The sequence below is a fragment of the Saccoglossus kowalevskii genome, chromosome 12, assembly GCF_978046115.1.
Source record: "Saccoglossus kowalevskii chromosome 12, keSacKowa6.1, whole genome shotgun sequence".
In the NCBI taxonomy this organism is placed as follows: Eukaryota; Metazoa; Hemichordata; class Enteropneusta; family Harrimaniidae; genus Saccoglossus; species Saccoglossus kowalevskii.
This window is the reverse complement of record NC_140652.1, coordinates 30,733,382-30,805,470: the sequence shown is the minus strand read 5'-3', so window position 1 is coordinate 30,805,470 and position 72,089 is coordinate 30,733,382. Positions and strand designations below refer to the sequence as shown.

The 72,089-nt window shown below is 34.3% G+C and overlaps 1 protein-coding gene across 1 annotated transcript; it reads left to right on the top strand.

The window, feature by feature from the left end:
• The first annotated feature begins 31,696 nt into the window (after positions 1–31,696).
• On the top strand, positions 31,697–61,151 carry LOC102808277 (serine protease 48-like). Its single transcript, XM_078011724.2, has 4 exons — positions 31,697–31,806; positions 32,057–32,158; positions 59,995–60,351; positions 60,961–61,151. The coding sequence occupies exons 1-4, from the start codon at positions 31,791–31,793 to the stop codon at positions 61,101–61,103; spliced, it is 618 nt and encodes a 205-aa protein (XP_077867850.2). The 5' UTR covers positions 31,697–31,790; the 3' UTR covers positions 61,104–61,151.
• Positions 61,152–72,089: the final 10,938 nt, after the last annotated feature.

Here is a 72,089-nt window from a genome sequence, read left to right as displayed (position 1 = left end):
TTCATTCTATATTCTGTATTCACCATTGGCTGCAAATTGTATTTTTTTGTTTTTGACTTGTTTTTTTGTTTTTGTTTTTTTAGAAAAGTTTTTATTTTTTTTTTATTTTTTAGATTGTAGTTTGTTTTTGTAATTTCTTTCTGTAAGACCCTTTTTATCATTTCCTAAGGATTTTATGCGTCTAATAAAAAAATAAAAAAATAAATAAATAAGCGCATGTGCTGCTAATAGAGTAATTATGTTAAGTGTAATATTGTTTCTATATATTTTTTTCAAAATCAAAATAATAATATTTAAAATATAAAAATAGTTTAGTTTGAAAAGTGAAATAATGGTATTCAGATGGTTATGATTTAAGCATGACCTTAGAAAACAGGGTCATGCAACTTCTGTCTGAGACAATGTGCAATGTGGGTTATAACCTCCTGTATAATCTCATTAATACATTTGTGATATTAGTTGTGTGAAATATTATTTCTGTTCTTGTTTTACAACCATAAAATTACTCTCTGTAGTAGATTTTCGTGTTGAATAAAATTATTATAAAAATTATTATATACATGTACCTAGAAGATTTATACATCTGAAACAGTTTTTACTAGTATTCCCATTAGTCAGTGTATAACAAGTGCACTATGCTATATCTGTTCTAAATATGATGAAAAATCCACTTGTTATAATGACACAAATTTCCACAGGTCATTGTTTACTTTTAGGCAGTTTTGTTTCCTTGCAGAGAAAACTTACCATTTTTGTTTCCCTTTCCTGATTTCATAGTGGAATAAAAATTGTTAATTTTTAGTTTCACTCACATCAATAGAATGGACTTGGCTATTCAAGTTTTGATCAAATTTAATTTTTCTGATTATATTCCAACCACAAAATTGTCTCATTTTGTGTAGCTACACCCCGACAGCCATGTTTGGCTTATGAAACAGGAAAATATGTAACAGTGGTGTTGACATAGATTTATTGTCAGTTTCACTAAGGTGTTAATTTGGGTAGGGGGATTATAACTAAGGTTACATGAAAGGGGTAGCCACAGTAGCATGTCCCTGTTCTCTAAGGTCTATGATTATAAATATTTTTTTGTCCAAGTTGAGCAAGAGTACCCATAATCAATTTGGCTGACCCAGAAATGCCTAGGACATTTACTGACTGCATATTACACCTTCATTATATTTTGTATAAGTCTCGCCCATTTGCCCCCTGTATCTTCAATAGTAGTGTTCATGCTACACAAAGTACGGGCTAAGATTTAAGCTAATCTCATATGTTTGAGTTCATGCACAGAAGGAAACAATGGTTAGCACGGGGTAAGGAACGCCCAAACTTATTAAGAATAGGCAAAATCTTCAGAAATTTTAACTATGATTGCTCAGTAAGAGTAACTAGGAAGGTTAGTTCTACAGCTATAAAACAATATCAAAGCAAATTCAGAAAGTGCAAATTGCAGAATAACAGGAAGTAGCACAGTATCTCATCATCGGTACATTTTTTCTTGAGTCAATCTCTCTATATGTGTTAGCGTTGTGCTAAGGCTTTGGACTGACCAGATTTACTCTGTACCTAGTATTTCTTAGCCTGTATTCATGCACATTTTTTAACACAGGTTAAGGTATTGGACCTCTTAGCATTTATTAAAGAGCTCTACGTGAATGCTACGAATAAGTGTCTTCTGTTTATTCCTACCTTAGGCGCATACATTTAGGTTCACTTACCTTTTATATTGATCTCTACAACTCATTCAAATCAAATTGGGCTCAAAGATGAGCAAAGAATATTAGATTTAATGGAAATTTAGTTTAAATCCATGCTAAATTAAAAGTTATTTTGAGTATGAGTTTTACTTTTTTCTTTTGTGCGCAAAGAAAAATGAACAGTTGCACACTGTAGGCATATATCATCTATACTAGTTTACAGGAAAAAGGGATTCTGTATGGTATTTGATGTTATGGGCATAATATATACATGTACAGTTAATACATGATTACTAAATTAGATTTCCCAGTGTACAGTACACTATTGCTGGTATTGTCTGAGGAGAAAAAAAACACAATATACATAGTCTTCAAAAATTTAAAAAACAAACATTTTGCAGTCAGTTAAATTATTTTATTAAAATAATTTGAAAACATTGCCATGAATGGAAACAAATTTACGTTGATGTTTTTTTGCAGATTTCAGGAGTTGGAAATAACTTTTGTTTATACTTTTCTTGTATTAACAAACATAGGAGCTAATCCTCATTAACACCTACTTGAGCTTGTTGTTTGACAATTATGAATAATAATGAAGCATTACTTACACAGTGTGCCATGACTGAACAAAAACGAAAGCCCCAAAAGACTATCCTGCTACATAAACAACAACAAAAGTATCTAATATTGTATTGAAGTCATTGTAAAATGGTAAAATAATTACAAATTCATACCTTGATGTGCCAGTTGCAGTACTGCAATCGTCCTATGATTCAACACCATCTAAATACTCCGCAGGTTATGCAGTCCACCAGCAGTCATTGGCATCAGCATTACTATGAAATTTCACTGGGGATCGAGGCAATATTCGCGAAATTTCATTTAAGTGTACTTGGAAGCGCCAGTGAAACTTGGGAAAAATAAATTCCCACACGTATATTGAGGCTGTTTTCTGGGCCATTATATTTAGAGACATTAACAAAAATACTGGTCATTTTATGTATGTAATGAAAAATAAAATGACCATTATACTGCCCATAAAAATAAAATGTTCATCAACTCCATCATTCAAAAAGCAATAGTAATTATTCTGACCAGTATAAAAAACATGGGTCATTAAAACCACCATTTTAAAAACACTGGTAAATATTTTGGCCACTTAAAAAATTCTGGTCAATACTCTGGCCATTAAGAAAATAGTGGCGATTATAATGGCCAGAAGTGACTTTTTAAAGGGTATGAGGGGTGTAAAAACAGTGTTCAAGTGAAATGAAGAATTATTATAACCTTCTCACTAACCTAAAAGCACAAATAAATATTCAAAAGTTTTGAAAATTAAAACTTTCCGAAACGCGACGGAATTTCCGAAAGTAATCCGGACGCTGTTAGTTGTATTTACATGGAGACTATTATTACTAGATGTGTTCACAAGCAGACTGCTATTACTAGTTGTATTCACATACAGACTATAATTACTACAGTTGTATTTACATGCAGACTGTAATTACTAGTTGTATTCACTTGCAGACTGTAATTACTTCAGTTATATTCACATGCAGACTTTAAATACTGGTTTTATTTACATGCAGACTGTAATTACTACAGTTGTATTTACATGGAGACTATTATTACTAGTTGTGTTCACAAGCAGACTGTTATTACTCGTTGTATTCACAAGCAGACTGTAATTACTGGTTTTATTTACATGCAGACTGTAATTACTACAGTTGTATTTACATTGAGACTGTTATTACTAGTTGTGTTCACATGCAGACTGTAATTACTACAGTTGTATTCACATGCAGACTGTAATTACTTGTTATATTCACATTCAGACTGTTATTACTTGTACTTACATGCATAATGTAATTATAACAGTTGTATTTACATGCATATTGTAATTACTACAGTTGTATTCACATGCAGACTGTAATTACTGCAGTTGTTTTTACATGCAGACTTTTATTATTTTTTGTATTCACATGCAGTCTGTAATTACTACAGTTGTATTCACATGCAGACTGTAATTACTTGTTATATTCACATTCAGACTGTTATTACTTGTACTTACATGCATAATGTAATTTTTACAGTTGTATTCACATGCAGATTTTAATTACTACAGTTGTATTCACATGCAGACTGTAATTACTAGTTGTATTCACTTGCAGACTGTAATTACATCAGTTATATTCACATGCAGACTTTAATTACTGGTTTTATTTACATGCAGACTGTAATTACTACAGTTGCATTTACATGGAGACTATTATTACTAGTTATGTTCACATGCAGACTGTTATTAATAGTTGTGTTCACATGCAGACTGTTATTACTAGTTGTATTCACATGCAGACTGTAATTACTACAGTTGTATTCACATGCAGACTGTAATTACTAGTTGTATTCACTTGCAGACTGTAATTACTTCAGTTATATTCACAAGCAGACTTTAATTACTGGTTTTATTTAAATGCAGATTGTAATTACTACAGTTGCATTTACATGGAGACTATTATTTCTAGTTGTGTTCGCAAGCAGACTGATATTACTAGTTGTATTCACATGCAGACTATAATTACTACAGTTGTATTTACATGCCGACTGTAATTACTAAAGTTGTATTTACATGCAGACTGTAATTACTTATGTTCGCATGGAGACTATTATTAAGGCTTGTATTTACATGGAGACTGTAATTACAACAGTTGTATTTACATGGAGACTATTATTTCTAGTTGTGTTCGCAAGCAGACTGTTATTACTAGTTGTATTTACATGCAGACTTTAATTATTACAGTTGTACTCACAAGCAGACTTTAATTACTACAGTTGTATTCACGTGCAGACTGTAATTACTTGTGTTCGCATGGAGACAGTAATTACAACAGTTGTATTTACATGGAGACTATTATTACTAGTTATGTTCACATGCAGACTGTTATTGCTAGTTGTATTCACCTGCAGACTGTAATTACTACTGTAACAGTTGTATTCATATGCAGACTGTCATTACTAGTTTTATTCACTTGCAGACTTAAATTACTTCAGTTGTTTTCACATGCAGACTGTAATTACTTCAGTTGTATTCACATGCAGGTTTTAATTACTGGTATTATTTACATACAGACTGTTATTACTTGTATTTACATGCAGACTGTAATTACAACAGTTGTATTTACATGCATACTGTAATTACTAGTTGTGTTCACATGCTGACTTATTACTAGTTGTATTCACATGCAGACTGTAATTACTACAGTTGAGTTCACATGCAGACTGTAATTACTAGTTATATCCACATGCAGACTGTTATTACTTGTATTTATATGCAGACTGTAATAACAACAGTTGTATTTACATGCATACTGTAATTACTACAGTTGTATTCACATGCAGACTGTAATTACTGCAGTTGTTTTCAAATGCAGACTGTAATTACTTGATGTGTTCACATGCAGACTGTAATTATTAGTTGTATTCACATGCAGACTTTAATTTTTACAGTTGTATTCACATGCAGACTTTAATTACTACAATTGTATTCACATGCAGACTGTAATTACTAGTTGTATTCACTTGCAGACTGTAATTACCTTAGTTATATTCACATGCAGACTTTAATTACTGGTTGTATTCACTTGCAGACTGTAATTACTTTAGTTATATTCACATGCAGACTTTAATTACTGGTTTTATTTACATGCAGACTGTAATTACTACAGTTGTATTTACATGGAGACTATTATTACTAGATGTGTTCACAAGCAGACTGCTATTACTAGTTGTATTCACATACAGACTATAATTACTACACTTGTATTTACATGCAGACTGTAATTACTAGTTGTATTCACTTGCGGACTGTAATTACTTCAGTTATATTCACATGCAGACTTTAAATACTGGTTTTATTTACATGCAGACTGTAATTACTACAGTTGTATTTACATGGAGACTATTATTACTAGTTGTGTTTACAAGCAGACTGTTATTACTCGTTGTATTCACAAGCAGACTGTAATTACTGGTTTTATTTACATGCAGACTGTAATTACTACAGTTGTATTTACATTGAGACTGTTATTACTAGTTGTGTTCACATGCAGACTGTTATTACTAGTTGTATTCACATGCAGTCTGTAATTACTACAGTTGTATTCACATGCAGACTGTAATTACTAGTTATATTCACATTCAGACTGTTATTACTTGTACTTACATGCAGAATGTAATTATAACAGTTGTATTTACATACATATAGTAATTACTACAGTTGTATTCACATGCAGACTGTAATTACTGCAGTTGTTTTTACATGCAGACTTTTATTACTTTTTGTGTTCACATGCAGACTGTAATTATTAGTTGTATTCACATGCAGAGTTTAATTTTTACAGTTGTATTCACATGCAGATTTTAATTACTACAGTTGTATTCACATGCAGACTGTAATTACTAGTTGTATTCACTTGCAGACTGTAATTACATCAGTTATATTCACATGCAGACTTTAAATACTGGTTTTATTTACATGCAGACTGTAATTACTACAGTTGCATTTACATGGAGACTATTATTACTAGTTATGTTCACATGCAGACTGTTATTAATAGTTGTGTTCACATGCAGACTGTTATTACTAGTTGTATTCACATGCAGACTGTAATTACTACAGTTGTATTCACATGCAGACTGTAATTACTAGTTGTATTCACTTGCAGACTGTAATTACTTCAGTTATATTCACAAGCAGACTTTAATTACTGGTTTTATTTAAATACAGACTGTAATTACTACAGTTGCATTTACATGGAGACTATTATTTCTAGTTGTGTTCGCAAGCAGACTGATATTACTAGTTGTATTCACATGCAGACTATAATTACTACAGTTGTATTTATATGCCGACTGTAATTACTAAAGTTGTATTTACATGCAGACTGTAATTACTTATGTTCGCATGGAGACTATTATTAAGGCTTGTATTTACATGGAGACTGTAATTACAACAGTTGTATTTACATGGAGACTGTTATTACTAGTTATGTTCACATGCAGACTGTTATTGCTAGTTGTATTCACCTGCAGACTTAAATTACTTCAGTTGTTTTCACATGCAGACTGTAATTACTTCAGTTGTATTCACATGCAGGTTTTAATTACTGGTATTATTTACATGCAGACTGTTATTACTTGTATTTACATGCAGACTGTAATTACAACAGTTGTATTTACATGCATACTGTAATTACTAGTTGTGTTCACATGCTGACTGTTATTACTAGTTGTATTCACATGCAGACTGTAATTACTACAGTTGAGTTCACATGCAGACTGTAATTACTAGTTATATCCACATGCAGACTGTTATTACTTGTATTTATATGCAGACTGTAATAACAACAGTTGTATTTACATGCATACTGTAATTACTACAGTTGTATTCACATGCAGACTGTAATTACTGCAGTTGTTTTCAAATGCAGACTGTAATTACTTGTTGTGTTCACATGCAGACTGTAATTATTAGTTGTATTCACATGCAGACTTTAATTTTTACAGTTGTATTCACATGCAGACTTTAATTACTACAGTTGTATTCACATGCAGACTGTAATTACTAGTTGTATTCACTTGCAGACTGTAATTACTTCAGTTATATTCACATGCAGACTTTAAATACTGGTTTTATTTACATGCAGACAGTAATTACTACAGTTGTATTTACATGGAGACTATTATTACTAGTTGTGTTCACAAGCAGACTGTTATTACTCGTTGTATTCACAAGCAGACTGTAATTACTTGTTGTGTTCACATACAGACTGTAATTACTACAATTGTATTCACATGCAGACTTATTACTAGTTGTGTTCACATGTAGACTGTTATTACTAGTTGTATTCACATGCAGACTTTAATTTTTAAAGTTGTATTCACATGCAGACTTTAATTACTACAGTTGTATTCACATGCAGACTGTCATTATTAGTTGTATTAACACGCTGAATGTAATTACTACAGTTGTATTCACTTGAAGACTGTTATTACTAGTTGTGTTCACATGCAGACTGTTATTACGACTTGTATTTACATGCAGACTGTAATTATTAGTTGTATTCACATGCAGACTTTAATTTTTACAGTTGTATTCACATGCAGACTTTAATTACTACAATTGTATTCACATGCAGACTGTAATTACTAGTTGTATTCACTTGCAGACTGTAATTACCTTAGTTATATTCACATGCAGACTTTAATTACTGGTTGTATTCACTTGCAGACTGTAATTACTTTAGTTATATTCACATGCAGACTTTAATTACTGGTTTTATTTACATGCAGACTGTAATTACTACAGTTGTATTTACATGGAGACTATTATTACTAGATGTGTTCACAAGCAGACTGCTATTACTAGTTGTATTCACATACAGACTATAATTACTACACTTGTATTTACATGCAGACTGTAATTACTAGTTGTATTCACTTGCGGACTGTAATTACTTCAGTTATATTCACATGCAGACTTTAAATACTGGTTTTATTTACATGCAGACTGTAATTACTACAGTTGTATTTACATGGAGACTATTATTACTAGTTGTGTTCACAAGCAGACTGTTATTACTCGTTGTATTCACAAGCAGACTGTAATTACTGGTTTTATTTACATGCAGACTGTAATTACTACAGTTGTATTTACATTGAGACTGTTATTACTAGTTGTGTTCACATGCAGACTGTTATTACTAGTTGTATTCACATGCAGTCTGTAATTACTACAGTTGTATTCACATGCAGACTGTAATTACTAGTTATATTCACATTCAGACTGTTATTACTTGTACTTACATGCAGAATGTAATTATAACAGTTGTATTTACATACATATAGTAATTACTACAGTTGTATTCACATGCAGACTGTAATTACTGCAGTTGTTTTTACATGCAGACTTTTATTACTTTTTGTGTTCACATGCAGACTGTAATTATTAGTTGTATTCACATGCAGAGTTTAATTTTTACAGTTGTATTCACATGCAGATTTTAATTACTACAGTTGTATTCACATGCAGACTGTAATTACTAGTTGTATTCACTTGCAGACTGTAATTACATCAGTTATATTCACTTGCAGACTTTAAATACTGGTTTTATTTACATGCAGACTGTAATTACTACAGTTGCATTTACATGGAGACTATTATTACTAGTTATGTTCACATGCAGACTGTTATTAATAGTTGTGTTCACATGCAGACTGTTATTACTAGTTGTATTCACATGCAGACTGTAATTACTACAGTTGTATTCACATGCAGACTGTAATTACTAGTTGTATTCACTTGCAGACTGTAATTACTTCAGTTATATTCACAAGCAGACTTTAATTACTGGTTTTATTTAAATGCAGACTGTAATTACTACAGTTGCATTTACATGGAGACTATTATTTCTAGTTGTGTTCGCAAGCAGACTGATATTACTAGTTGTATTCACATGCAGACTATAATTACTACAGTTGTATTTATATGCCGACTGTAATTACTAAAGTTGTATTTACATGCAGACTGTAATTACTTATGTTCGCATGGAGACTATTATTAAGGCTTGTATTTACATGGAGACTGTAATTACAACAGTTGTATTTACATGGAGACTGTTATTACTAGTTATGTTCACATGCAGACTGTTATTGCTAGTTGTATTCACCTGCAGACTTAAATTACTTCAGTTGTTTTCACATGCAGACTGTAATTACTTCAGTTGTATTCACATGCAGGTTTTAATTACTGGTATTATTTACATGCAGACTGTTATTACTTGTATTTACATGCAGACTGTAATTACAACAGTTGTATTTACATGCATACTGTAATTACTAGTTGTGTTCACATGCTGACTGTTATTACTAGTTGTATTCACATGCAGACTGTAATTACTACAGTTGAGTTCACATGCAGACTGTAATTACTAGTTATATCCACATGCAGACTGTTATTACTTGTATTTATATGCAGACTGTAATAACAACAGTTGTATTTACATGCATACTGTAATTACTACAGTTGTATTCACATGCAGACTGTAATTACTGCAGTTGTTTTCAAATGCAGACTGTAATTACTTGTTGTGTTCACATGCAGACTGTAATTATTAGTTGTATTCACATGCAGACTTTAATTTTTACAGTTGTATTCACATGCAGACTTTAATTACTACAGTTGTATTCACATGCAGACTGTAATTACTAGTTGTATTCACTTGCAGACTGTAATTACTTCAGTTATATTCACATGCAGACTTTAAATACTGGTTTTATTTACATGCAGACAGTAATTACTACAGTTGTATTTACATGGAGACTATTATTACTAGTTGTGTTCACAAGCAGACTGTTATTACTCGTTGTATTCACAAGCAGACTGTAATTACTTGTTGTGTTCACATACAGACTGTAATTACTACAATTGTATTCACATGCAGACTTATTACTAGTTGTGTTCACATGTAGACTGTTATTACTAGTTGTATTCACATGCAGACTTTAATTTTTAAAGTTGTATTCACATGCAGACTTTAATTACTACAGTTGTATTCACATGCAGACTGTCATTATTAGTTGTATTAACACGCTGAATGTAATTACTACAGTTGTATTCACTTGAAGACTGTTATTACTAGTTGTGTTCACATGCAGACTGTTATTACGACTTGTATTTACATGCAGACTGTAATTACAACAGGTGTAATTACATGCAGACTGTAATTACAACAGGTGTAATTACATGCAGACTGTAATTACTACAGTCGTATACACAAGCAGACTGTAATTACTTGTTTTGTTGACATGCAGTCTGTATTACTACAATTGTATTTACATGCAGACTGTAGTTACAACAGTTGTATTCACATGCAGACTGTAATCACTACAGTTGTATTTACATGCAGACTGTAATTACAACAGTTGTATTTACATGGAGACTGTTATTACTAGTTGTGTTCACATGCAGACTGTAATTACTACAATTGTATTGACACGCCGACTGTGATTACTACAGTTGTATTCACATGCAGTCTGTATTACTACAATTGTATTCACATGCAGACTGTAATTACTAGTTGTATTCACTTGCAGACTGTAATTACCTTAGTTATATTCACATGCAGACTTTAATTACTGGTTGTATTCACTTGCAGACTGTAATTACTTTAGTTATATTCACATGCAGTCTTTAATTACTGGTTTTATTTACATGCAGACTGAAATTACTACAGTTGTATTTACATGGAGACTATTATTACTAGATGTGTTCACAAGCAGACTGCTATTACTAGTTGTATTCACATACAGACTATAATTACTACAGTTGTATTTACATGCCAACTGTAATTACTACAGTTGAATTCACATGCAGACTGTAATTACTTCAGTTTTATTCACATGCAGACTTTAATTACTAGTTTTATTCACATGCAGACTGCAATTACTACAGTTGTATTCACATTCAGACTGTAATTGCTAATTGTGTGCACATGCTGACTGTTATTACTAGTTGTATTCACATGCAGACTGTATTACTACAATTGTATTCACATGCAGACTTATTACTAGTTCTGTCCACATGCATACTGTTATCACTAGTTGTATTCACATGCAGACTGTTATTACGACTTGGACTTACATGCAGACTGTAATTACAACAGTTGTATTTACATGCAGACTGTAATTACTAGTTGTATCACATGCAGACTGTAATTACTAAAGTTGTATTCACGTGCAGATTAATTACTTGTTTTCGCATGTAGACTGTAATTACTATTGTATTTACATGCAGACTGTTATTACTAGTTGTATTTACATGCAGACTTATTACTAGTTGTGTTCACATGTAGACTGTTATTACTAGTTGTATTCACATGCAGACTTTAATTTTTAAAGTTGTATTCACATGCAGACTTTAATTACTAAAGTTGTATTCACGTGCAGATTAATTACTTGTTTTCGCATGTAGACTGTAATTACTATTGTATTTATATGCAGACTGCTATTACTAGATGTATTCATATGCAGACTGAAATTACTACAGTTGTATTCACATGCAGACTGTAATTACTAGTTGTGTTCACATGCAGACTGTTATTACTAGTTGTATTCACATGCATACTTTAATTACTAGTTTTATTTACATGGAGACTGTAATTACTACAGTTGTATTTACATGCAGACTGTAATTACTAGTTGTATTCACTTGCAGACTGTAATTACTTCAGTTATATTCACAAGCAGACTTTAATTACTGGTTTTATTTAAATGCAGATTGTAATTACTACAGTTGCATTTACATGGAGACTATTATTTCTAGTTGTGTTCGCAAGCAGACTGATATTACTAGTTGTATTCACATGCAGACTATAATTACTACAGTTGTATTTACATGCCGACTGTAATTACTAAAGTTGTATTTACATGCAGACTGTAATTACTTATGTTCGCATGGAGACTATTATTAAGGCTTGTATTTACATGGAGACTGTAATTACAACAGTTGTATTTACATGGAGACTATTATTTCTAGTTGTGTTCGTAAGCAGACTGTTATTACTAGTTGTATTTACATGCAGACTTTAATTATTACAGTTGTACTCACAAGCAGACTTTAATTACTACAGTTGTATTCACGTGCAGACTGTAATTACTTGTGTTCGCATGGAGACAGTAATTACAACAGTTGTATTTACATGGAGACTATTATTACTAGTTATGTTCACATGCAGACTGTTATTGCTAGTTGTATTCACCTGCAGACTGTAATTACTACTGTAACAGTTGTATTCATATGCAGACTGTCATTACTAGTTTTATTCACTTGCAGACTTAAATTACTTCAGTTGTTTTCACATGCAGACTGTAATTACTTCAGTTGTATTCACATGCAGGTTTTAATTACTGGTATTATTTACATGCAGACTGTTATTACTTGTATTTACATGCAGACTGTAATTACAACAGTTGTATTTACATGCATACTGTAATTACTAGTTGTGTTCACATGCTGACTTATTACTAGTTGTATTCACATGCAGACTGTAATTACTACAGTTGAGTTCACATGCAGACTGTAATTACTAGTTATATCCACATGCAGACTGTTATTACTTGTATTTATATGCAGACTGTAATAACAACAGTTGTATTTACATGCATACTGTAATTACTACAGTTGTATTCACATGCAGACTGTAATTACTGCAGTTGTTTTCAAATGCAGACTGTAATTACTTGATGTGTTCACATGCAGACTGTAATTATTAGTTGTATTCACATGCAGACTTTAATTTTTACAGTTGTATTCACATGCAGACTTTAATTACTACAATTGTATTCACATGCAGACTGTAATTACTAGTTGTATTCACTTGCAGACTGTAATTACCTTAGTTATATTCACATGCAGACTTTAATTACTGGTTGTATTCACTTGCAGACTGTAATTACTTTAGTTATATTCACATGCAGACTTTAATTACTGGTTTTATTTACATGCAGACTGTAATTACTACAGTTGTATTTACATGGAGACTATTATTACTAGATGTGTTCACAAGCAGACTGCTATTACTAGTTGTATTCACATACAGACTATAATTACTACACTTGTATTTACATGCAGACTGTAATTACTAGTTGTATTCACTTGCGGACTGTAATTACTTCAGTTATATTCACATGCAGACTTTAAATACTGGTTTTATTTACATGCAGACTGTAATTACTACAGTTGTATTTACATGGAGACTATTATTACTAGTTGTGTTTACAAGCAGACTGTTATTACTCGTTGTATTCACAAGCAGACTGTAATTACTGGTTTTATTTACATGCAGACTGTAATTACTACAGTTGTATTTACATTGAGACTGTTATTACTAGTTGTGTTCACATGCAGACTGTTATTACTAGTTGTATTCACATGCAGACTTTAATTACTACAATTGTATTCACATGCAGACTGTAATTACTAGTTGTATTCACTTGCAGACTGTAATTACCTTAGTTATATTCACATGCAGACTTTAATTACTGGTTGTATTCACTTGCAGACTGTAATTACTTTAGTTATATTCACATGCAGACTTTAATTACTGGTTTTATTTACATGCAGACTGTAATTACTACAGTTGTATTTACATGGAGACTATTATTACTAGATGTGTTCACAAGCAGACTGCTATTACTAGTTGTATTCACATACAGACTATAATTACTACACTTGTATTTACATGCAGACTGTAATTACTAGTTGTATTCACTTGCGGACTGTAATTACTTCAGTTATATTCACATGCAGACTTTAAATACTGGTTTTATTTACATGCAGACTGTAATTACTACAGTTGTATTTACATGGAGACTATTATTACTAGTTGTGTTTACAAGCAGACTGTTATTACTCGTTGTATTCACAAGCAGACTGTAATTACTGGTTTTATTTACATGCAGACTGTAATTACTACAGTTGTATTTACATTGAGACTGTTATTACTAGTTGTGTTCACATGCAGACTGTTATTACTAGTTGTATTCACATGCAGTCTGTAATTACTACAGTTGTATTCACATGCAGACTGTAATTACTAGTTATATTCACATTCAGACTGTTATTACTTGTACTTACATGCAGAATGTAATTATAACAGTTGTATTTACATACATATAGTAATTACTACAGTTGTATTCACATGCAGACTGTAATTACTGCAGTTGTTTTTACATGCAGACTTTTATTACTTTTTGTGTTCACATGCAGACTGTAATTATTAGTTGTATTCACATGCAGAGTTTAATTTTTACAGTTGTATTCACATGCAGATTTTAATTACTACAGTTGTATTCACATGCAGACTGTAATTACTAGTTGTATTCACTTGCAGACTGTAATTACATCAGTTATATTCACATGCAGACTTTAAATACTGGTTTTATTTACATGCAGACTGTAATTACTACAGTTGCATTTACATGGAGACTATTATTACTAGTTATGTTCACATGCAGACTGTTATTAATAGTTGTGTTCACATGCAGACTGTTATTACTAGTTGTATTCACATGCAGACTGTAATTACTACAGTTGTATTCACATGCAGACTGTAATTACTAGTTGTATTCACTTGCAGACTGTAATTACTTCAGTTATATTCACAAGCAGACTTTAATTACTGGTTTTATTTAAATGCAGACTGTAATTACTACAGTTGCATTTACATGGAGACTATTATTTCTAGTTGTGTTCGCAAGCAGACTGATATTACTAGTTGTATTCACATGCAGACTATAATTACTACAGTTGTATTTATATGCCGACTGTAATTACTAAAGTTGTATTTACATGCAGACTGTAATTACTTATGTTCGCATGGAGACTATTATTAAGGCTTGTATTTACATGGAGACTGTAATTACAACAGTTGTATTTACATGGAGACTGTTATTACTAGTTATGTTCACATGCAGACTGTTATTGCTAGTTGTATTCACCTGCAGACTTAAATTACTTCAGTTGTTTTCACATGCAGACTGTAATTACTTCAGTTGTATTCACATGCAGGTTTTAATTACTGGTATTATTTACATGCAGACTGTTATTACTTGTATTTACATGCAGACTGTAATTACAACAGTTGTATTTACATGCATACTGTAATTACTAGTTGTGTTCACATGCTGACTGTTATTACTAGTTGTATTCACATGCAGACTGTAATTACTACAGTTGAGTTCACATGCAGACTGTAATTACTAGTTATATCCACATGCAGACTGTTATTACTTGTATTTATATGCAGACTGTAATAACAACAGTTGTATTTACATGCATACTGTAATTACTACAGTTGTATTCACATGCAGACTGTAATTACTGCAGTTGTTTTCAAATGCAGACTGTAATTACTTGTTGTGTTCACATGCAGACTGTAATTATTAGTTGTATTCACATGCAGACTTTAATTTTTACAGTTGTATTCACATGCAGACTTTAATTACTACAGTTGTATTCACATGCAGACTGTAATTACTAGTTGTATTCACTTGCAGACTGTAATTACTTCAGTTATATTCACATGCAGACTTTAAATACTGGTTTTATTTACATGCAGACAGTAATTACTACAGTTGTATTTACATGGAGACTATTATTACTAGTTGTGTTCACAAGCAGACTGTTATTACTCGTTGTATTCACAAGCAGACTGTAATTACTTGTTGTGTTCACATACAGACTGTAATTACTACAATTGTATTCACATGCAGACTTATTACTAGTTGTGTTCACATGTAGACTGTTATTACTAGTTGTATTCACATGCAGACTTTAATTTTTAAAGTTGTATTCACATGCAGACTTTAATTACTACAGTTGTATTCACATGCAGACTGTCATTATTAGTTGTATTAACACGCTGAATGTAATTACTACAGTTGTATTCACTTGAAGACTGTTATTACTAGTTGTGTTCACATGCAGACTGTTATTACGACTTGTATTTACATGCAGACTGTAATTACAACAGGTGTAATTACATGCAGACTGTAATTACAACAGGTGTAATTACATGCAGACTGTAATTACTACAGTCGTATACACAAGCAGACTGTAATTACTTGTTTTGTTGACATGCAGTCTGTATTACTACAATTGTATTTACATGCAGACTGTAGTTACAACAGTTGTATTCACATGCAGACTGTAATCACTACAGTTGTATTTACATGCAGACTGTAATTACAACAGTTGTATTTACATGGAGACTGTTATTACTAGTTGTGTTCACATGCAGACTGTAATTACTACAATTGTATTGACACGCCGACTGTGATTACTACAGTTGTATTCACATGCAGTCTGTATTACTACAATTGTATTCACATGCAGACTGTAATTACTAGTTGTATTCACTTGCAGACTGTAATTACCTTAGTTATATTCACATGCAGACTTTAATTACTGGTTGTATTCACTTGCAGACTGTAATTACTTTAGTTATATTCACATGCAGTCTTTAATTACTGGTTTTATTTACATGCAGACTGAAATTACTACAGTTGTATTTACATGGAGACTATTATTACTAGATGTGTTCACAAGCAGACTGCTATTACTAGTTGTATTCACATACAGACTATAATTACTACAGTTGTATTTACATGCCAACTGTAATTACTACAGTTGAATTCACATGCAGACTGTAATTACTTCAGTTTTATTCACATGCAGACTTTAATTACTAGTTTTATTCACATGCAGACTGCAATTACTACAGTTGTATTCACATTCAGACTGTAATTGCTAATTGTGTGCACATGCTGACTGTTATTACTAGTTGTATTCACATGCAGACTGTATTACTACAATTGTATTCACATGCAGACTTATTACTAGTTCTGTCCACATGCATACTGTTATCACTAGTTGTATTCACATGCAGACTGTTATTACGACTTGGACTTACATGCAGACTGTAATTACAACAGTTGTATTTACATGCAGACTGTAATTACTAGTTGTATCACATGCAGACTGTAATTACTAAAGTTGTATTCACGTGCAGATTAATTACTTGTTTTCGCATGTAGACTGTAATTACTATTGTATTTACATGCAGACTGTTATTACTAGTTGTATTTACATGCAGACTTATTACTAGTTGTGTTCACATGTAGACTGTTATTACTAGTTGTATTCACATGCAGACTTTAATTTTTAAAGTTGTATTCACATGCAGACTTTAATTACTAAAGTTGTATTCACGTGCAGATTAATTACTTGTTTTCGCATGTAGACTGTAATTACTATTGTATTTATATGCAGACTGCTATTACTAGATGTATTCATATGCAGACTGAAATTACTACAGTTGTATTCACATGCAGACTGTAATTACTAGTTGTGTTCACATGCAGACTGTTATTACTAGTTGTATTCACATGCATACTTTAATTACTAGTTTTATTTACATGGAGATTGTAATTACTACAGTTGTATTTACATGCAGACTGTAATTACTAGTTGTATTCACTTGCAGACTGTAATTACTTCAGTTATATTCACAAGCAGACTTTAATTACTGGTTTTATTTAAATGCAGATTGTAATTACTACAGTTGCATTTACATGGAGACTATTATTTCTAGTTGTGTTCGCAAGCAGACTGATATTACTAGTTGTATTCACATGCAGACTATAATTACTACAGTTGTATTTACATGCCGACTGTAATTACTAAAGTTGTATTTACATGCAGACTGTAATTACTTATGTTCGCATGGAGACTATTATTAAGGCTTGTATTTACATGGAGACTGTAATTACAACAGTTGTATTTACATGGAGACTATTATTTCTAGTTGTGTTCGTAAGCAGACTGTTATTACTAGTTGTATTTACATGCAGACTTTAATTATTACAGTTGTACTCACAAGCAGACTTTAATTACTACAGTTGTATTCACGTGCAGACTGTAATTACTTGTGTTCGCATGGAGACAGTAATTACAACAGTTGTATTTACATGGAGACTATTATTACTAGTTATGTTCACATGCAGACTGTTATTGCTAGTTGTATTCACCTGCAGACTGTAATTACTACTGTAACAGTTGTATTCATATGCAGACTGTCATTACTAGTTTTATTCACTTGCAGACTTAAATTACTTCAGTTGTTTTCACATGCAGACTGTAATTACTTCAGTTGTATTCACATGCAGGTTTTAATTACTGGTATTATTTACATGCAGACTGTTATTACTTGTATTTACATGCAGACTGTAATTACAACAGTTGTATTTACATGCATACTGTAATTACTAGTTGTGTTCACATGCTGACTTATTACTAGTTGTATTCACATGCAGACTGTAATTACTACAGTTGAGTTCACATGCAGACTGTAATTACTAGTTATATCCACATGCAGACTGTTATTACTTGTATTTATATGCAGACTGTAATAACAACAGTTGTATTTACATGCATACTGTAATTACTACAGTTGTATTCACATGCAGACTGTAATTACTGCAGTTGTTTTCAAATGCAGACTGTAATTACTTGATGTGTTCACATGCAGACTGTAATTATTAGTTGTATTCACATGCAGACTTTAATTTTTACAGTTGTATTCACATGCAGACTTTAATTACTACAATTGTATTCACATGCAGACTGTAATTACTAGTTGTATTCACTTGCAGACTGTAATTACCTTAGTTATATTCACATGCAGACTTTAATTACTGGTTGTATTCACTTGCAGACTGTAATTACTTTAGTTATATTCACATGCAGACTTTAATTACTGGTTTTATTTACATGCAGACTGTAATTACTACAGTTGTATTTACATGGAGACTATTATTACTAGATGTGTTCACAAGCAGACTGCTATTACTAGTTGTATTCACATACAGACTATAATTACTACACTTGTATTTACATGCAGACTGTAATTACTAGTTGTATTCACTTGCGGACTGTAATTACTTCAGTTATATTCACATGCAGACTTTAAATACTGGTTTTATTTACATGCAGACTGTAATTACTACAGTTGTATTTACATGGAGACTATTATTACTAGTTGTGTTTACAAGCAGACTGTTATTACTCGTTGTATTCACAAGCAGACTGTAATTACTGGTTTTATTTACATGCAGACTGTAATTACTACAGTTGTATTTACATTGAGACTGTTATTACTAGTTGTGTTCACATGCAGACTGTTATTACTAGTTGTATTCACATGCAGACTTTAATTACTACAATTGTATTCACATGCAGACTGTAATTACTAGTTGTATTCACTTGCAGACTGTAATTACCTTAGTTATATTCACATGCAGACTTTAATTACTGGTTGTATTCACTTGCAGACTGTAATTACTTTAGTTATATTCACATGCAGACTTTAATTACTGGTTTTATTTACATGCAGACTGTAATTACTACAGTTGTATTTACATGGAGACTATTATTACTAGATGTGTTCACAAGCAGACTGCTATTACTAGTTGTATTCACATACAGACTATAATTACTACACTTGTATTTACATGCAGACTGTAATTACTAGTTGTATTCACTTGCGGACTGTAATTACTTCAGTTATATTCACATGCAGACTTTAAATACTGGTTTTATTTACATGCAGACTGTAATTACTACAGTTGTATTTACATGGAGACTATTATTACTAGTTGTGTTTACAAGCAGACTGTTATTACTCGTTGTATTCACAAGCAGACTGTAATTACTGGTTTTATTTACATGCAGACTGTAATTACTACAGTTGTATTTACATTGAGACTGTTATTACTAGTTGTGTTCACATGCAGACTGTTATTACTAGTTGTATTCACATGCAGTCTGTAATTACTACAGTTGTATTCACATGCAGACTGTAATTACTAGTTATATTCACATTCAGACTGTTATTACTTGTACTTACATGCAGAATGTAATTATAACAGTTGTATTTACATACATATAGTAATTACTACAGTTGTATTCACATGCAGACTGTAATTACTGCAGTTGTTTTTACATGCAGACTTTTATTACTTTTTGTGTTCACATGCAGACTGTAATTATTAGTTGTATTCACATGCAGAGTTTAATTTTTACAGTTGTATTCACATGCAGATTTTAATTACTACAGTTGTATTCACATGCAGACTGTAATTACTAGTTGTATTCACTTGCAGACTGTAATTACATCAGTTATATTCACATGCAGACTTTAAATACTGGTTTTATTTACATGCAGACTGTAATTACTACAGTTGCATTTACATGGAGACTATTATTACTAGTTATGTTCACATGCAGACTGTTATTAATAGTTGTGTTCACATGCAGACTGTTATTACTAGTTGTATTCACATGCAGACTGTAATTACTACAGTTGTATTCACATGCAGACTGTAATTACTAGTTGTATTCACTTGCAGACTGTAATTACTTCAGTTATATTCACAAGCAGACTTTAATTACTGGTTTTATTTAAATGCAGACTGTAATTACTACAGTTGCATTTACATGGAGACTATTATTTCTAGTTGTGTTCGCAAGCAGACTGATATTACTAGTTGTATTCACATGCAGACTATAATTACTACAGTTGTATTTATATGCCGACTGTAATTACTAAAGTTGTATTTACATGCAGACTGTAATTACTTATGTTCGCATGGAGACTATTATTAAGGCTTGTATTTACATGGAGACTGTAATTACAACAGTTGTATTTACATGGAGACTGTTATTACTAGTTATGTTCACATACAGACTGTTATTGCTAGTTGTATTCACCTGCAGACTTAAATTACTTCAGTTGTTTTCACATGCAGACTGTAATTACTTCAGTTGTATTCACATGCAGGTTTTAATTACTGGTATTATTTACATGCAGACTGTTATTACTTGTATTTACATGCAGACTGTAATTACAACAGTTGTATTTACATGCATACTGTAATTACTAGTTGTGTTCACATGCTGACTGTTATTACTAGTTGTATTCACATGCAGACTGTAATTACTACAGTTGAGTTCACATGCAGACTGTAATTACTAGTTATATCCACATGCAGACTGTTATTACTTGTATTTATATGCAGACTGTAATAACAACAGTTGTATTTACATGCATACTGTAATTACTACAGTTGTATTCACATGCAGACTGTAATTACTGCAGTTGTTTTCAAATGCAGACTGTAATTACTTGTTGTGTTCACATGCAGACTGTAATTATTAGTTGTATTCACATGCAGACTTTAATTTTTACAGTTGTATTCACATGCAGACTTTAATTACTACAGTTGTATTCACATGCAGACTGTAATTACTAGTTGTATTCACTTGCAGACTGTAATTACTTCAGTTATATTCACATGCAGACTTTAAATACTGGTTTTATTTACATGCAGACAGTAATTACTACAGTTGTATTTACATGGAGACTATTATTACTAGTTGTGTTCACAAGCAGACTGTTATTACTCGTTGTATTCACAAGCAGACTGTAATTACTTGTTGTGTTCACATACAGACTGTAATTACTACAGTTGTATTCACATGCAGACTTATTACTAGTTGTGTTCACATGTAGACTGTTATTACTAGTTGTATTCACATGCAGACTTTAATTTTTAAAGTTGTATTCACATGCAGACTTTAATTACTACAGTTGTATTCACATGCAGACTGTCATTATTAGTTGTATTAACACGCTGAATGTAATTACTACAGTTGTATTCACTTGAAGACTGTTATTACTAGTTGTGTTCACATGCAGACTGTTATTACGACTTGTATTTACATGCAGACTGTAATTATTAGTTGTATTCACATGCAGACTTTAATTTTTACAGTTGTATTCACATGCAGACTTTAATTACTACAATTGTATTCACATGCAGACTGTAATTACTAGTTGTATTCACTTGCAGACTGTAATTACCTTAGTTATATTCACATGCAGACTTTAATTATTGGTTGTATTCACTTGCAGACTGTAATTACTTTAGTTATATTCACATGCAGACTTTAATTACTGGTTTTATTTACATGCAGACTGTAATTACTACAGTTGTATTTACATGGAGACTATTATTACTAGATGTGTTCACAAGCAGACTGCTATTACTAGTTGTATTCACATACAGACTGTAATTACTACACTTGTATTTACATGCAGACTGTAATTACTAGTTGTATTCACTTGCGGACTGTAATTACTTCAGTTATATTCACATGCAGACTTTAAATACTGGTTTTATTTACATGCAGACTGTAATTACTACAGTTGTATTTACATGGAGACTATTATTACTAGTTGTGTTCACAAGCAGACTGTTATTACTCGTTGTATTCACAAGCAGACTGTAATTACTGGTTTTATTTACATGCAGACTGTAATTACTACAGTTGTATTTACATTGAGACTGTTATTACTAGTTGTGTTCACATGCAGACTGTTATTACTAGTTGTATTCACATGCAGTCTGTAATTACTACAGTTGTATTCACATGCAGACTGTAATTACTAGTTATATTCACATTCAGACTGTTATTACTTGTACTTACATGCAGAATGTAATTATAACAGTTGTATTTACATACATATAGTAATTACTACAGTTGTATTCACATGCAGACTGTAATTACTGCAGTTGTTTTTACATGCAGACTTTTATTACTTTTTGTGTTCACATGCAGACTGTAATTATTAGTTGTATTCACATGCAGAGTTTAATTTTTACAGTTGTATTCAGATGCAGATTTTAATTACTACAGTTGTATTCACATGCAGACTGTAATTACTAGTTGTATTCACTTGCAGACTGTAATTACATCAGTTATATTCACTTGCAGACTTTAAATACTGGTTTTATTTACATGCAGACTGTAATTACTACAGTTGCATTTACATGGAGACTATTATTACTAGTTATGTTCACATGCAGACTGTTATTAATAGTTGTGTTCACATGCAGACTGTTATTACTAGTTGTATTCACATGCAGACTGTAATTACTACAGTTGTATTCACATGCAGACTGTAATTACTAGTTGTATTCACTTGCAGACTGTAATTACTTCAGTTATATTCACAAGCAGACTTTAATTACTGGTTTTATTTAAATGCAGACTGTAATTACTACAGTTGCATTTACATGGAGACTATTATTTCTAGTTGTGTTCGCAAGCAGACTGATATTACTAGTTGTATTCACATGCAGACTATAATTACTACAGTTGTATTTATATGCCGACTGTAATTACTAAAGTTGTATTTACATGCAGACTGTAATTACTTATGTTCGCATGGAGACTATTATTAAGGCTTGTATTTACATGGAGACTGTAATTACAACAGTTGTATTTACATGGAGACTGTTATTACTAGTTATGTTCACATGCAGACTGTTATTGCTAGTTGTATTCACCTGCAGACTTAAATTACTTCAGTTGTTTTCACATGCAGACTGTAATTACTTCAGTTGTATTCACATGCAGGTTTTAATTACTGGTATTATTTACATGCAGACTGTTATTACTTGTATTTACATGCAGACTGTAATTACAACAGTTGTATTTACATGCATACTGTAATTACTAGTTGTGTTCACATGCTGACTGTTATTACTAGTTGTATTCACATGCAGACTGTAATTACTACAGTTGAGTTCACATGCAGACTGTAATTACTAGTTATATCCACATGCAGACTGTTATTACTTGTATTTATATGCAGACTGTAATAACAACAGTTGTATTTACATGCATACTGTAATTACTACAGTTGTATTCACATGCAGACTGTAATTACTGCAGTTGTTTTCAAATGCAGACTGTAATTACTTGTTGTGTTCACATGCAGACTGTAATTATTAGTTGTATTCACATGCAGACTTTAATTTTTACAGTTGTATTCACATGCAGACTTTAATTACTACAGTTGTATTCACATGCAGACTGTAATTACTAGTTGTATTCACTTGCAGACTGTAATTACTTCAGTTATATTCACATGCAGACTTTAAATACTGGTTTTATTTACATGCAGACAGTAATTACTACAGTTGTATTTACATGGAGACTATTATTACTAGTTGTGTTCACAAGCAGACTGTTATTACTCGTTGTATTCACAAGCAGACTGTAATTACTTGTTGTGTTCACATACAGACTGTAATTACTACAATTGTATTCACATGCAGACTTATTACTAGTTGTGTTCACATGTAGACTGTTATTACTAGTTGTATTCACATGCAGACTTTAATTTTTAAAGTTGTATTCACATGCAGACTTTAATTACTACAGTTGTATTCACATGCAGACTGTCATTATTAGTTGTATTAACACGCTGAATGTAATTACTACAGTTGTATTCACTTGAAGACTGTTATTACTAGTTGTGTTCACATGCAGACTGTTATTACGACTTGTATTTACATGCAGACTGTAATTATTAGTTGTATTCACATGCAGACTTTAATTTTTACAGTTGTATTCACATGCAGACTTTAATTACTACAATTGTATTCACATGCAGACTGTAATTACTAGTTGTATTCACTTGCAGACTGTAATTACCTTAGTTGTATTCACATGCAGACTTTAATTACTGGTTGTATTCACTTGCAGACTGTAATTACTTTAGTTATATTCACATGCAGACTTTAATTACTGGTTTTATTTACATGCAGACTGTAATTACTACAGTTGTATTTACATGGAGACTATTATTACTAGATGTGTTCACAAGCAGACTGCTATTACTAGTTGTATTCACATACAGACTATAATTACTACACTTGTATTTACATGCAGACTGTAATTACTAGTTGTATTCACTTGCGGACTGTAATTACTTCAGTTATATTCACATGCAGACTTTAAATACTGGTTTTATTTACATGCAGACTGTAATTACTACAGTTGTATTTACATGGAGACTATTATTACTAGTTGTGTTCACAAGCAGACTGTTATTACTCGTTGTATTCACAAGCAGACTGTAATTACTGGTTTTATTTACATGCAGACTGTAATTACTACAGTTGTATTTACATTGAGACTGTTATTACTAGTTGTGTTCACATGCAGACTGTTATTACTAGTTGTATTCACATGCAGTCTGTAATTACTACAGTTGTATTCACATGCAGACTGTAATTACTAGTTATATTCACATTCAGACTGTTATTACTTGTACTTACATGCAGAATGTAATTATAACAGTTGTATTTACATACATATAGTAATTACTACAGTTGTATTCACATGCAGACTGTAATTACTGCAGTTGTTTTTACATGCAGACTTTTATTACTTTTTGTGTTCACATGCAGACTGTAATTATTAGTTGTATTCACATGCAGAGTTTAATTTTTACAGTTGTATTCACATGCAGATTTTAATTACTACAGTTGTATTCACATGCAGACTGTAATTACTAGTTGTATTCACTTGCAGACTGTAATTACATCAGTTATATTCACTTGCAGACTTTAAATACTGGTTTTATTTACATGCAGACTGTAATTACTACAGTTGCATTTACATGGAGACTATTATTACTAGTTATGTTCACATGCAGACTGTTATTAATAGTTGTGTTCACATGCAGACTGTTATTACTAGTTGTATTCACATGCAGACTGTAATTACTACAGTTGTATTCACATGCAGACTGTAATTACTAGTTGTATTCACTTGCAGACTGTAATTACTTCAGTTATATTCACAAGCAGACTTTAATTACTGGTTTTATTTAAATGCAGACTGTAATTACTACAGTTGCATTTACATGGAGACTATTATTTCTAGTTGTGTTCGCAAGCAGACTGATATTACTAGTTGTATTCACATGCAGACTATAATTACTACAGTTGTATTTATATGCCGACTGCAATTACTAAAGTTGTATTTACATGCAGACTGTAATTACTTATGTTCGCATGGAGACTATTATTAAGGCTTGTATTTACATGGAGACTGTAATTACAACAGTTGTATTTACATGGAGACTGTTATTACTAGTTATGTTCACATGCAGACTGTTATTGCTAGTTGTATTCACCTGCAGACTTAAATTACTTCAGTTGTTTTCACATGCAGACTGTAATTACTTCAGTTGTATTCACATGCAGGTTTTAATTACTGGTATTATTTACATGCAGACTGTTATTACTTGTATTTACATGCAGACTGTAATTACAACAGTTGTATTTACATGCATACTGTAATTACTAGTTGTGTTCACATGCTGACTGTTATTACTAGTTGTATTCACATGCAGACTGTAATTACTACAGTTGAGTTCACATGCAGACTGTAATTACTAGTTATATCCACATGCAGACTGTTATTACTTGTATTTATATGCAGACTGTAATAACAACAGTTGTATTTACATGCATACTGTAATTACTACAGTTGTATTCACATGCAGACTGTAATTACTGCAGTTGTTTTCAAATGCAGACTGTAATTACTTGTTGTGTTCACATGCAGACTGTAATTATTAGTTGTATTCACATGCAGACTTTAATTTTTACAGTTGTATTCACATGCAGACTTTAATTACTACAGTTGTATTCACATGCAGACTGTAATTACTAGTTGTATTCACTTGCAGACTGTAATTACTTCAGTTATATTCACATGCAGACTTTAAATACTGGTTTTATTTACATGCAGACAGTAATTACTACAGTTGTATTTACATGGAGACTATTATTACTAGTTGTGTTCACAAGCAGACTGTTATTACTCGTTGTATTCACAAGCAGACTGTAATTACTTGTTGTGTTCACATACAGACTGTAATTACTACAATTGTATTCACATGCAGACTTATTACTAGTTGTGTTCACATGTAGACTGTTATTACTAGTTGTATTCACATGCAGACTTTAATTTTTAAAGTTGTATTCACATGCAGACTTTAATTACTACAGTTGTATTCACATGCAGACTGTCATTATTAGTTGTATTAACACGCTGAATGTAATTACTACAGTTGTATTCACTTGAAGACTGTTATTACTAGTTGTGTTCACATGCAGACTGTTATTACGACTTGTATTTACATGCAGACTGTAATTACAACAGGTGTAATTACATGCAGACTGTAATTACAACAGGTGTAATTACATGCAGACTGTAATTACTACAGTCGTATACACAAGCAGACTGTAATTACTTGTTTTGTTGACATGCAGTCTGTATTACTACAATTGTATTTACATGCAGACTGTAGTTACAACAGTTGTATTCACATGCAGACTGTAATCACTACAGTTGTATTTACATGCAGACTGTAATTACAACAGTTGTATTTACATGGAGACTGTTATTACTAGTTGTGTTCACATGCAGACTGTAATTACTACAATTGTATTGACACGCCGACTGTGATTACTACAGTTGTATTCACATGCAGTCTGTATTACTACAATTGTATTCACATGCAGACTGTAATTACTAGTTGTATTCACTTGCAGACTGTAATTACCTTAGTTATATTCACATGCAGACTTTAATTACTGGTTGTATTCACTTGCAGACTGTAATTACTTTAGTTATATTCACATGCAGTCTTTAATTACTGGTTTTATTTACATGCAGACTGAAATTACTACAGTTGTATTTACATGGAGACTATTATTACTAGATATGTTCACAAGCAGACTGCTATTACTAGTTGTATTCACATACAGACTATAATTACTACAGTTGTATTTACATGCCAACTGTAATTACTACAGTTGAATTCACATGCAGACTGTAATTACTTCAGTTTTATTCACATGCAGACTTTAATTACTAGTTTTATTCACATGCAGACTGCAATTACTACAGTTGTATTCACATTCAGACTGTAATTGCTAATTGTGTGCACATGCTGACTGTTATTACTAGTTGTATTCACATGCAGACTGTATTACTACAATTGTATTCACATGCAGACTTATTACTAGTTCTGTCCACATGCATACTGTTATCACTAGTTGTATTCACATGCAGACTGTTATTACGACTTGGACTTACATGCAGACTGTAATTACAACAGTTGTATTTACATGCAGACTGTAATTACTAGTTGTATCACATGCAGACTGTAATTACTAAAGTTGTATTCACGTGCAGATTAATTACTTGTTTTCGCATGTAGACTGTAATTACTATTGTATTTACATGCAGACTGTTATTACTAGTTGTATTTACATGCAGACTTATTACTAGTTGTGTTCACATGTAGACTGTTATTACTAGTTGTATTCACATGCAGACTTTAATTTTTAAAGTTGTATTCACATGCAGACTTTAATTACTAAAGTTATATTCACGTGCAGATTAATTACTTGTTTTCGCATGTAGACTGTAATTACTATTGTATTTATATGCAGACTGCTATTACTAGATGTATTCATATGCAGACTGAAATTACTACAGTTGTATTCACATGCAGACTGTAATTACTAGTTGTGTTCACATGCAGACTGTTATTACTAGTTGTATTCACATGCATACTTTAATTACTACTTTTATTTACATGGAGACTGTAATTACTACAGTTGTATTTACATGGAGACTGTTGTTACTAGTTGTGTTCACATGCAGACTGTTATTAAAAGTTGTGTTCACATGCAGTCTGTAATTTCTACAGTTGTATTCACATGCAGACTGTAATCACTACAGTTGTATTTACATGCAGACTGTAATTACTAGTTGTTTTCACAAGCAGACTGTAATTACTTGTTGTGTTCACATGTAGACGGTAATTACTACAATTGTATTCACATGCAGACTTATTACTAGTTGTGTTCACATTCAGACTGTTATTACTAGTTGTATTCACATGCAGACTGTAATTACTACAGTTGTATTCACATGCAGACTTTAATTACTTTTAATATCTCAGTTGAATGTTTGTTCACTGCGATTTTTTGTGTATATAGCTAGACACGAAGGAATAGTTTACCTACTTGATTAGTATTGGTAAAAAACCTTTCATGAATTCTTGTTTCTCACAACAATTCTTCGTAATTTGCATATGGCTAACGTATCTGCACTTACATGGGACATCCGTTGATGTCACAACGCATTTAAACGATACCAACTGTTCACAATTATCAAAATTAGTCATTCTAGTGTATTTTATTTTCTACAAGAAACACGCACAACTCAATTCGATCAATCTGCATGGCAAGTGCTCTGGAGGGTACACATTATATTACTATATTACTTATATATTAAGCACAACATCGTTTTTCCTCAATCTTGAGAAATACAAAGGAAATAGGAGAATGATTGACGCAAGTAGAACAACCAAACGGCGCAGTTACTAAACTACAATGCAGAATGCGTTACTCCGTATTCAGGGGCTAGGAGCTTATCTTCAATACAGGTCTAATTATATACATCTCTGGTAGCACCATCTTGAATTTACAAGGTGAATGTTTCGGCGAAGCACTCCACTATCACCTTGAAGTATTTCATTCGGAATATGTGTATGTGACAATGCCCTCACAGTTTGGAATCAGTTTACCAACAGCCAATCATATTGCTTCTTTCATCAACGCGCTTGTCCAAGCTATCAACATTGTCGGGGCGGAGCTATGTCACAAGACGCTTTAAAGACGCGCACCATTCTACCATTTCTATGGGCTCTGCCCGAGCTGCTGTGGTCGGTCGAAAAGCCGTTGAAAATAGCTGAAATCGAAAAAACAGCACAAACTTAACTTTACAAAAATCCTAAACAACCAAATTTAAATATGTTGCATATGCAGGGTAATCTTGTTACACGGTTCAGGGGGTGTCAACAACCATCCCAACGTACTGTTTACTGAGAGTTTTTGGCCTTTGTTTTCACCATGTTGGTTGCCAGGCGGTGAAAATGCTCGCACAGTGGAAGCTGTGTTGGCTTGCAGTGGATGTCGCGGCAATACAATATTCGGACAAAAGTCGTTTAGGGTACTTAGTTCCGAGTCTGATGTGTTCGTTTTTAGTCGCACTGGAAATGGTAAATCATTATGTTATTATGCTTTACCAGCCACGCGACCATCGAGCGTGGTAATAGTGTTGGGCCACTGTTGAGTATTATAGAAAAGTAGGTGTTATACCTCAAAGCTCACGGTGTCACTGCAACATATATTGACAGAAAGGAAGCCGAAGATAAAGAGATCAGAAATACAAAGCCCCAAGCGCTTTTTGGTAGTCATTGTAACAAAACTTTCTATTGGTCGGTAAACTTTCTATCGCGCAACCACGTGACATACACGGTTATGAATATAATTACCGCACGGTGTTGTGGAGGGAGGAATGTTCGAACGGAGCAACACCGTGCAGGCGGACGAAGGGTAGCACGCTTATCTTATAAGACTTCTCCCTTCAGCTTGTCCAATACCACGTGATTGGGATCGCTTGGTGAAGGTATGTCACTATAACTGAGGCAGTGCAGGGAAGGAAATATACCGATAACGAATACAATAAATCAAAACAACACACTATATAAGGTTTCCTTCACTTTAATAAATAAATAGACGGGATGCTAGTCACTGGAACCAGCAAGGAATGGAGCTATGTAGTAAACAAATAAAGCTTAGGACTTGATCGATGCTGCAAGGAACACTGCACTCTCCGGTGAATAATAATGTACAATGTTGCGTACCTTCGTAGCTGCACTACAATTTAAACTAGTGCTCTGTGTCCAGGGAGTATCGGCAACTGCACTGCTCTCTTCTGCTACTGGTAGCACCGGTACAATGGGAGCATTTCGGGCGGTTATCGTCAGTGGTTCCTGTTGATCAGCAGGGATTACTGCACAACACGTCTGCATATATACCTTTACAGGCTACAGCTCATTGGAGCCAGGAATCAGCATCACAGGCTGTTACAGGATCAAATCAGGTCACCTTCCTGACTAAAGATTTTCACACTTGTTTCAATTTAAATACTAAAACTAAAGTATGACCATCCAAACAATAAAAAGTATCCAACGAAATTATTAGTTATCTCAAAATAGCGGATAAATCAGTGTAAAGAAGATGCAAATTTTGATACCAATTTAAAGTAGGAAACTTTTCTTTTTTCATTCTCACACAACGCTGGGCTAGCACATTCCAAGGTATTTAACAATCACCACCCTACTGTGTGGGACATACCATTATACCACATGGTGGAGACATGATGTATGTATCTCAAAATCTGCAGAGAGCACAATCCATTGACTGTAATTAGCAGTTTAATTAACAGTGTGCGAGCGCGCGCGACTAAGATCGTTTTTTCAGGGGTTCTCCCTGTATTAACTATACCACATTAGAAAGTAAGTTAAAGCAATTGACGGAACAAAATTGCTGCTTAAACGTGTTTATGCATTTTTCTTCCACACAGAGAACCATGCAAGAGAAGTAGCATTAAAGGAAAGTGTTATTACAAAATTAAATCATACATTAACTGTAAAACAGGACGAATTACTACAGCAAGAACGTATCATGGAAATTCATAAAGGTAAGCGTCGTCTTTTGTGTCAGCGAACTCGATGACATAGATTGACTTTGTGATTTGTTGCTTGGTGACTTGTTTATTCAGAGTCACTGGTGAAGCTAGCGACTAAGATCTTGTTGTCAGGGTTGGTCGCGTTGTTAGCTCGTTACGATATATTCTACTCGAATATAAAAACATCCGATTTGTTAATACGGATAAATTTCCGAAAACAAAATTACTCATTAAAAGTGTTCATTATTTTTACTCCATACAGAAAACCATGCAAGAGAAGCAGCATTAAAAGAAATTGTAATTAAAAAATTAAATTATACACTAGTTACAATACAGGACGAATTAGTTCAGCAAAATCATGAAGGTGAGAACAGTATTTTAAGTCAGCGAACTCGATGACGTAGACTATCTTTGTACTAATAATTTAGTCAGAGTCGCTAGTAAAGCCAGCCAGTAGTTCCGTGTTGTGGGTCCTTTCAGTCCCGCATCTCACATGGCAATCCGTTTGCTAGGTTGACCCATAAACATGGCGTCAAACGTGAATCAGTTTATGGTGTCAGCGTTTGAAATTAACGTTCGCCTGAGTCCTTCATTGTTTGTGCTGGGCCACAAAGTTTTGTAACGTCGTCGCCTGGTTGTACACCTACTGTTTTGAGCGAGAGCTTATATGTTGAGTATCAGTAAGGTTATAAACTATCTAGTATACCGTTTTATGTAAATTCTTCAAGAGAAATAGAAAATTAACGTAATATTAAAAACCCATATTTGCATTGTAAATATTTACGAGCTTGTGCACATAAATTGTACCACGCTTGTTCCACAAATATACAGCACGCCACTGAGTATAATTCTGCCTTTTTAACAAATGCCACTTGCGCTGACACAGTAATTTTGGACAATTGCAGTGGGACAACATGTCTTATGTCATCTATGTATTTTTGGTGATTCGTTTTCTAGATTCATTGTAGCATCCAGAATCTGCTTTCAAACCATTTCGGTTATGAAAGGGGAGATGTCAGTGAGAGCATTCAAAGTAATAATGTCGACCGACAAGTAAAAATCATCACATTTCAATGAAACTTGTGTTTGGCGCTATGGGCTTTCAATATTGATGTTATATTTCATCACAGTATCAATATATTATCTTACACGCATATTCAATTAGTGCATTGTACATTGTAGAACTCGTGGTGGAATGTTACCTAATCCAACAATAGGCTCCACTATTATGATAGCATGTCATGACGGTCAAATTTGGCTAGAGGATGGAAAGTTGACTCTATTTATTAAACCTAATAGTTTCAACGAGTTAGTCGGTTTTGACCGTGTCGAAGTAACACAAAATGCAGTCAGCCCTAAAAACAGGCTTCACCCGAGTTCCTGACTATATGGTCTACTGTGACCTGGTTGATGCCATTCGTCACGAAGGCTGCACATATTATTGATTACGTCCTATATTTGCAGAACACCATGGACATTAGTGAGAAGGTTATCTACTATATCATCAACCTACTTGTGCAATTTCTCTGAGGCAGACTGGTTTGTTGTTTAACTTACCAGGCGAATAATCCAGTAGACTCCCATATTTTAGAGTCACATTTGGTTTGGAGATATTGTAGATATATACCAAAATTTACAGTTGTGCAATAATCAAACGTACAAGTGGATTTCACTTGACTACTCAAATGTCCTACAAATTGCTGCAATGCAATTACATGCTGATTAAAAGCAACGATGATTTAAACCTTTCTTACCTCGTTTATTGGCATCATCCCTGACCACTGTGGAAGTCTTAGCAAACCTTGGCACATTTTACAGAAAACTAAACACGGCAGGACAATTCAGAGAAGGCACGTCTTTACTCTTGTAGAACCACATGCAGAACTAGAGACAATAGCCTAGCCTAGTTTAACCTCAGGTCTAACAGGTGAAACAAAGGAATCTAACTAAGATGCAGTTACTGTCACATGTGTATAACCAATCGGAGGGGAAGTTTGCACAACTAACTGTGGTGTTGAGGCTGGAGACCCTAGCTGCATGTAAGAGCCAAAATCAGGGTCGAGATTGCCAGGCAAATCGCTGTGAGAATGCTTGCGAAATTGGTGTCTTGTTCCCGAATGAGTGTGCGGCTGCACTCAGCCAGGGTAGTTCAGAATCTGACTGTTTCTCTGACATGACTGGGTGGGATACATGGCTTTATCTAACTCGCATATCTCACATAGGTTAAATGGAAGGTTGTCCGTTGTTCCGACAAGCTCACCAGTGAGTGTGTTTTCAACCATACCAACAACTGAGGCAGTATGTACATCAGGCCCGAGGTCTTGCAACTGTAGTGACTATTATGACACTTAAAACTCAACAACCACCTTAGAGCTGCATGATCAGTCTTGATGGTGAATTTCTTACCGTAAATTACTGCCAGAAGTATCTCACGAAATTCACCAATACCAGTAATTCTTTCCTTGTGACGCAATAATTCCTTTCCGCTTTACTCAGCGACCTGCTGCCATACCTTATCACCCTTTCCTTTTCATCCTGGACCTGTGATAAGACAGCACCAAAACCTGTTTCACTTGCATCCGTATCCAGCACATATTCTCCTGTTTCCTGTGAATACGCTAGTACTGGGCCAGACATCAAACACTCTTTTAATACCTGGAAAGCACTTTCACATTCTGTATCCCAGTTAAACATTCTATTTTTCTCCGGTAATCTATGCAAAGGTACTGCTATCTTGGCAAATCCTTTTACTTACCGGCGGTAGTAGGACGACGTCCCCAAGAAACTTCTTACATTCTTCACGCGTTTTGCCGTTGGCCACTCCTTTATGGCTCTCACTTTGTCTGGATCGGTCGCTACGCCATCTTTTGACACTATATGACCCGAATACATTACACTGGTTCTGCACATTTCTTTGACTTGAGTCTTAACCCGGCTACCAGCAATCTGTCAAATACTTTTTCCAAATGCTCTAACTGCTCATATACATCTCTGCCGTACATAATAATATCGTCTAAGGTCTAGGAACTACAACTTGGTTCAATAATACTGGCTTTTAGCATCTTTTATACTTCCAATGCAGGTCTCTGCATCACATGTATACGTTGATATTGTTTTCTTGACAGCAGTGTTTCTGATGCCCCAGTATCTATTAAAAATATCTTTGCAATCCACCTCCTTTGTCTGTCGCAAATATCCCGCCTGTCGCCCTAGTATAGTCATGTACGGTAGGGAGGGGTCTACTTTCCTTTTTTGGGGGTCTCTGTATCTGGTTCCTCTTGTTTCTTTTCCCCTGCTGTGTACCCTGTCCCTCCGTCTCTGCACCATTTTTACTGCTTGTTGGGGTTGCCTGGGCCTGTCTGTATTTCCGACCCAGCCCTGGTCCCTGGGGTTAGTATTGATGCATTTCCAGCGTATCCGCTTGGTGGAGTGGGGTGGTACAGTTTCTCTTTATATGCCTCCGTCCACCACATCTGTAACACTCAATTCCTATCAGGCGCCACCTTTCTGGTCCTTCTGGTCCCCACTGCATGGCTGTTCTGCTATCAGGCTTGGTTGAAATTGTCCTACCCCCATTTCTTTCATTCCTCCATTCAGCTCCATCACCTCCGAGTCACAATCAGCATTCAGCACTCTGCTAAATTTGGGGTACTGCTCAGCCAGTCTTTGTTTCTCTGACATCACGTGTGACTCAGTCTACAATGCAGCCTGTATCGCCTGGTCAAATGTTTTTGGATTTGTTCAAAATTTACCGTCTCTTATTTCTTTCTCAGGGATTGCATTTTTGAAATACTGCCTGCCCAGCCTTTCTTGGGAAGCAGGGTCCATACCTGTGTAGGTCATCTCTGTTAAATCACGTATAGCTTCACTCAATTCTTGCAAACTTTCATCTTTCTTGCGCTGCCTAAACCATAGTTCTGCCGCATAGGTATTTGCTTGCCCACTGGGACCAAATCTCTTGTCCAATCTTGCGACTAACTCTTGGTGTGATATTTCTCCACCATCTGTTTCTCGGGTCAGCACTTTCTGCGCCAAACTGGACAAACTCACTGCTAAATACCTGGACTTGTGTACCATATCCCAATTATTTACAATTGCACTTTGCTCAAAATAGGCATTGTAATCTCTCCATGGCTTTTTCCCTTTAAATTTTACTGAAATTATGTTAGGCTTTGTCACAGGGTACATGTCCCTCTGACAGAAAGCCTCCTCTCCTTTCAGTGCTTTTTCTCTGTACAACGTTAGTCTAACTACCGGCTCTGGATCCTCCTTTACCTCCTCAAATAAATCTGAGATGGGGTTTGTCAGCCATCTGCCAGTTGATTGTGCCCGGGGGTACCCAAGCCATAAGTCATCTGCTCTCTCAGCTGGTCTCCCTCTCAATGCTGATCGATAGCGAGGTGTGGCTGTATCCAGCCTCCATGGTATATCGGTTTTCTCTGCTACTGCTGATTCACTCTGCTTTCCCGCTGTAACTTTACTGCCAGTCAACAGGTCAGCTTTACTCATTTCTTGGGTCCCATAGCCAGAGGTTGGTGTCACATGTGGGAGCAGCTCCTCTGCTTTACCTTTTGGCTGCACAACCCCCTCTTTTTCAGTCTCCACTGGATCTTTAAGCTCTGCAGTATCACCAGCTGCTGCCTGTGCAAACTGTATTTCTCTTAATGTATCAACAAAAATTTGCTGATCATTTCTTTGCTCTGTATCAGCTACTGGTGCAATCTGGATACTCTCTACTGTAATCTGCTCTGCCATATCTGGATCTGCTACTGGAGTCGCCTTGAGCTGCTTTCTCTGGTTCACCTTCTCTGCACCAGTTGTATCCCACCGCTGCCAGCAATGTGACGTTAAATGCGGGGGGCCTTTATGGGGCTACACCGTATTCAGGATCGGGGAGCTTGTCTTTAATGCCGGTCTAATAGTCTTTGTCTCTGGTAGCGTGCTTATCTTATAAGTCTCCTCCCTCTCAGCTCGTCCGCTGTCACAGGGTGGGGATCGTTTGGTGAATGTATATCACCACAACTGAGACTGTGCAGAGAAAGACATATACCAGTAACGATTATAAAAAAATTAACACAACACAATATATACGGTTTCCTGTACATTAATAAACAAAGAACAAGGATGCTGGTCACTGGAACCAGCAAGGAGGGAGATACACTGTAAAATAAAATAAATTAGAGACGTGATCGATGCTGCAGGGAACACTCCACTCTCCATTGGACAGCAATGTGCAATGTTGCGTTCCTTCGTATATGGCACAATGTCGAAGCAGCTGCACTACAATTTAAACTCGTGCTCTGTGTCCAGGGAGTATCGGCAACTGCACTGCTATCTGCTGCTACTGGTAGCACTGGTACAACGGGAGTAGTTCAGGCAGTGAGCTTCAATGGTTCCTGTTGATCAGCAGGGATTACTGCACAGCACGTCTGCATATGTATCCCTGTATAGGATACAGCTCACTGGAGTCAGGAATCAGCATCACAAGATGTTACAGGATCAAGTCAGGTCACCTTCCTGACTAATAATTTTCCCTTATGTCTCAACTTAAATACCCTAGCTAATTTATGGCCATGCAAATAATAAAATGTATATAACGAAATGATTGGTTATCTCGAAATAGCCGACAAATCAGTGTACAGAGGATGCCAATTTTGGTATTTCACAATCACCATGTCACTGTCTGAGCCATACCATTATGGCACAGGGAGAACCAAGATGTATGTATCTCAAATTCTGCTGACAACACAATCCAGTGACTGTGTCAGCAGTCTTAAAAATAAACATGTGCAATGGGTTGTTGCAAAGTATCCAAACATGTGCGCTTTTCATTCGCACAGCCAGGGCTCTGTACTTTTAACTTACAATTTATGTCACAATACAGTTTGTGGTAGTCTATGTCAAATAGTCGTGGTCACAAATGATCATGAAGATTAATCATGATCACATACTTCATAGACATTACAACATTACATTAATGGGCTAAGACTATAAATCATTTCCATGCCCTAGACATGGCTACATCCGAAGTCATCATTTTGCCATTCTTGCAATTTCATTATTGCTGGCTGCATAGACCAAGTGGCCGTAAAGGACCGGTATGTTAGGTAATTCTTACTAGTCGCACCGTGCATGTGCACATCACACAAATTATATGAGTTCATATGTCATAGGCCTAGTAAATCGCTGTCATTTATGTACGATGCGATTTATTTTTGGCCATTTAGGCCCATTTAGATTCCCTGATTCGTGATATCGTGCGCCAATAAATCCTGAAAATCGCCTTTGCTAAGCGATGAGTCGTTTAGTTCAAAACACTGAATGATCATAGCATGGTGTGCAACGTTTTATAAGTAAAGCAATATTTAAGAATATATTAAAATGTGTGGAAAAGGGCAAGAGCTCTTACCTTTAGTACAATGTATGTACGGCGTTCTAGGATCACCGGCAAAATAATCTACGTCATCGAAAGATGTGTGTACGTGTATTGTAGACAATTTTCATGACGCTGCATTGCATGCGTAGATTCGACGTCACGATTTTAGTATATCAATTTTACTCCGCTTTTTTTCAACAAATAATTCACTTTTTTCTCCTGGGAAAACGTCGTCAATCTTATTTTATTAACCTGAACTTGGTCCTTGGTTCATTTCTGGCACCAAAAATTGATTTTCGACTCAGTCCTAATTACGCGTTTAGGAATGACCTGTTGATCCGAAATTGACCTCGCATGAAATACTCGGGATTATTGCGTCAAGCCAATATGGGCCAATCCCGAGGTCTACATTGTAGATCCTGGGGATTTACTCCGAGATTGTTTACAGGGCTTCTACCAACTTTTTCAAAGCAAGCCCACACTGTACATAATCGATGACTTTTCAGTCCCAAAGGCACTATCTGTCTAAGCTGGCCTTCTCAGGCCGGCACTCAGAAGCTGTTAAAATATTATAGGTGAACCCTGGAAAAATCCGATTGACATGGACACATTTGCCAATGACACTCAAAATAAATCACTAATTAAAAATATTAATAATGATGTTGAAAATAATGAAACCAATAACGTGAGTACTGTGAATAAAAAACACAAGTTGTACATGCAAACAATAACGAGAATGAATTTCCTGATTCTCAAAAGCAACTAAATAGAATGAATACGACCAACGTAGTAACTGATGATTTGTCAATGTAGGATGGCATAAATACCATTGAGGAGTCGGTACTAAGCTGGTTCTTGTCCTTCACTCAGTCTGCTGGAGAGGTTGCTTTTGCCATTTCAGGTTCTCCTTTTTTTGCTTCTGTTGTGGCCTCAAACTCTGGTCCAGTCCCACAATTTATTTATGTTTTTTACATCAAATTTGATGAATATGGTAGCCCCCCCCCCGATGACGGGGATGATGAAAGTCTATTTCATTAGACAAAACTGATATATCTCAAATGAGTACTAGTGATTCAGCTAAAGACAAACTGTTAGATCAAGCGTCGGTTTTTGCTTTCATTAAAAAGTCATATAACAAACGAAATAATTGTTGAATTAACACAAGTTTTTTTGTTCCGACCTTGCTTTACTTATCAGGTCTATCATTTATGTTAAAAAAATTTCGAGATGTCAATCAAAGATGTAGCACGTGTTATACGCCTGCTCTCTAGACTTAAGTTTCACTATAAACAAAATTAAAAAACAATAAGATTGCTATAAGCGCACATGAAAAATCGGACAAAGACTTACTAAACATACGTCGTGGTCTACCTTGCAAGCAAGGAGGTGGAAAACAAAAGCATCAATTGCTTCGATCTTGCATATCATTATGGATTGGTTTGTTTTATTCTGTCTTTGTTTGTTTGTTCATGGATAATGTTTCCTATGTTACATGGAATATCCGAGGCTGCCGGGATTCTCTTAGGAGATACCAAATGTGTCATATCCTAAAATCCTGTTATAGCAGTGATTTTATTTTTTACAGGATACGCACACAATTGCTTCTGATGAGTATACTTGGAAAGTTGTATGGCGCACGCCTGCGTTCTTTTCTCATGAAAGCACACATGTTTCTGGTGTTACAATTTTGTTTCATCCAAATAAAAATATAAATGTTCTCAACATGACCAACGCCGTCCCTGGTCGTCTGCGTCACTTGCACGTAGAAATTGGTGGTTCTCGGTTTCACTTGGTCAACATATATGCTCCCACTGTGGGTGTGGTGCGTGTTGCTTTCTTTGCCTCACTAAAACATTTGTTAAACGGGCTTGGGTCTGACCCTATCACCATGGGGGAGATTTCAACTGTACGCTAAACGCCAATGTGGACAAGTTTGACAATGGCGAACCTCACCAACCATCATCTGCCTTGCTTCTCGATAACACTAAACGATTTAAACTCATTGACTCACGGCGTCACGTTAATCAAGCAGTTTTCATGGTCACGCAATCAGTCGAAATCACGACTCGATACTTATTATATTTCAAAGTCACGGGGATAAAGCATGCTTCCATAAAACACCACTTTGACTTCTCAGACCACGCTCCCGTTATTATAAACTTGTCATTCACAAAAATATATAATCGAAATCCTGTCTGGATATTTAACACAAGTCTGTTATACGATGTTGAATATTGTGAAATTTTATACTGGCTCCATTGGCGGAAGCAGAAATCGCGATTCACTCATATTGAAACATGGTGGAAAACTAACATGAAAGAAGTAACAAAACAATATACCGCGAAGCTATGCAACAACTATAGAAAAAAATGAGCTTTGTCGGGAAATAACTAAATTGAAAATGACATTTACAATAATCCATCGCTACAGAAAAAACTCACTGCAAAACAGACACTGTTAAATGAATTTATTAAAACTGAATCTAAGGGTGCTGCAATTAGGACCAGACATAAAGTGAGATACATAATGAGAACGATGCGCCTACACCATTTTTTTAATGTTGAGAAACGTTGAGGCAGCAAACAAATCATGACACAACATGAAAGACCAGATAGGTCAATCATAGAGTCACATGTTGTTCTGAGGAGCATTGTTAAAGAATTTTATTCTAACTTATTTATACCAAATCGTATCTTTCTTGATTCACAAAACACCATACTTGAAGTTTTTCCTCAACTATCTGTCACCTCAAAAGAATGTTGTGATGCCTGTTTACTTTTGACGAACTGTCAAAACGGGTCAAACTTTTAGCAACCGGTAAGTCGTCTGGTGTTGACGGGCTTCTATGCGATTTTTATAAACACTTCTGGACCATTTTTAGTCAGGATATTTTTGTGGTATTTTCAGCCTCAATCGATGATGGACTACTTCCGTTATCGTGCCGCAGGGCGATTATAACACTGCTTCCTAATAAAAGGGTAACAATAATCTCCTAAACAATTGGCTGTCGGTCAGTCTTTTGTGCTCGGATTATATAATCTTGAGTGAAACTATCTCTCTGAGACTAAAACATGCACTTCCCGAAATAATACATATAGACCAATCTTACTGCGTATCCGGTAGACAAATATTTGGCAATATTAATCTTGTGCGTGATGTTATTTCATACTCAAATCTCACCAATATACTACTTGCAGTCGTCGCCTTGGATCAACAAAAGACTTTTGATCGTTCACCATGATTATTTATTCAAATCACTGCAGTCATTCGGTTTTGGCGGAAATTATATTAAATACATTCGTTTTATTCTGACACACAAAGTGCGGTAAGGGTGAATGACACCCTCACAAGTCCTGTTAGTTTTCTTCGAGGTCGGCGCCAAGGATGCTCTCTGTCTGGCCAGTTGTACATCATTGTCGTAGGACCATTTCTACATAATACAGGTCATTGAAAATGACACAGTCCCAGTTAAATTTTTGAAAGTACTCTTTGTGCTCGTCATACATGTATTAAAGTGGTGGGGCTGTCGCAAGCGTGTCCTTGGAACTTGAGTTCTAAGTGGCGTATACAACAGATTGTTTATTTACATCAAAACACGTGTTCCGTGTAGTAATAATATGGTCATAAATAAAAACAGCCTTTGATCTGATTATGAAACACACTGATACGTATGATGTATGTATGTGCCAAATACAAATGAAAATATGTTATCCAATTGCGAAATAAATCGTCATGGACATGTGTCCTAACATGTATAATCCATGTACCAAGTTTGAACGAAAACTGACAAAGCACGTCCAAAATACAACATTTTCAAAAAACAAGATGGCTGCCAGTCGGCCATTTTGAATCGAATCGCTAAACTACTGCATGTGGATATGTCCCACATAAAGTACTAGGCACATGCAAAAATGAACGAAATCGGTCCCAGGGATTCTGAGATATGACTCTGGACGGACGCACGGACGCACGGACGGAGACCGAATTATAGGTCCCCGTTTTCGGAATTCGTCCGAACGGGGACTAATAAGAACTAGTCAAATTCAAAGTATTAAAATACAAAACTCCAGTGATAAGCGAATTCTCCTTTCAGCATACGCTGGTGACATTAGCTTTTTTAAGTCACTGGTTAAGAGTTTATGAAAATGCAAGTAATGCTTGCATAAACTATATCAATTCCCAGGGTCTATGGGTTGGTAGCTGGAAATCGCGCACGGATACACCACTTAATAATAGCTGGAATATTGAAGGTTTAAAGGTTCTCGGCGTGTATATTGGAAATAATTCAGCGATAAACCTGGATAGACGTGGTCAACAATATCAAAGCCAAACGTTAATGGTGGGAAAAGATTTGCACCCTTGATAAATAAATTTGTTTTCTTATGTCCGCCCAACAAAATCACTGATGAGCTGTTTCTAAACTTTTTTTGGAATGATAAATAAATTGTTTATCTAACAGTCAGGAAGGGTGGCCAAAAAATGATTGACCTCCATACTCGCATATCTTGTTACCGCCTAAATTACATTCAACAATATTTGTACTCCGGTCTTAACCACCCCTGCTTCACTCTCACTAATTATTACCTGCAACAGATACAACAAATTAATTATGACAAACAAATATTTGTAATTATCCCTCCAGAAATTACCACTGATACCCGAATGCATATGGAATTCAGTACCAATAGTCAGAATTGTAGGCCAGACACTTTTACCAAGATCTGAACCCCTTTTTCAAAACCTGCTCATTTTGCATCATTTACAAATAGCACCATTAGAACTGGTGCACTTCAAATAAGCCGGAATTACAAAGATTGGAGACTTGGTTGATGACAGTGGCTGGTTAGAACCGAATACATTCACGAGCTTGTGCCAATATATTCAAGCGAATTTTAAATATGACTCTTGATGTGGTAAAAAGAGCAATTCCGTTAGAATGGAAACATTCTCTTAATGGCGGACCTAAGCCGGACGATTATATATAAATCTGATGACCAGGCAGTGCCATTAAATTATTCTTTATATAAACTTGAAAAGGGTTCACTCTATCACGAAAATCCTACATTCGTAATTCTGACAAATGTCCATACTGCAATGATAAAGATGATTTGTTGCACATTTTTCTAGAGTGCCCTAGGCTGCTACATTTGTTTAATGCACTCAATGATGTAATCTCAGTATTGCTTTAAATATATCATATTTCTATTCACTGGTACTGCCTTGGCCCACCCAGACAAAAACCGTACTTAATCTGTATATCGACTACTATGCTACCTGCTAAATACCGCTAAAGTAGCCCATCACATCACACGGTATAACTAGTTAAAAGAAATGGAGCCAACCGCTGTACTACAGTGCTTCAAAACAAGAGTAAGGAGAAGAATAACGCCTGAATTCAAGTTTCACCTACTGCATAACTCCATTGAAAAGTTCAAGATGAAGTTCTGCGAAAACAGCGACATCGCTGACGTAGTAGACGACCGTCTTCTGTTCGCTGATACAATAACGTAACGACTACCTGTAAATTTTACCATATGAACAACACTTATGAACTATATTTTTATATCGCACTACGTCTTCTTTTTAAACTTTATCTTCAATAATGAACTGATCAAACTTTGAATCCATTATCACTGTTTGCAGCTATGTCTGAGAGCGAGTATGCAAGAGCAAGCTTGGGACTGTGTTTTCTTTTACGAAAACCAAATTGAGTGTTTATCATTGTATGTTTTTTTCTTAATAGTCAATAAATTGTTTATTTACAAGCGATTCAATAATTTGGCAAAAACTGGAAAATGGAAATTGGACGATAATTACTAACATTTGTTATCGAACCTTTTCTGAAGATCGGGGTAATTTGTGCGATCTTGAGATGACGTCTACAGCATGGATAACTTATTTGGGGTGAATATGTTCATGTCCAGGCGACTTAAGGTAGCGGGACTATTATTTGCATACTTGTTTTCATCTTCTAATTGTGACTAAATGACTACAAATGGACCCGGCAAAGTATATATTTTTAGAATCGCCAGACTTCAAGCTTTTCACAAGTGTATTTTGCATGCCCGTATCTGCATTCTACGACGCGTTACTCAATCAAAGGTGAAAAATTACTTTTTCTGTAAAAAAAAATAATTACGCATTTATGCTGGCGATAAGAAGTATTTTTTTTCACTTTTCCTAGTTGTCAATAGTTTGGTAAATTGAATGTGTCTGGCCAGTTTTATTCAAGCAACGCGTTTTAAAAAATAGTGTGCTGAATTTCAATTACTGTTTTAGTCACATTGCCCCCAACTCAAACCACAACTCGTTGGTAAATAATCGATGAAATAGTTTGTCTGGACACATTCAAATTCCTCTCATTGTCACCTTAAAGCTGTGAAAATTTGGTGTTAATCCGACGACAATAAGTATACGTTATTTTTTGTTAAAGACCTTGTATTTTGAAAAACATAAACTCCTAGAAAACGTCCATGAAGTCACAGCAAAGATTTTCAAGCTTGTTTATCGGCACAATCAATTTGTTTTCCCATCAAGGTCTGTTTTACCATGTGTAGGGGCATCCAAATGTGTAAGGCTATTGGAAACCAAAACAATAAAGGAATTGGATAGCTATAATTGGATAAATTCGGCATATGAAAACACCAAAATCAATGATTTTTTTCAGTGGCTGTGTGACCTTGTGTCTGACACATTCATATGCAAATGACTAATCTGTGAAACAAACAGGGGCGGAGACAAACCACTCGAATGTTTGGAAACACTCATTGTGTGTCAGATAGCTACTGATAACACATCCTAACATTGCTTTGTCTTGAGTTTATCTTTGAAACATATAGGCACACAGATTAAACCTGTGTTGTTGATTTTGGAAAACACTACTGAGGCTGCCTTGCTTCCCTTCAGAAAATATACATTTTAACCAACTTACATGACATTCTATGTTATGTTGACTTTATCATATGAAAGTTTATAGTGCATTTCATCAATTAATAAATAAATGTGAAAATCGTAATTTTCAACACAAATAATAGTCTCGCTACCTTAAGGGGATTTAGTGACTTAATTTTATTTAAAACATCTCGTTTGAAAACAGGACGAATAAAAAAGCTCTGGACATTTTCGCTTAAATATTTTCTAAAATTGTGTGCTGGGCAAGTGATATTGGCAGCGAGATTCGGTTCAATGTTGGTGAAATACGAGTTCAAACTATCTGCAATGTCTAAACTATCACTTATTGTTTTGTTTAGCGCAGCGCAATGCAGGCTCTTTTCGTTACAGTTTTATTTAGAATTTCATTGGCTTGAGGAGTTGACTTGAGTTTTGTCAACGTGTTTCTATACGTTTTATATTTATTTTTGAGTTCAGTGTTTTGTGGGTGTTTCTTCATTTTACTAAATAGGTTGTATTATGTATGAATTGATTTAATTAGAGCTTTACATATCCAAGGTTTGCGGGGACTGTTGTTTTTTTTTCATTTACATTTACCTGTATATATTCTTTAATGATATACCATGAAAAATGTCATAAAGGTTGGAATAAGCTTGATTGGGATCTAAACAATTGTACACTTGTTGTCATGGTGCCGCACTCAAATCGGCCAAGAAATCATGTTGGATGTAAATGTTGAAATCACATATCATAAATGTAGTGTCTGTTTTAAAACGTGTTTGAACTGTTGTATACTACCAATGAATGGATAGTTGTCGGAAATATTCGATGAAATAGTGCCACTGTCAATAAAGTAATATGTGATATTTGCGAGTAAGTTGTCAATGATTGTTATTTGTTAATCTGGTTGGGTAGTAATTATCTGGGAGAAATTGTATGAATTTAGAAGTGTAAGGTAATTATTGGCAGATACCGAATCTCTGGACGTATCAATGTTCACGTCACCAAGGGTTAAACAATGCAGACAAATGATGGAAACATACCTCCAAACTGTCAAGGAATTCAAGACAGGAGGTGTTGGGTTTACGGTAACTCACACCTATGATTAGTTTATTTGTTATTAATGAGCGTCTCAACAAATATTGATTCTGAGTGAACGATTTTGATTGTGTTAATACGTGTGACGTTCATAGAGCATACAATATACAGTGCTACTCCCCCGCCCTGTGAGTTATCCCGATCACAAGTAATCAAATTATTAGAAGGGGTACTATAAAGAATAGGGTTTGAGGTGGAGTTTAACCAGGTTTCTGTAATACCCATAAATAAAGGTGGGTGGTTTAAAATACTGAGAAAGGAAACGAAATCATCAAAATCCTTTGTGAGGTATCTAATATTCAGATGCAAAAAAGAAGTTGACTGTTTTGAAAAGTTTAACTGTTATAATTGATTGTTGGTAATTCATTGCGAGGTGGATGGATGGCTTGGTGTATGGCTGTACAACATGGTTGTACTTGTTATGCAATGCGTTCGATGTCATGAATCTTTGAAATACGTATGACGTTTTCCTTACAAGTATATTGCAATTCTGTGTCCATATGTACTTCCGTTGCTTTGCTTTGCGTTGTTGATTTGTTTGCTGGCGTGAGGTTTTCATTAATGAAAATAGTGTTATGTCCGAGTAATGCCATATATTTGGTAGTTTTGTTTCTTAATTGTTTTCTTGAAGCATATAATTCCTTTCTAATTGTGTGCCTGGTGAATTTGACTATACTTGGTGCTGGTTCTTGATTCTGACGGGTTGATCTGCGTGGAAGTTTGTGTGAAATGTCAATATCGGGAGGGGGGGTAAAATATACATACCTACTGCGGTCGCTACCTAGAAAACAATTTCATCTGTTTTTTTTCGTTTTCCGATTCGGGTATATGTATATTGTTGCAGGTCGCTGAGTGAATCTTGTTTTTTTGTCAATCTTGTTTTGAGCTATTTGTTCTTTTCCCTCAGTGCCGTCATTTTATCTTTGAAAAATTACTCACATAACTCACGCAAGCTTGAAGATCATTAATACTGGTTTCTAGTGTAGTTAACTTGTCTACCTTTGCTGTATTCACAGCTAGTGTTTTCACAATCTTGTCAAGCTGTGTAGTCTCAGATCATTTCTCTTCATTGTTCATTTTGTTTACATTTTATGCACAGTTGAATGTCGCCTCGTTGTACCACGCGTTCTACCACAATCCATGCACTTCATTCTCGTAACTATTACAAACAATGTTTGCGCTAATATGGAGATCTCTATAACATTGCAGGAGAAATAAGATTTAGATGATACTACTAATAAGGAGAAAACGATAAACCTAAAAAACATGTCAAACAAAAATAAAACTGATAATATTGTCAGTAACACCGATCAAAAACAAATCGGCAACACTCACACGTATACTGTTAATTGTGATGCAAATGACGCAATTGCAACAATAAAAGTGACACGCGTAATGCTGATTCTTATGTGAATGACTTCAACCACAGCAATGAAACTGATACACAATCTGATTGTTTGACTACTGATCATGATATTTTAATGTCTGTTGATGTTAATGTCTGGTTATATCTGTACTGGTTAGAAGAGGGTTCAACCCCTCGTTATTTCTCTGGGCTTTCTGGAGAACCCTGTGTTTCGTGTTGCCCTCCTGACGAATCAATTGACGTTTTTGACAAAAAACGCCATGTCTTTGAATATCAGCCTGACGACATAGCGAGGTCGAGTCACTTGCCTCTGATATGTCTGATGTTTCCCAGGTGTTCCCAGATGAAAAAGAAAGAACATTTCCAGTCAGAGCCTTTATAGAGAGCTATTATAACTCAAAAAGGATCATTGAACATGCCACACAGTTCTGCCCCGATTTAAGAGTTCTTACACGCTCACTCAATCCCATACGCAAAGCACTGACTTTCCAAGGAAAGGAACAATAAGAATACAAAGAATTGCTAAACACTATATAAAAGTAAACAAATAACAATCTGGATCTTAGAGCAAACACAGCGATGAAGTACTTGACAATTACTAAGTAGTAGTACGAGTAAACTACGAAGATAAATAACGTATTTATGGTATTGAGAATGAAGAGCTCTTTGTACTATTTTGTCTACATTCTATGCTTAATATTTGTTGTTTTTCAGGAGTTACTTGGAATACATACGGATATCGAGATTCCTTTAGGAGGTATCAAAGTATCTTAAAAGTGCTCTCAACAATTTGAATAATGACCCAGTTTTCATTGGAGGCGATTTCAATTGTACTCTAAATTCTGAAAATTACAGGACAAACAGCCCAGAAACACACTTACCTTCATCCAATCTACTTTAAAATATATGTTGCTGTTCAAGCTAGTTGATAATTGGTGCAATCATAACTCTACTGCAAAACAATACACTTGGAGTAGACAAGAATGTCAATCTCGCATTGACACATTTTATATTACAAAGTTTCTACTTACCCGAATCAAATCTCCTTTCATTCAGCTTCATTTAAATTTTTCTGACCACTGCCCTGTTACACTCCATCTTTCTTTCACTTCTTATACAAATCTAAAAAAGAGAAGAGAGAGAGCGCTTCAAAAAATATCCAAATATGGTGGGATATAGGTAAACTGAAAATAAAAGTATTAACCAAACAATTTACTCCTAAGCTCTGCACTGACAACAAACAAAATAAACATTGTATGTTAAATAAAATCAGTTCTCTTTGACAGGAAGTACAATTGGACCCCATTCTGATCAACTAACTTAATGAAAAAAGAACTCTACTCGAAAACTTGAGGTCAAGAGAGCAGCAATACTGTTCCGGTACAATGTGTTAATGAGAATAATGCACCATCATTATTTTAACATCGGAACACAAAGAGAGAATAGGAAAATAATGTTACAACTAGAAAAACAAGATAGTACCATCACTAATACACCCAGTCAAATGAGACAGATCACAAGAAAATTCTACTCATACTCACCCAACCCTGTATCACTTGCCTGCCAACAAAAACTACATGCAAACCTCCCTAACGTGATAAAACCCTGAAAAGTAACTGTGTGGCCGAACTAACCTATGAAGAACTAACATCAGCAGTCAAATGCATTGCCACTGGCAAATCTCCAGGAATAGATGGTCTCCCAGCGGAATTTTACAAACACTGTTGGCCAACCTTTGGCAATGACTATTTCCAGGTTTTCCTAGCATAAATATCATCTCGTGAACTTCCATTCTCTAGTATACAAGCTATTATAACTTTCTTTCCAAAAAAGGAAATACAAACTTGTTGAAAAATTGCCGTCCTGTAAGTCAATTTTGTGCCGATTATAACATCTCGCAAAGGCACTTTCCCTTAGATTAGAACTTGCACTTCGTAACATCATTCACACTGACTAGAGTTATTGTATCTCTGGCAGACAAATATAAATCTAGTGCGTTATGTCATCACGTATGCAAACAACAACAACATCACATTGGGCAGAAAAGGCCTTCGACCGTGTACACAATGAGCACCTTCTGAAAACACTACAGGCATTTGGGTTTGGTGAGGTTTTCATCAAATATATAAAACTAATCTACACACAAACCGAATGTCTCATTCATGTTAACAGTTCCCTCACCTCACCACTTCCCTTTATGCGTGGCATACTCCATGGTCGCTCGCTGCTACTGAGCCCATATTACATAAAACTTGAACGGAAAGTTGTATACATCGTCTAATACTTCCCAATGCAGCTCAAAAACACTCGCTGCATACGCTGATGACATCAGTTACTTTCTGGAAATGTGGGAAATGGTGATTTCAATAGACTGCGGGACTGGCTAACTATTTATAAAAGTGCCTGCAATTCACGTGTTAATTATGCCACATCACGACGTCTCTGGGCTGGTAGTTGAAAGACCAGGACTGAAAACCCCTAAACATCAACTGGCACAATGTAGGCTTGAAAGTACTTGGCAATAATCCCAAATATGAGGTTAGTAACTGGTACGATACTGTGGGAAAAATAAAGTTTAAACTTGAGTAGTTTTCCAAATATGACTTACAGAGGGCGCACTCTCATATTCAATCAACTGGTTGCCTTCACAATCATACATACGCGTGTTTGTTCACCTAAGAATATAAACAACTAAATACAGCAATTTATTTTGGCAGAATCGGCATTGGTTCCCACTGAAATAGTCTACCTGGACAGGGTCTTATTCACCTCCCATCACGTATTGCCTCGTTTCATATACAATACATCCAAGGATACCTGAACCTCAGTTTCAATCATCATTGTTTCACCTTCGCAAGTCTTTTTCTTAGTAAAGTAACCAACCTGAAATACAGCAGTTATTCATTACAGATGTCTCTTTTCAAAATACACCTGAATATTATTGCAGGTTACTGAAAACTTCCTTTACTTCAATAACAAAATATTTACCAACAACGTATGATGAAGCCCGTGAGGAACCATACAATCAATACTACATCCAATCCATAATAAATCAATTACTTTCACACATTTTCGTGAGGCTGGAGTCACTATAATTGGTGACCTGGTGTCAATCGACACATTACTAGACTGTGATGAACTACAGGGCAAAATACTAATCTATTCCAAAAAGCTTCTTAACATTGCTCTATAAGGCAATCCCTGTAAAATTCAAAGAAATTATAAATAATCAAAATAGTAGTAGCACCAAAGTCACAGAAAACCCCTACTGTTTAGAACTACTGTACAGGGATGATCACAATGACACGCTCTTAAACTGTCCACCATACAGTCCCATAAAAGGTTCCATCTATTAAATTATAGTATGCACAAATAAAATATCAAAACACGAGGTCGACAAAAACATCTGGGCAGACATTCTTTCACTACAGAATGCACATCAACCCGTCTATACTGACAGCAACATCACACCAATAACCACAAAAGATGGGTATCTTCAGTGGCGCCTCTTGCACGGGGCCTATCTCACAGGAGGCTTTCTACTGAAATCCAAATTGAAAAACATTGTCCTTTCTGTAGTGAAAAGTATGAACTTGTTTATACATTTATTGAGTACATCAGATTAACCCAGCTGTTTCGTTCTCACCGAGAAGAACAACTATCACCCTCACACATCGCCTGCTGTGCTATTTGTTCAGCCCTGTTGAATCAGCAAATCACATCACACGATTAAACAAGCTGAGAAATTCTACGCAGGCTGATGCTCTGCAGTGCTTTAAATCGCGTCTCAAACGGAGAATCCGAGACGAGTTCAACTACCGCCCAGAGCCCAGTGATGCATCAATGATGCCGTAGCAGTACTCACTGGGTAGAAGCTGAAATTTTCAGACTATCTTGACAACGGTTAAGCTACCAACACCTACTGCTGAGGAGGACACGACCAAGCCCACACTGTCAAAGGAACGATTATTTACACTACTATTATTTATACTTTATCATTATCGATCAATCGTTATTTTAAATTCATGTAATGATTTAAATCAGTCATTATCATTGCCTTGCCTGTAGTGTACTGTAAACGAAGGAAAAGGTATAGTAAGGGAAAGATTTGGGCGTTATTGTTGGCGTTACTTGTGTGTGTGATAACTCAAGTAATTTTCACACGATCGGTTCAAATGTATATATGTTATAAACAAACATGGAAAGATGGCTAAGTTCGAAGTTGGTGTATTTTGCTAGCATAATTAATGAGAGATGGCTACTGATTGGTTTTCGCTTGTGGGCGCCATAACGCGAGTAATTTTTACCCGATCAGTTTAAAATTTATATACGGTATAAACAAATGTGTAAGGATAACTAAGCTCAATATTGGTGAACTTTACATTAGTAATTATTTTTTAAGTTAAAATGTAATTGTTTTTTAGTTAAAGAGAAGTAATTTTAAGTTTTGAAATTTAATCCTAATCTGTATCAGGATTTAACGAGAAAATCCATGGTGTAATAGTTGTTTCGAAATCCTTTGGAATGTTCCATTGTTGTGTGAGTATGTATACATTTTCATCCTATTGAAACCAGTGCCATCTTAAGTTCATTATAGAAAGATGCCTTTGGTTTTACTTTAGTTAATATATAACCTTTGTGTGAAGTCACTGTATGGTAATTAGATCTGTTCAAAATTTATTTTCAAACACATTTGTGAGTTTATATGTGAGCAGTAATCTTCTCAAATAGCCACATTGGGTTTATTTTGTACAACTATGTGTGTCATTCCAATTCCATTGTGTGACTTGAGTATGTTTTTCCATCTTATTATAATCGGGGCCATCTGGAGTTCATTATTAGAAAATGCCTTCTATTTATACTTTAGTTAATATTTGATCTTTGTGAGAAGTCATTGTATGGTAATTAGTCAAGGTTAATATTCAAGACCACTGTGGTTAAACATTATAAGATAGTATTCCACTGTAAGCAGTTGTACTCATTAGTAGTCCTCATTGTTCAGTGAATTACAAACTAAGTGCAAAAAGTTTTGTATAGTTGGTACTGTACAATCAGTTATATCCTATTAAGTCACGTAAGATAATTATACTATACTAAGTTGGCATATGTAGTAGTTTGTAACTGAGCAGACCAGACCATTAAGTTAACTTTGCACAATTACATAAGTGTCATTAATCGTCTGATAGGCGTTTTGCAATAATTCTTATTGCAAATTTTTCGTTTGTGACGTCTCTAACATTTTCTCAGAAATTCTGCAGCAGATATCAATGAAACTTAGCAGGTTGATGAACAACTGCCGAATATGCCACTATTTTTTTTTCCAGATCAGAAAATCTTATGTGGGTCTTTTTCAAGATTTTCATCCAAAATTACTCTCCCTACTGCACTGACAGAGCAACTGAGCATGCTCAGAATAAATAATTATCTTAGATTGTAATGCTAGGGTTTTTAGTGATGTCATGACCTGGTCAATCTTGATCATAATCGGTGACAGATTGGTCGTACCATTACCAATATCAGTGGAAACTAGTCAGGGCTACATTTTGATGGGAATTATAGTTGTATTAATGAAACAAACCCAGGTCCTGGTAATATACAAAGATCTGAATTAACAAAGAAGTCAAGTTGTTATTAAAGGTTATCAAGGTTTACTTGGTTGCACTTGTGTACTCTGAGATTTTGAACCTGGCTCAATGAAAGTTATCAGATTAAGGGAAATTCTTCATGATGAGTTGTACTCACATGGAGTACACATTAATTAAATTGTTTGCAGATGTTCTATACATTATTTTAACATGAGTATTTAATTTTTAAATATTGTGGTCTGTGTCATTTATGTCTTCTTCCAATATTATCATTATTTAAAATGCATCGACTTAAGAAAAAGAGTTTTAGACTAAAAGGCGAACAAAATAAAATAGATGCAGAAAATAAGAGCATATGTGTCACAGTCTCAACAGTACAGTAAACAACAAAACCTTGAAGTAAATAGTAAAATATTTCTTCAGTCAGGTAATCATGTAGAGTTAGATGTTGTTACTCCTGAAGTTGATAATTTTATGAACCAACTAATGAACAAACTTGACAGACTAACAAATCAAAGTGAAATATCTTCAAATGTAATGCAATTATTAAATCAGTTTCACCTGTATCAAAAGAATATTGTGAGTACTGATTGGATCGACAGATGTCATAAATGGACTCCCTGGTGCTGGTTTACAAAACCTTGGCCTTGTTATCAAAATGTTAATACACAAGTATTAATACACACTCCAGCATTTGCAAGCTACATTCTTGCCAAATCAAAAACCCATCAATGCAGACAGACAAAATAAAACACCATTTTGTTTGTTATATTGAATGGGAATCATTTATAATCCAGATGTATTTGGGTAACAACAGTTCTAATAATGCAGCATGGCTACTTATAGAGAAATACATTGAAAATACAGAATTATGTAATCCTCTTGTGGAAAATGATGCCCATGAGTTTCTTGTGATTATTTTTGACATATTAGAACAATATGGCGTAAACAGTAATAATATGCAAGCATTACCACAATACCTTGTTATGAAGGACACAGTGATCAACCACAATTCTAGGGAAAACTAACAAAATCAATGGAAGCAGAACATCAAAATATCGACCCCCTCCCCAAATGTATAGCTTAGAGTAATATTCGGTAGTAAGAGATGGGCAAGGTTTCAACAGTTTTGTTATGTTTTCTGAGAATTCTTTAAACTCAAGAACATTTGTTGAAAATTCGACAGCTTTCTGTCCTGATTTAAGTTTGTTGATGCGCCCCATTATGCACTATCGTCAAAAATAAAGAAAATGTCAGAGCAGAGAAAACGTCAGAATACGGAGAAGTACCTTCATATGAAAAACAATGTCCAGAAGCTGACAGTACCAACGAGAAGGCCTCCTAATACACCCTGAATTCAAAACGAGGGATCCTAACCAAACCAGATGGGAAGTTATCAAGAATTGATTGTTCAGTTTTATGTTATTATGATTTTAAATAAATTCAAGGGTCATATTCCCATTATCATCGATATAACCTTGGTTATACTATATGTCTTGTATACTCTTTTGATGTCAGTTTTTAGTCTGTGCTATTTGTTAAAAAACAACTTTAATTTTGTTCAACTATATGCTGTATCATACATTAATAAATCACAAATCTTGTCAATTGTATCTGAATATCAACCACTGGTTATTTTCAGCCCTCTTGTGATGTATAGTTATTCAGCTCCAACGTGTAATATCCACGGGTTTCGGGACTCGCTTAAAAGCCATTAGGTGTTTAAATTCTGAAGATAAACCATCCCAGTGATTTCCACTTTGTACAATTCGTAACGCCGTCTGGTGTTTCAATCACGATCTCCCTCAAGATAATGAATACTGTATAATGGTGAAGAACTAATGTGTACAATGAAGTTTTTGAGGTTGTGATCTGCCAATGTCATGTCGGCGCGCAATCATTACTCTTTTCCAAAACAAAGAACAACACCTTACTAAAGCATCGGTCAGTTAGTTAAATATTAACTAAAGCCCTCTCACTCAAATTAACGAATGTCATATGAAATATAAACATGTTGACCACAAAATTGTGTTTGTGTGTGTGAGTTTATGTGTTTGTCTAATAAACGTTGTGACGACTTCCATTTAATATCACACCTACCAAATGACAACACACCTACAAAGTGACGACCCTCACTGTTTTTGCTATAATATATATATTAAGTAAGGTATGCTACGCGTTATATTAAATTAAATTGTTAAGTCACATTATGTTTGATGTTATTTCTACTTCTTTATTTAGAATTGCAATTTAATTGAGTTTAAATAAATCGCAACCATATAAAGAGTAACATTTTACTCTTACTTTAACGTTTTTAATCATATTGCAACTACATTAAAAGTTCATCTAATATAGTCCTCAGAACACAAGTTAATTCAATAGAGTCCTGGAGTAGAACGTGGGTTCAAATTTACATATTTCAAAATTGGAATGTTAGAGGAATCCTTCTGAGGTTTATGCACCATTTATATTAAAATTAATTAACTTGATTACATTTCAATTAACTTATATTTTATCAATATTTTTTATCATATTTCACAAAATGATCATATATACCTTTGATACTAAAAGTATTATTAGTGTGGAAGCAAAAAAAAATACATTACAATTTCGATAAAGTCACAAGAGCAAAATGATGAGAAGCGAATAATGGGTGCTCAGCTACATATATATGGCTAAATGTGGTTCCACATCGGGGATGAAATAATCCACCCGAAGTACAATTATATTCACTTATATAAAGAATATGAATGGGAAGTTTTCTACTACAGTCTATAATTGTATTGTACAGGCTATAAATACATTGTGTAGTTTTGAGATAAATCAATTACCAATTACCAAAACAACCAATGTATTTCTCAAATGGTCAATTGATGTTGCTAATGTGGAGGTGAGAATGTAAATATATTGGAATAAATTTCTGTGTACGCACCAAGATAGTTTACGTATATAAACGTATGTCTTTGCGCTTGGAAGTTTCAAATCACGCAAAATTCACATAAATTTTGTAATTGCAATTGACAAAACGTGAATGATAATGTTAGTCAATAACGTTAATTCCAGTTGTTCACACATATACAAACTACTTTATAATTTAGAGAAAGGCAGAACTGATAGATTTTTAGTCCTGTCTTAACAATTTATTCTGGCAGGAAAACTTATGAGATCTGCTGTCACTGCATGAAAAGAAAAAAACGACTTCAGGTGTTGGTACATTTCACCTCTCACACAAATAACGGAGATCTGCAGTAGAGACTTATTTACGATGCCTACCCTACTGGTGTAATATTGTTAAAATCTGGTTCGCGAGAAATCGATAGCTGCCTTGTTTTTTTGTTTGTTTAAATTATGAAATTCCTAGTCCTATCTAAAAATGCCAGGAACACTTTTCTGTCGCTAAATGATAACAATGATATGTTAAAGGCCCAGGTATACTATAAATACGCTTCTAGACAATATGGATTATTTGCTTGAAAGTCACGCTATAGTAAACAGCTCCAGCCAAGCTCCGGTAAAGATGTGTTTTCTCAAACTTACAAATCGATTATGTCGTGCCAAAGTGGATGTTTGTGACTGTGGATATCACAGCCGTTAACATTTATGACAATAAATAGTGTACCAGTTGAGATTTTGTCCGATAAATGTCAAAAACAGAAACCGGGAAAAGAGACGCGCTACTAACATTGAATAATTAACTGCTGTCAATCACGTCACGTGACGTTAAGCCGCTGAAACATGTTGTGTCATGCTTTTCTCATTATCACATAGCGGATTCAACGAAGAAAATGAAAATTTTGTCCGGAAATTTAAAAAGTTGCCACAGAGAGTACGAGCCAGAAATACCCCTAGTCGTGTTTCAATGAAATGAATACTGTGTTTAGTATTGTTTACTGTTACTTGGTAATAAAGAGTGTATCCCGGAAATAGCGCAGCATATGATGGTAAATGGAACAGGAATGAGACTCGAACCAGACGATTTTTAGAGTTGCCGATGACGAACCAATAATGTTACATGTGACTCGGTACGAATTAATTAATTTACTGGCTTCTTCGTGGCTCTTTTACAGTTGTTTAGGAAAAATGTCAAAATCGTGCTGTAAATGTGTACCCATGCTCCGGCCCACAGTAGGTGAACAAATGACTAAAACTATTTATTTTAGACAATACAAGTTCCGACTTTCCTTGTCTGACCAGCCTCGTTCACATGAGGAAATGTAAATTAGTCAGTTTTATTTTGCGTTACAAGTGGTGTGGTCATCAGGTTTTCGCACGCAGTAATGCATCGTCTTAAATTTATTATCTTACTATTGCCACATATTAGTAGCATCATTTATGCGAGTGAAAGTATAAACGCTGAGCATTGACTATTTTTTATTGTTGACCGTAGCGAGCTTGACAGCATCATAAGCAGACGTGCATCGTGGCCATCTTCGTGGTGTCGAAGTTAAACGATAAAAGGGTGGCAAATTGATACGATACGTCAATTGTGCATTTCAGATGAATGCCATTGTCCGCATCCTTTATTCTAGGTTTTTTATATTTTAACTTAAAACTCTGCAAATGGAAGTGTGCATGGAATCATGGGAAGAAACGGTGTGCATTGCCGTGTGATAACTGTCATAAAAGTGATTGACAGGTCATACTTGTTTTCAACTCTGGAAGGATAGTTGAAATCTACCGGCTTTGCTGTTATTTGAATAACAAAAAAGATTTATGATCTACTGAGTTGCCTACCTGACACAGCTGCTAGCAAAGTCACATTCTGATTGGCTCATATGGAAACCCAGGTGGTGTCACTGAATCATGCCTATAAGTTTGACAGACTGAGGACATTTTAGGTCCATCTTTTCAACTTAGTATCCTGTGTGTAGCTACTGTGATATTGTGAATCAAAAATACAGGATTCAACCATCATTCTGTGAGACTTGTATGAACTACTCTGCGATCTCCTGCTTTCATCGACGCCCTCCAAAATACCAGCGTTCCCCTGCAAGCAAGACTTCTGTATTTCTTCGTTGATGTGTTGCAGAATCCATTGACTGTCGTCTATTATTACATCCTGAAACTGTGAATTATCATCAATGCACACTTCCCTAAGCAATCCCATATATTAGTGACTTTATTCATTGTATTTTTCTGTGCTTTATTTCTTGTAATTATGTTGAGAGGTACTAAAGCCAGGAACTTTAACTCGGTATTTTGGTGTATGTATTTCATTTCCAATGCTATTGTCTTGTCTACCCCGTACTAGCAGTTAAATAACCCCCTGTCCAGTGTAAGTTCCGTGGGTGCCCTCTCGTTAGCGAGAACATTGTTGAAATAAATGTAATTCAAAGAAATGGTCAATGCCACATCACTTTGTAACACGTTTATATTAGCTTGTCATTATGCAGCTCACGTCTGTTCTCTGTGGAAGCAAGTCTGATTAACCCGTTATATACTTTGATGCTTATGGGTATTAGTGCTATCAGCTTGTGAATAAACTACGAATTTATGTAAACTTGGGCTAAACAGGTGATTATAAGGATTCATCAGCATAGCCACACCTCCAATAAACACAGGGCAAGTGAATTGGTTCTTTAAAACTTATTTGTGTTGCCTACCCTACTAGTGGCTTTTTTCTTGAAATCTGGTTTGCGGGGAATCGAGAGCTGCCTTTTTTGTAAACTGGAAAAGGACCTTTCCTTAGGAGAGTCCTGGATAATAATTCATTATGGTAAAAGATATGTTATAAAAATAAGATAAAGATGAAATCATGGCCTATTTTGTACCTTGGTCGCGAAGGAGAAAATCTGTGTTAACACTCAAAGCAGCGATCCACATTTCCTGTATCAAAATCATAATTAAAGACCTTACTGGAACTGATGTTCTGCTGGACTTCAAAAGTCCAAATGGAAAGGAAGAAGACAAATACAAGTACCATGTTTTACGTCGTTCAATGTATGTGTTCAATAACCCGTCCTGTCGCCCATTGATAAAGATGAACTTTTTAAAATGTTGTTAATTACCATTCAATTTTACTTATTGTTTACAGCGCACTTGTAACTATGAATTTAATTACTTTGTGGCGTAACATATTTGAAATGTATTCGTTTGTACATGTGTCTGTGTGTGTACGTATATGCGTGCTCCATGGACTTTGCCAAGGTGAGAATGAAATCATAAACATGTGCGCTTAATAATAAGCATAACTGCGTAACAGATTTGACATATGAGTTGGTTTGGTCGATTGTTTGCTGGTTATGTATTTTCATATAACATAATACATACGCTGTTGCATGTGTAATTATGCATACGTGAAGGGTGAATTTAAATTCCAGTGGGGTCACCCCTATATTAAACTCTTACACCATGTGCATGCTAAAACATAATAGGCCCCTAGGGCTGACAGCATATTGGCAAATCATATCCCTATTGCGGACGCAATGTAATTTTAATACACCTTAGATCTTACATATTGAAGAAAAAACACCTCTATTGCAGACATATATTGAGAACATCCTACCTTATATATTGCGAGCATTCTCTGACGTTTTTTGACTCAAGTGGAGTTTGATCAACTCAAACAAGCTCCTGTTGGTTTCATTCGTTGTTTTATGGGACAGCCAATTCCGACCTAGGTGTATGGGGGTGGTTGTTGCAAGAGGGGCCTACAGAGGGCGCAACAACCTTTTGAGTTTATTCCTTGGGGCCTATTGCAGACATTGGCATTTTAAAGGAGGCTTATTTACCTCACGCACCGGCCCGCTTTAGAAGGTGAAAAACACCGTTCTTTCCCGCTAAATTTGGATCGCACATGGGGTAGTAACGGCATATAGAGTGACCCCTGGGATTTAAATAGCTTCACAATGCTCGTAACTGAGTATATAGTGTCTTGTTTTTAGGAGAATGCGGTATTGCACGAAGAAGACCTAAAAGAATAATCGGTGGACAAGACGCAGCAATAGGAGAGTGGCCCTGGATGGCTGTGCTATATCACACGAGAAATCGCGTGCATTTCTGTGGAGGAGCTCTGATATCAACAAATTGGGTTGTGACAGCTGCGACCTGTATTAATGTCTCACGTGTCAACGAAAGTACGCTAACGGTTTACCTCGGAAAACACGATTTAGATATAGTTAAAAGTGGGATTAATGTGGACGAAATTATTGTGCATCCTGATTATAATCTAGCGTTTGATGCAGATATTGCTCTTATTCGATTGACAGAACATGTTGTTTTCACAGAAAAGATCAAGCCAGGTATAGTAAATACGCAGTAAAATGTTATCATGTCACCTATATACATCTATGCAATACTTGTCGACAACTCTATATATTTGGTAACAATTCCAGAAACTCAATAACTAATAAACTCAATGGTTTGTTAATATCGAAATATAAAGTTGCAAATACAAAAGATAATTGTATGATAATATAGTTTATTGTATCCCGGTTGAATGCATTGCCATGAGACCAATATCAAATAGGGCGCGATGTAACATCAGTCACACTTTAGGTAAAATGTATACGGCGATATTACTTTATTAATTATTCAAACATGTCAAACGTGTTTTTAAGTGTTTTAATCGTATTCACTCAAATATGAATATTTTAACTACAATATCAATATTAAAACAATATCATCAAATCAATAAAAATTATCACTGAAATTGATATAAGAACGGATAGTTAAATCTACAGAAACATAACAAATATCATTGCTCATTTATTAATTTGTCATTCAATATTCATCCATTCTTGTCAAACTTACTACTCACCTCTCTAATCAGATATGGCATTAAACATCTGAATAATTTCTATATTAATAATACCAAGAAATGTTATGTTACATATGTTTTATAATTGTAGTGTGCCTGCCATCAGTTGAAAAAGCTGAACAGTTGCTTCAACCAAACACATATGGTACTGTGTTAGGATGGGGTGACACTGGGGAACAGAGACAATTCGACACACGTAATATACTACAGGAGGTAAGATTGGTACTACTTTAACAAAAAATTCGTAAAGCAAAACTAACTTGATACTCAAAAAAATGTTAGGGCCATAGTTATATTGAATCTGGATTATCTTGATTGTTTTACCAACACAGTTATCTACAGAACTGAGTGAATGATAATTGGTATGGAATTATTAACCATAACTTAATAACCATCTCAACCAAGATTTGCACATTCTTCATAATGTTCATCATCCAACCAACTCCACATTAAGTTGTACTGGTGACCAACTAGATGAGATTGAGGGATTGAAAGAAAAAAAAATGCAAAAAACTACACAGTCACAGGCAAGAATGTATGCCCCAAATAACAGTCGGTGTAGCTGACAGAATTCTAGCTGACGGAAATGCAGTAAAATTGCACTCGGATAATTGCCATCTGTTTGAAAGACCAGGCAAATCCTATTCTGGCAAAATTGCGCACGGAATTCGGTCTGAGTACAGAATACTAGGCAACAATGCAATGTTGTCAATTAGAGCGCCCCAACGATCCTCTCCTATATGATATTTACTATATAATTATTATTACCTGCACTAGATTGAAGTAGCGTTCAGTGAGGTATGAAATTAAATACGGTGAAACTAGTAAACGCTACCCCCTACAAACGCCGGAGAAGATACCGAACCCTATTTTCAAATAAGCATAACTCTTATATTTTAGTCAATTTAATAAAAAAAAATAGGCAAACTGTTCCTTCATATATATATATTTTGAACATATAAGTGAGCTTTTCGTTCTAAGTCGTTAGTATTAGCTTAAAGCGGGGGAGGGGAGTCGTCACCTGCGCATGCGTCAGATGGCCATTGCGTGTCATTGTTTACAACAAGCGTTTCTTTCTAGCGTGTGTTGTTATCGTCGATTGGGACTCAATTCCCTCCCGCTTTAAACTAGTTTTCGCAAACGAGTTTTGTTTTCGACATTTTATGCTGAACACTATTCACAAATGGATGAATTATTAATATGCAAGACATATAAAGGCCAGTCAGTACGTTTTTATCATAAATATCATTAAAATATGTGCTAAAAGGGCCCCCGTAGAGGTGATGACAGATAAAGACTGGTATGTGCAAATGACGGAAAAGTGACTGCTGTGCAATGGAAATCAATTCTCAAATCAATTGTTGTTAATAGTACGGTGACAAGTGTAAAATTAAAACATGTCACCAGAGTCATTCATAGTATCGCCGTTTTCTTTGAATTAAATTAATAGAAAACCATTATTTATTTGGATGTTCAAACATATATACAGTAGTAGCTTTAATTAAATAAATACAATTCTCTAATTGACCTATAACATACCTAAAATACATATTTAAATATACATATTTTTAATATCGAAATATCATGCAATTTATGACATTATAAACTATTTTTACCAATTTTAATATAAATTAGTCACGACCAGGGAACAGTCATTCAATGTCTTGTTTCCTTTGCTTTGTTTTTTTTTTAAATAAATTATTATAAATGTTAATTGACATGTACAGTAATTGTCAGACGTCGTTGTGTTGGTCTTGGCAACTATGAAAGATGGACATGGACTATGTCGACCATAATTTCAGCGACAGTCCCTCTGGCCTAATGTTTTATCAGTAAAACTGTTTAAGCAATGCGTTTGCGTTTGGCCTGGGCGCGACTTGCACAATCAGAGTCACTTGTAATGTGGTCGATAAATTCGACTGAAGTGCCGACATCTATTGTCACGGTACTTTCCGCGATCTCTATGTTCATTTAGATTTCTTTGTAAAGCATGGCCAGAATGCGGCAAAGGCCTTCAGATCTGGCTGCAGTAGGATGGTGAAGTAATGGTACAGCATTGTAACAGTGAATAAGTACTGAGAAATAATTTCATAGTTGCTGTCGACATAGGAAGTAAAGTAAGCAAATAACACCGAATAAACGGCAAGGTAATAAGCTCGGTTATTAAGCATCCTTTTTTGGGGATGCGCGGTGGCGAGGGGAAGACGTGTAGTGGCGTGAAGCTAGGCGATTTGGTGCCGTACGCGAGCACCGGTTCGAGTCACGCACGCAGTACGTATTTACTATAATTAGACATAATCTTTACCTTGCCGTTTATTCGGTGTTATTTGCTTACTGTTCATAAACTAGGTGTATTCCATCGATCGTCTATTTGAAATAAAAAGATTCAACATGTTTTAACATTCTAAACATTGAGCTATAACGATCAATGAAATAGAGAAATAATTAAAAATGATATAATGAGTCGATGATTCATAAATCACAGTTACTGATTGATAGCCGTGTGCAAGTGAATTGACATCCTGTTCAAATGGGTGGACGGACGTTTCGGCCGCGGATGTTTCGGGCAAGAGTTTCGACAAGGGCGGACGTTTCGGCCAAAGTAGAGTTCATGGTAGACTATGTGTTAAATATTTCTGTGAACAACTGTATGCCGACATCACGTAATAGACTGTGTATTTACATATTTCTATGAAAAACTGTATGCCGACATCACGTAATAGACTATGTATTAAATATTTCTGTAAACAACTGTTTGCTGACATCACGTAATAGACTATGTATTACATATTTCTATGAACAACTGTATGCCGACATCACGTAATAGACTATGTATTAAATATTTCTGTAAACAAATGTATGCCGACATCACGTAATAGACTATGTATTCAATATTTCTGTAAACAACTGTATGCCAACATCACGTAATAGACTATGTATTAAATATTTCTGTAAACAAATGTATGCCGACATCACGTAATAGACTATGTATTCAATATTTCTGTAAACAACTGTATGCCGACATCACGTAATAGACTATCTATTAAATATTTCTATGAACAACTGTATGCCGACATCACGTAATAGACTGTGTATTACGTATTTCTATGAAAAACTGTATGCCGGCAACACGTAATAGACTATGTATTAAATATTTATGTAAACAACTGCAAATCACGTAATAGACTATGTATTAAATATTTATGTAAACAACTGCAAATCACGTTATAGACTAGGTATTAAATATTTCTGTAAACAACTGCATGCCGACATCACGTAATAGACTATATATTAAATATTTCTATGAACAACTGTATGCCGACATCACGTAATAGACTATGTATTAAATATTTCTATGAACAACTGTATACCGACATCACGTAATAGTCTATGTATTAAATATTTCTATGACAAACTGTATGCCAAATCACGTAATAGACTATGTATTAAATATTTCTATGCACAAATGTATGCCGGCATCACGTAATAGACTATGTATTAAATATTTATGTAAACAACTGAATGCCGACATCACGTGATAGACTATGTATTAAATATTTCTGTGAACAACTGCATGCCGACATCACGTAATATACTATGTATTAAATATTTATGTAAACAACTGTATGCTGCCATCACGTAATAGACTATGTATTAAATATTTCTATGAATAACTGCATGCCGACATCACGTAATAGACTATCTATTAAATATTTCTATGAACAACTGTATGTCGAGATCACGTAATAGACTATGTATTAAATATTTCTATGAAAAACTGTATGCTGACATCACGTAATAGACTATGTATTAAATATTTCTGTAAACAACTGCATGCCGACATCACGTAATAGACTATATATTAAATATTTATATGAACAACTGTATGCCGACATCACGTAATAGACTATGTATTAAATATTTCTATGAACAACTGTATACCGACATCACGTAATAGACTATGTATTAAATATTTCTATGACAAACTGTATGCCAAATCACGTAATAGACTATGTATTAAATATTTCTATGCACAAATGTATGCCGGCATCACGTAATAGACTATGTATTAAATATTTATGTAAACAACTGAATGCCGACATCACGTGATAGACTATGTATTAAATATTTCTGTAAACAACTGCATGCCGACATCACGTAATAGACTATGTATTAAATATTTCTATGAATAACTGCATGCCGACATCACGTAATAGACTATCTATTAAATATTTCTATGAACAACTGTATGCCGACATCACGTAATAGACTATGTATTAAATATTTCTATGAACAACTGTATGCCGACATCACGTAATAGACTATGTATTAAATATTTATGTAAACAACTGCAAATCACGTAATAGACTAGGTATTAAATATTTATGTAAACAACTGCATGCCGACATCACGTAATAGACTATCTATTAAATATTTCTATTAACAACTGTATGTCGAGATCACGTAATAGACTATGTATTAAATATTTCTATGAACAACTGTATGCCGACATCACGTAATAGACTATGTATTAACAATTTCTTTGACAAACAATATGCCAACATCACGTAATAGACTATGCATTACATATTTCTATGAAAAACTGTATGCCGACATCACGTAACAGACTATGTATTAAATATTTCTATGAACAACTGTATGCCGGCATCTCGTAATAGACTATGTATTAAATATTTATGTAAACAACTGAATGCCGACATCACGTGATAGACTATGTATTAAATATTTCTGTAAACAACTGCATGCCGACATCACGTAATAGACTATGTATTAAATATTTCTATGAATAACTGCATGCCGACATCACGTAATAGACTATCTATTAAATATTTCTATGAACAACTGTATGCCGACATCACGTAATAGACTATGTATTAAATATTTCTATGAACAACTGCATGCCGACATCACGTAATAGACTATGTATTAAATATTTATGTAAACAACTGCAAATCACGTAATAGACTAGGTATTAAATATTTATGTAAACAACTGCATGCCGACATCACGTAATAGACTATCTATTAAATATTTCTATTAACAACTGTATGTCGAGATCACGTAATAGACTATGTATTAAATATTTCTATGAACAACTGTATGCCGACATCACGTAATAGACTATGTATTAACTATTTCTTTGACAAACAATATGCCAACATCACGTAATAGACTATGTATTACATATTTCTATGAAAAACTGTATGCCGACATCACGTAACAGACTATGTATTAAATATTTCTATGAACAACTGTATGCCGACATCACGTAATAGACTATGTATTAAATATTTCTGTAAACAACTGCATGCCGACATCGCATAATAGACTATGTATTAAATATTTCTGTAAACAACTGCATGCCGACATCACGTAATAGACTATGTATTAAATATTTCTATTACAAACTGTATGCCGACATCACGTAATAGACTATGTATTAAATAGTTATATGCACAACTGTATGCTGGCATCACGTAATAGACTATGTATTAAATATTTATGTAAACAACTTTATGCTGCCATCACGTAATAGACTATGTATTAAATATTTCTGTAAACAACTGCATGCCGACATCACGTAATAGACTCTGTATTAAATATTTATGTAAACAACTTTATGCTGCCATCACGTAATAGACTATGTATTAAATACTGCCATGAACAAATGCGTGCCGACATCACGTAATAGACTATCTATTAAATATTTTTATGAACAACTGTATGCCGACATCACGTAATAGACTATGTATTAAATATTTCTATGAACAACTGTATGCCGACATCAGGTAATAGACTATGTATTAAATATTTCTGTAAACAACTGCATGCCGACATCACATAATAGACTATGTATTAAATATTTATGTAAACAACTGCAAATCACGTAATAGACTAGGTATTAAATATTTATGTAAACAACTGCATGACGACATCACGTAATAGACTATGTATTAAATATTTCTGTAAACAAATGTATGCCGACATCTCATAATAGACTGTGTATTAAATATTACTCTGAAAAACTGTATGCCGACATCACGTAATAGACTATGTATTAAATATTTCTGTAAACAACTGCATGCCGACATCACGTGATAGACTATGTATTAAATATTTCTGTAAACAACTGCATGCCGACATCACGTAATAGACTATGTATTAAATATTTATGTAAACAACTGTATGCTGCCATCACGTAATAGACTATGTATTAAATATTTCTATGAATAACTGCATGCCGACATCACGTAATAGACTATCTATTAAATATTTCTATGAACAACTGTATGCCGACATCACGTAATAGACTATGTATTAAATATTTATGTAAACAACTGCAAATCACGTAATAGACTAGGTATTAAATATTTATGTAAACAACTGCATGCCGACATCACGTAATAGACTATCTATTAAATATTTCTATTAACAACTGTATGTCGAGATCACGTAATAGACTATGTATTAAATATTTCAATGAACAACTGTATGCCGACATCACGTAATAGACTATGTATTAACTAGTTCTTTGACAAACTATATGCCGACATCACGTAATAGACTATGTATTACATATTTCTATGAAAAACTGTATGCCGACATCACGTAACAGACTATGTATTAAATATTTCTATGAACAACTGTATGCCGACATCACGTACTAGACTATGTATTAAATATTTCTGTAAACAACTGCATGCCGACATCACATAATAGACTATGTATTATATATTTCTATGAACAACTGTATGCCGGCATCTCGTAATAGACTATGTATTAAATATTTCTATGAAAAACTGTATGCCGACATCACGTAATAGACTATGTATTAAATATTTCTGTAAACAAATGTATGCCGACATCACATAATAGACTGTGTATTAAATATTACTCTGAAAAACTGTATGCCGACATCACGTAATAGACTATGAATTAAATATTTCTGTAAACAACTGCATGCCGACATCACGTGATAGACTATGTATTAAATATTTCTGTGAACAACTGCATGCCGACATCACGTAATTGTCTATGTATTAAATATTTATGTAAACAACTGTATGCTGCCATCACGTAATAGACTATGTATTAAATATTTCTATGAATAACTGCATGCCGACATCACGTAATAGACTATCTATTAAATATTTCTGTAAACAACTGCATGCCGACATCACGTGATAGACTATGTATTAAATATTTCTGTAAACTACTGCATGCCGACATCACGTAATAGACTATGTATTAAATATTTTTGTAAACAACTGTATGCTGCCATCACGTAATAGACTATGTATTAAATATTTCTATGAACAACTGTATGCCGACATCACGTAATAGACTATGTATTAAATATTTCTATGAACAACTGTATGCCGACATCACGTAATAGACTATGTATTAAATATTTATGTAAACAACTGCAAATCACGTAATAGACTACATATTAAATATTTATGTAAACAACTGCATGCCGACATCACGTAATAGACTATCTATTAAATATTTCTATTAACAACTGTATTTCGACATCACGTAATAGACTATGTATTAAATATTTCTATGAACAACTGTTTGCCGACATCACGTAATAGACTATGTATTAAATATTTCTATGACAAACTGTATGCCAACATCAAGTAATAGACTATGTATTAAATATTTCTATGAAAAACTGTATGCCGACATCACGTAACAGACTATGTATTAAATATTTCTATGAACAACTGTATGCCGGCATCAGTAATATACTATGTATTAAATATTTATGTAAACAACTGTATGCTTCCATCACGTAATAGACTATGTATTAAATATTTCTATGCAAAACTGTATGCCGACACCACGTAATATACTATGTATTAAATATTTCTGTAAACAACTGTATGCCGACATCACGTAATAGACTATGTATTAAATAATTCTGTAAACAAATGTATGCCGACATCACGTTATAGACTGTGTATTAAATATTTATGTAAACAACTGCAAATCACGTAATAGACTAGGTATTAAATATTTATGTAAACAACTGCATGCCGACATCACGTAATAGACTATCTATTAAATATTTCTATTAACAACTGTATGTCGAGATCACGTAATAGACTATGTATTAAATATTTCTATGAACAACTGTATGCCGACATCACGTAATAGACTATGTATTAACTATTTCTTTGACAAACAATATGCCAACATCACGTAATAGACTATGTATTACATATTTCTATGAAAAACTGTATGCCGACATCACGTAACAGACTATGTATTAAATATTTCTATGAACAACTGTATGCCGGCATCTCGTAATAGACTATGTATTAAATATTTCTATGAAAAACTGTATGCCGACATCACGTAATAGACTATGTATTAAATATTTCTGTAAACAACTGCATGCCGACATCACATAATAGACTATATACTAGTATTAAATATTTATGTAAACAACTGCAAATCACGTAATAGACTATGTATTAAATATTTATGTAAACAACTGCAAATCACGTTATAGACTAGGTATTAAATATTTCTGTAAACAACTGTATGCTGGCATCAAGTTATAGACTATGTATTAAATATTTATGTAAACAACTGTATGCTGCCATCACGTAATAGACTATGTATTAAATATTTCTGTAAACAACTGCATGCCGACATCACGTAATAGACTATGTATTAAATATTTCTATTACAAACTGTATGCCAAATCACGTAATAGACTATGTATTAAATATTTCTATGAAAAACTGTATGCCGACATCACGTAACAGACTGTGTATTAAATATTTATATGCACAACTGTATGCTGGCATCACGTAATAGACTATGTATTAAATATTTATGTAAACAACTGTATGCTGCCATCACGTAATAGACTATGTATTAAATATTTCTGTAAACAACTGCATGCCGACATCACGTAATAGACTATGTATTAAATATTTATGTAAACAACTTTATGCTGCCATCACGTAATAGACTATGTATTAAATATTTCTGTAAACAACTGCATGCTGACATCACGTAATAGACTATGTATTAAATATTTATGTAAACAACTTTATGCCGACATCACGTAATAGACTGTGTATTACATATTTCTATGAAAAACTGTATGCCGACATCACGTAATAGACTATGTATTAAATATGTATATGCACAACTGTATGCTGGCATCACGTAATAGACTATGTATTAAATATTTATGTAAACAACTGTATGCTGCCATCACGTAATAGACTATGTATTAAATATTTCTGTAAACAACTGCATGCTGACATCACGTAATAGACTATGTATTAAATATTTATGTAAACAACTTTATGCCGACATCACGTAATAGACTGTGTATTACATATTTCTATGAAAAACTGTATGCCGACATCACGTAATAGACTATGTATTAAATATTTCTATGAAAAACTGTATGCTGACATCATGTAATAGACTATGTATTAAGTATTTATGTAAACAACTGTATGCCGACATTACGTAATAGACTATGTATTACACATTTCTATGAACAACTGTATGCCGACATCACGTAATAGCCTGTGCATTAAATATTTCTGTAAACAACTGTATGCCGACATCACGTAATAGACTATTTATTAAATATTTATGCAAACAACTGTATGCCGACATCACGTAATAGACTATGTATTACATATTTCCATGAACAACTGTATGCCGATATCACGTTATAGACTATGTATTAAATATTTCTATGGAAAACTGTTTGCTGCCATCACGTAATAGACTATGTATTAAATATTTCCATAAATAACTGTATGCTGACATCACGTAATAGACTTTGTTTTAAATATTTCTATAAACAACTGTATGCCGACATCACGTAATAGACTGTGTATTACATATTTCTATGAACAACTGTATGCTGACATCACGTAATAGACTATGTATTTAATATTTCTATGAACAACTGTATGCCCCGACATCACGTAATAGAATGTGTATTACATATTTCTATGAACAACTGTATGCTGACATCACGTAATAGACTATGTATTTAATATTTCTATGAACAACTGTATGCCCCGACATCATGTAATAGACTGTTACATATTTCTATGAAAAACTGTATGCCGACATCACGTAATAGACTATGTATTAAATATTTCTATGAAAAACTGTATGCTGACATCACGTAATAGACTATGTATTAAGCATTTCTGTAAACAACTGTATGCCGACATTACGTAATAGACTATGTATTACACATTTCTATGAACAACTGTATACCGACATCACGTAATAGCCTGTGTATTAAATATTTCTGTAAACAATTGTATGCCGACATCACGTAATAGACTATGTATTACATATATCTGTAAACAACTGTATGCCGACATCACGTAATAGACTATGTATTACATATTTCTATGAACAAGTGTATGCCGATATCACGTAATAGACTATGTATTAAATATTTCTATGGAAAACTGTATGCTGCCATCACGTAATAGACTATGTATTAAATATTTCTGTAAACAACTGTATACCGACATCACGTAATAGACTATGTATTACATATATCTGTAAACAACTGTATGCCGACATCACGTAATAGACTATTTATTAAATATTTATGCAAACAACTGTATGCCGACATCACGTAATAGACTATGTATTACATATTTCTATGAACAACTGTATGCCGATATCACGTTATAGACTATGTATTAAATATTTCTATAGAAAACTGTATGCTGCCATCACGTAATAGACTATGTATTAACTATTTCTGTAAACAACTGTATGCCGACATCACGTAATAGACTTGTATTACATATTTCTATAAACAACTTTATGCCGACATCACGTAATTGACTAGGTATTACATATTTCTGTGAACAATTGTATGCCGACATCACGTGATAGACTATGTATTAAATATTTCTATGACAAACTGTATGCTGACATCACGTAATAGACTATGTATTAAATATTTCCATAAATAACTGTATGCTGACATCACGTAATAGACTTTGTATTAAATATTTCTATAAACAACTGTATGCCGACATCACGTAATAGACTATGTATTAAATATTTCTATGAACAATTGTATGCTGACATCTCGTAATAGACTATGTATTTAATGTTTCTATGAACAACTGTATGCCCCGACATCACGTAATAGACTGTGTATTACATATTTTTATGAAA

Bases quoted from the DNA above. Each gene is read 5' to 3' on its own strand.
- LOC102808277 (XM_078011724.2), top strand. The intron at 32,159-59,994 runs GTGAGAACAGTA...TCTTGTTTTTAG, and splicing joins AGTTCAGCAAAATCATGAAG to GAGAATGCGGTATTGCACGA. The intron at 60,352-60,960 runs GTATAGTAAATA...TTATAATTGTAG, and splicing joins CACAGAAAAGATCAAGCCAG to TGTGCCTGCCATCAGTTGAA.